Here is a 72,089-nt window from a genome sequence, read left to right on the forward strand (position 1 = left end):
CTTCTTCTTCTTCTGTGCAGTCTGCTTCCTTCAATCCTGAAGATTCTTGCAGAACTTGGCATGCTTGGTGAAGTGTGTGTCACAAGGGTACAGTGCATGTGCCAAATATATACAGCGCCCCCCCCCCCCTTCTCCATGAGAGCGTTTCATGAAAGGACTTGTCTGACGTTTTATCCGACAAGCCATGTTTTATCCGACAGTTACCATAGTAACAGTGACTATCAGCCAATCAAAATTAAGGAAAGTTGTCAGATCTGACAACTTGTCGGACAAAAATGTGATGAAACGCTTCCCCGATGCCATTAAAGATTACATTGAAAAGTCACATAAGATTTTTTTTAATGAAATCATTTATAATTCTAACTGACGAATAAATACACAATGTCAGTGCTAATTTTACTTTTAATATCTAATAAAGACGGGTAGGCCTATATTATTAATTAGGCCTACTTTACATAATATTGTAGACGAATGACTGTAATGAATGTGACTGGCGTGATTAGAGGCTCTTATTGCCAAGAATTAATTACTTTGAAGGACTCTTCCTAGCTCCTTGAATGAATGGAATTTAAATTCGTTCAATCTAAGGTATCAATGAATATTTCGACACATGACATAATTGCATAAACAACTCAACAACAGATAAATCGTTATGTTTCATTTAACGCAATGATAATTTAAAAATATAATACAACACAATGATAAATAGTAATTAATAATTTTCTTTGAAAGTAGTGCTGTAATGTGGAAAAAAAAACCGTGAGCAATTTTCTTTTAATAGAAAATTATGCCGACATCGACACTTAATTCTGCATAGATCCTGATAACAATTAAAGAAACGATGGAATCACCTTTCACTGGCATAATCTCAAGTTTAAATGGTTAATTATTATCGCATTCGATTATAGCCTGTATCATATTATGTCATTGTATATAGGACCACGTTCTGACGTTCATATTGATTTATTTCATAATGATTGTTAAATTAATTCAGTTTAAATCATACCAGTTATTTCTATTACAGTAAAGTGTGACAATATAGATAAACTGATAAATTCATATAGACAAATATACCTAATTGAAAAAAAAACATTTATATAAAAAAGGAATTTACAAATGCACAGTATAGTTTAATAATTATTCATAATAAAAAACTGTTTGAAATAGGTATAATCATATGATATTGCTCAATGATTAAACACTGTGACAATTTACCCCATGGGCCTGGCAATGGGTGTTGCGTGTGTTATTCTCCATAGGCAGCTGTCGCAGCACCCCCTGGAATTCTGGTAGGTGTGGCAAGGTGTGGCAAAATGTTACCAAAATTACCTACATTTTGCAGTGAACCCTTCTTTGTTGTTTTTGTATTTTTTGTGTGTCAAATTTCTGTGGACCAAAACGACCCTCATTTTGTAGTGAAACCCTTTTGTATGCTTGTCAAATTTCTCTGGACCAAAATAATCTCCATTTTAGTGAACCCCTTTGTTTGAATAAGACCCCCACCACCAAGCCAAGGTCCCACCAAAATGTCCCACATTTTGTATCGAACACCCCTTTCTTTTTTGCGTGTCACTTTTTCATTTTTTTTTTCTTTTTTTGCTTGTTAAACTTACATCAGCACCCATCATAATTGTAAAAAAAAAATTGTTTCCAGCAGGGCCTCGATTTATCCAAGTTTCAAGTTTCATTTATTTCTCCTCAAGAGATCAAGATAAAAATACATTACAAAATAGACAATGTAAATACAATGAACATCAACATTAAAGAAAGAGAGGAAGGTAATGATCAAAAGGAAGAAACCTTGTGTGAGGCCAACCCCTAACAAAAATTGTACTTAAAGAAATATTAAAAATATCATATAATCACAAATTCAATGAGAAAAAAAACAAAAAACATAACAAACAAACAAACACCTAACTAAACCTTAACCGAATGAGAATGGGAGGGGGGGGGGAGAACCAAAAATAAATCTAAGACTTAGACAATAAAAATGTTTTGTATTTCCTTTTAAAAACAGATACCCGAAGGGCTTGATTGAATGTCAGAAGGGATTGAGTTCCAAATAACTGGTCCTTGATAAAATATACTGTTTTTTAAGATGGAAGTACTGCACTGTGGAATATGGATATTTTAGGCATTTCTTGTTGAATATGTATGTACAGATGTGTTTAATAAAAAATAATTCTTAAGGGAATTAGGCAAGAGATCCTTTTCATAGAAAAACATGAAAAGTGCAATATTCATTCTATTCAAATCCATTATATTCAAAATTTTCAAAGATGTAAACAATGGTCCAGAATGGGAGAGATAAGAAGAGTGAGTTATAATTCTCATGGCTTTTTTTCTGCAAAAGAAATATTATGTTAATATGTGTTTGGAAGGCATTACCCCAGGCTATATTGCAATAATTCAAATATGGTAAAATCAAGGTACAGTATTATACAATAAAAGAAGAATGTTCTTTGGCAATGTGTGGAGTTTATACATAACACCAACGATTTTATCCCTAATATACCCTCAAAATAAAAACTCAGCATAATGCATTAAACAAATAAATTCAGAAAATCATATTCCTTGTAAAATCATGTAGAATCGTTTTGTCACTATTTAAGTTCAAGACCTTTCATGGCTCATTTCATGTCGTCACCATAACGTGTCGACTTGGCAACGGAACCTCAAAATTATCGCAGGAATCGCGATACGGCTTGGCTAGCTAGCGCAGACGACTGTCACATTAAAAGAGTGATAATAAGGCGATGGAAGTAGAAGGAATTTATGTTACAAATCCGCGCTAATGAGTTTGAGTTGCTTCTAGAATCTTGGATCTGCATTTTGTATCTGCGTGGAAGGATATCACCGAATAAGATCAGGAACGGACAATAGAAACCTAATACTGTATAGAGTTTTATCGATTGACTTTATTTAAGAAAAAAGAAATATAACAACATAATTTTTGTTTACTCGGTTTAGAAGATCATGATGGAGATATGGAATAAGTGTGTGATGTATTGCTTATCCTACTTATGGAGTGAAATACCCGCTGAGGACACAGTGCTATGATTCGATTGTTTGGTTGATGTTCGGAGATTTCACTCTTGAATCGTTGTTTCAGCTGATGGATAAATTATTCTATATATTCTTCTCTTATTTTGGCTGCCGATTGTAGACTACAAAAGGAAATATTGAACCACTATTGTTCGTGTATGTAATGATTCCAGCTCTTCGTGTTCGAAACCAACTTTCGTGATCAGCAACCAGTGTTTCACATTTATTTCAATACTTCGATATACTACCGAGCCTATAAGTGTGAAGGATTCGGGATTTTGCACCGGCAACTATATTATTTGATCGTTTCACGCTGGCGCAAGTATAATCGGAAACATTAACAGTATTCCATGATTATGGCTCAAAGCCCAAGTTCAACGAAATCCCATAAACCTCAATATTTAGCCGATTAATGCAGCATTGGCTCGCGTCAGTGTTTTAGCTTAGCAGATTGAATGGTGCACATTATTTCATATGAACTATCGTCATTCGCTAGTATTGGATATTATAATTGAATTAGTTCCTGAAATCCATCATTACTATCTAAAATGGATGATTACTGAGGAATTAAAAACATAAGCAGCAATTAGTAGCTCCGTCCTCGCGTTTGGTGAGTATATATTGCAGCATACGAGTGCTATTTATAAAAAGTTTCGTGACGAGAAACCAAACTTTAGAAGGCCATGGTCATGGAAAAGTTTGCTGCCGCGCTGGAACCAATGGAATAGTAATTTAGGCCCCAAGTTTGTATAAAAGAAAAAAAAAATATATGTCGTGACCATAATCATTAAGTTATTCATGTTATATTGGGCTTTAGTTTGCATAACGTAAGCGAAAGTATATTCAAGGTCTAATAGAGCGAAATTCTAATATGTCTAAAATCTTATTCTTACTTTTGATCACATTGGCCTGTAGCTCTTATATAAAAATTATGTATAGATTGGATTAATCTTACCATCGTTGCACTGGTGTACCGATAGGGTGGCTTGGGGGCCATGAACCCCCCCCCCCAAAAAAAAAAAAAAAAAAAGAGGGAAGAAAATGAACAGAATAAAATACATTTTCTTTTATAATATTTTTGTTTTCCATTTTTCCCTATTTCCCTTCTTCTCTTCCAACTTCTTTATTATTGTAGGCCTGCTAAACATACACTCATGCATGAGCAGCTGTTCCGGGAAAGGGGGCGGATACAAGCCCCCCCCCCCCTTCCGAAAATACCCACACATATAGTTTCATATAGGTCTAACTCAACGACTTCAAAATTAATATTAAACCATTGTGTGAGAATGTTGTAACACTTTTAATTTGCATCATTTTTTTTCAAGTAAGTTTACAAGTTCCATCATTATAGGCCATATATTGGTCAAGTTATATACATACAAAATAATAATGATAATAAAAAAAACATCGAGATAGTCTGAAAGTTTTTTTGGGGCTGGCCATATGCTAAAACTCTATAATCAGATGATCAAATTTACGTTCATTATACATGTTTATTGAAAAACAAAAGTGGTGGTGGGGGGGGGGGTGGCTGTAGCCCTCGGCACCCAGTTCCGTGGTCCCCGGCCGCCTTCAGCGAATGATTGGGATTTTTGCCTAGTCCGCCCCCCCCCCCACACAAACCTTATCAAAACAGTTCCGCTGCCCCCGATTTTAGATGTGTAGATTGAATGAATAAATGGATGGATGAATGAATGAATGGATAAATGAATGGACGAATGAATGTATGAATGAATTTCTGAATGGATGAATGAATGAATGGAAAAATGAATGAATCGATGAATGGATGGCCAGTGAATGAATGAATGAATTAATAGATAGATAGATAAAATGGATGGATGGGTGTATGAATTGAGGAATGAATGAATGTATGCAAACATAAAAAGAAGGATGGATGGGACGGACTGATGGATGGACGGGTGAATGGATGGATTAATAAATTAATACATGAATGAATGAATGGATGGATGGATGAATGAATGAATAGTTAAAATGGATGGATGGGTGTATGAATTGATGAATGAATGAAGGTATATGTATGCACTGTATGCATAAACGGATGGATGGATAGACAGACGGATGGATGGATGGATAGATGGATGAATGAATAAATGAATGGACGGATCGAACGGACTGATGCGATGAATGAATGAATGAATGAATGAATGAAAGAACGAACGAATGAATAAAAAAGACACAAACATCACTCTCCAGATGTTCTGAATAAACAAAGTCAATTTAAGCTGGCAACGCCCAAACATTTTATATCAACGAATATATGAAAGGAAAAAACACCATTCATTCTGTGGCTATTCATCTTCCTTTCAGGTAGATCCTTGTTTCTTCTTCTAACCTACCATCAACCATCATCCTGGAACCGAAACCAGCGGAGGAACAGCAGACGTCATCTTCTACGCCTGCTGTAGCGAGGATGCAAAAAGGTATAGTCCCTCGGATAGGATAATTCCCTGTATTGTACCTTTTTCACTTTTCTTTTAAAATTTTGTTCATAATAAAGGCTGTTTATAATAAAGGCTAATTATCTATTTTTTGTTTATTCGTTTCATTGATTCATTCATCTGTTTATTTTTATTATTATTTATCATGCGTCACAGGCAATTCCTGCTGACTAATTTAATTCGGCAGTTTACGTTCAGACTTGGGATAAAATAGGCCAAGGTTGGAAGACGAAAGTTATAGCATTTATCTTTTTTTTAAGGCATTCCAGGGGCCGCCATACGACGGCCCGGGTGAGCCTGTAGCCCCCATTTTTCAGTAAATGTGGACAAAAAACGTGTAGGCCTTCACGACCATCAAACATTTTGTACATGTTCACCCCCCCAAAAAAAAAAAAAATTGACTCGGTTGCATCCCTCTCTCCCCCGCTCTCTTCCCTTCTTATTTTCTTTCTTTCTTTCTTTTTTTAATTTTTTATATTTTTATTTCAGAAAATTTTTTCTTTCATGACTAAACTCATTCCTCAAAGTTGCATCCGTTTGTCAATGATGAACTGCAGTATTATACGAACAATTTTTTAAAAGAATGAAGTCATTAATTATTTACTTTATTTCATTCCCATTCATTTTATATTCAGGTACACTATGTCTAGGCCAATATAGGCCTGATTAATTTAAAGGTTTTCATTCATTTCTTGATTTCATGAGCTATGATTAATTTTATGATTTGGTTTGAATATTGTCATGTACTGACACAGGCCTATGCCTAATTGAAATTTCGATATGTGCTCTACTGGAGAGCATTATCAATTCAATTTCAATTCAATTTAACTCAATTTTGCAACATTATTTCCAAAGAAAAACATTAATACAATTTCAAAAATTAAACACAATGGAGGTAGCAATTCTGTAAGCAGTGCTTGTGACGAGTGCACCGTGACATATTTAAGACAATAAAGACATAATACATTAAAAAAAACTTATCCATACAATTAAAATACATTACATAACAAAGGAAATGGGAAACAAACAAAAAAGAAAACAATTGATCAGGGCAACTCTATATACATTATGTCAAATGAAACAGTAAATAAATCTTCAAACCAATCAACCCACAACTGTAAGTAAGCAAATCTCTCAATTTAGGGACCGGATGTAAGTTTTGTCTTAAAGCAAGATATGCATTGTGCATTTATCTGTTGTCTTTAGATAAATTAAACATATATAGGCCTATTAATGACGCACACAGTGAAAAAGAAAAAAGGAAATAGACTGAACTGAGATGGATGTTTGCTTACAAGTATTCATGCTTTCTTAGCAATCAGGTAAAAAAAAATCACCACCCAGGGGTGTGAGAGTTCAGATTTTTATCTCAATTTCAGATTTTTTTGTTTTGATTTTCAGCTCACTGTAATTAATTTCAGCTTATTTTTGGCCTTAATTCCTCTGTACAAAAAGTATGGGAGCTCTTTCTATTTCAGACTTTTTCAACACTCTTCAGCCTTTTTCAGATCTTTTTATTTGTGACCACTCACACCCCTGACCACCATTGAAAGAAAAAATAAAATGAAAAAAGCCCCCCCCCCCCCCTCCCCCCCCCCACACTTTTGCGAGTAGTATATCAATACAAGAAAGAGGCCACGGCTTGCGCTGTGTGTAGTTCGCTGACTCTAATCCTTTTTGTTCAACAGCACGGCTGTAAACGGGAATACAAACGAAATGAGAATGAGATCAGCAAAACCCCGTAGACAACAACACTGCAAATTTTACCCATTCATTTTGTACATGGCTTCTTCCTGTGCTCGGGCCATATATTTCTTACATTTCTCGTGATGAAAGAACGAGTTCTAACTGAGTAAGAAATCAATTTCGTATACGTTATTATATTCTTTAGATTCCTATGATAAATGTATATCATTATTTGCATAACTTTCCGTTCAGAAATGTAATTTTGTGTGAGAAACTGCCAGTATTTCATGATTGATAGAGTGTGAGTTGTGTTCATTTTTTCGACTGCCATGACTGCCGCTGCGCGCTGCTGCCAGCCCCTCACATACAGTATCACACTGACTTGCACTGCACACAGTGCACAGTGGGTGATTTCAAGTTCGGTGTTCGGGGTTGGTGTTGGTGTTGAGAGCGTAAAAAGGCCGCTGAACCGTGCTCCAACACCGAGCTGGGTTCAAACTCTATCGATAACGCAATCGGTATCATTCCTCTGAATCAGAGGAATGATACTGTCTTACTGATGGCGATAGCACATGACGTCCAGTAGAGGCGCACGGCCAATATGGGAGACTCTCCAAGTACATCAACAGGGGAGACAATCTCCCACATTGGAGACTTGCTTTGCAAAAGGACAAAAGAAACAACACCAACAAATCATTATTTTTTCCACCCAAAATTTTGTCTCACTGAGGTCAGAAGCCCATTTGTTTTGTGTGTGATTGACAACAAAAATCCTTATCAAAACAAAAGTAGACGGTGAATTTTTAAAGTAGACGGTGAAAAGGGGTAATTTTTCATGAGGAATCTGCTTATCACATTTTTATTTGCCGCCAAGGTAATCCTTTTGCAGCAAATGTAAACAAAGGAAATTGATCTCCAAAACTGGAGACTGTCTCTGAAATTGGATACCCAAATTCTTTACAAAAGTCTCTGATATTGGAGATAATCTCCCACATTGGAGACAGTCTCCAATGTTGGCCGTGCGCCTCTACTGACGTCACGCCTCTGCGCTGCGCGCGCTGCTAAATCATCTCAACTTCACGCGAGAAGTCTCGACACCGAAAATGAAATTGGAAAGAAATGCATTAAATTCTCATCGTACAGAATACCAATGTTTTAATTAATTCAAGAATTCGAAAGAGTGAACATTATTCTTCATCAAAATATATAGGCCTAGGCCTAGGCCTACAGCTCAAATGATTTGTACTAGTACTCATCTTAACTGTAAAAGCTAATTTTACGGGGATGTTTCATCGTGTTCGCCGCCTGTTCACGAGCGTGAGATTGCCAACACCAACACCGAACTTGAAATCATGATTTTCCCAATCCCTGGGGGTTGGTGTTGGTGAATGGGGAAATTGCACGTAGATCGTCAACACCAGCCGCAGTGCTGGGTTCAGCAGACGACATTCAAGACCAGCATTCATCACGAACTGCCGGAAATACGTCATATTTTCCGAGGTCAATCCCAACACCAGCCTGATTTCAAGTACGGTGTTGTGGCTGGTGTTGGTGTTGTCACAACACCAACACCAGATTTCAACACCGTACTTGAAATCACCCAGTGACATTAATAACACGGATGTGATGAAAATAGATCAAGCCTAAATTTGTGAGAAGTCTTTCACTGATCAAACAACAACAAAAACCAAAGTTCAACTGGGCGTTGCGGGGGGGGGGGGGGGCACTTATTATATACATTCATGAGTGGATACCATGCGCGACCAAAAATACAGATTACACTTTACAGGTAAAAAGGATGTCTTTTTCAAGTAATCAAGACAGGGCATGTTACGTACATAACGTAATAAGGGTGTCAAAAACACTATAATAATGAAATAAGGGTATCTATTTCGCTAGGAAAGCTACGTGTTTAGGGTCAAATTTGCGAGGGTATAAAAAATCAAGACTAATGTTTTATAAAGGATGTATAGCAAGTTCCCCCAAGGCCCAAGTGCGCAATCCCCCTTGTCTGCGCACATGCGTATCTGCGCGATTCTCGTAAAAGAAGATACGCAACGAACACAAACTTTACACATGCACCACATAGACAGATATTCATTAAAAAATCCGACTCAAAATAATGGAAAAATAATGAATTTTGGGCATTTCATGTGACGGCCTCAAAATGCAGCCTTTCCCATCAAAATACCCGAATCATGTGCAAAGTGAATGGGTGCACAGACATGTGGTACCATTTGTTTTCAATCTGAATATGACTGCCCAAGGTTTTTTCAAAGAAAATCCTATATTTCTTTCAAATTTTAATGAGATATTTGGTACACTTACTTGTGATAATAGAAGGAACATTATTAACAGTAAGATTTTGTGAAATAAAAAGAAGTTCATGTTAAATCTTAACTCAAATCGTTAGGTGCGCAGACGTGGGGACCACCATCATACTTTTTGCCCCAGGAGTCAACACTACGTGTTTAGAGTACAATTTGCGCGAGTTGGGCTGTACTAAACCCAATGATGTAGGTAAAGGTATAACCGACGTCCGTATGGCAAGCCGTTTTAACATTTAAGCCTATTTCTTGATACAGAATTCAATTCTTGATATCAAAAATTCGATTTCTTGATATATCAAGAATTACCGTTGCTTAACTACACAACCATTTCTTGACATCAAGAATTTGATTTCTTGATATCAAGAAATAGGCTTAAATGTTAAAACGGCTTGCCATATGTCCGTGACATAACATTGAAATATCGCTGTACTTGTTTAGGGGTTCATTTCAGGGAATACTTGCCAATAGTATCGTTTTTTTTCCAATACTTGTTAAGGGTAGGGTTTCACACGCCAATACTTGTAAAGGGGTGCATTTTCAGAATATGGAAAATTTGTGTTTAGGGTGCTTTTTGAGATCTCATGGTCGCGCATGGTATCCACTCGTGAATGGAAGTGGCCCCCCCGCCCCCGGGGCGTTGCGGCATGCACTGTAAACCCACTCAACATGCTCAAGTCAGACACGCCGCCCCGCACAGAAAAGTCAAGCCAGAACTAACTTTTTAGTTAAGTCGTGTGTTGTGGACGCCAGAAGTAACGTGCAGCATGCGCGACCCATTAACAATAGATAGAAATCCACTGCCAAACGCGGTTCTTTAATTGTGCGAGGTTAGTATACAGATAATGAATGTTTATGAGTGCAATTCGGTGACAGATGAAATAATGATCCATTCAACTCGGCTACGCCTCGTTGAATGGATCATTTCATCTTTCACCTCATGAAGTATTCTGTCCATTGCACGAATAAAAAAAACATTCATTATTTGGTTTATATGACACCAGGTGGGTGTTTCATAAAGCTGTTCGTAAGATACAAATGACTTTACGCACGACTGGTGATCCTTTCTTGTGCTATGTGATATCCCTATGTAATTGATTTATGACCTAAGAACATGTTCCAGTCGTGCGTAAAGTTGTGCGTAACTTAACGAACAGCTTTATGAAACACCCTCATGAATTTTTTTTTGTTCATATGAAATTCATGAATTTCGATGCAAAACATGCAATGCAGTGCGAGTTCGGTCTGTTGATTGTTACGTCATTACAACAAGCGCACTGCTGGTGCCTGCAGCTGCAGTCTCGGTGCGCGAGTGCAATGGACAAAATAGTATGGATCCAAAATTGCACGATGAATGGATCTAAAATTGCACGGTCGATGACGTCATTATAAAATGGGCTGGATGATCGAACAACCAATCAAATCACAAGGATCTATCTAGGTGTCATATAAAGTATATTACTAACAGTAGAGGTGAGGCCCTGGTCCAAAAATTGTCCCAGATAACAGGATATCCTCTATCTACTATCTAGTCTTAAAATTTAACCAGGACAAATCATGAGAAACTGAGATTGTCCTTGTTTATAATTATGGGGACAGCTTTTTTCCTCTTAGATTTACCCCTGGCCTGCGGGAATTAGACTGCAATTACTGGGATTAAAAGTGCTAATAGATAGATTCAGTGACCTCAATTCCCCCCAGTCTATTTTTCACAATTTGCTGTCTTCCAATGTTATTGTTATGAAACCTGATATGTTTACATTGATTAGCGCACTCAATTGATGACGGCGTTTGACAGGTGAACGAACTTTCATAGATTTCTTGTGTGGAGAAATTTTTGAAAACTGAGACAGTCCCTGTATTTTCTGATCAGCGCGTCTACTGACTGATTGTACTTTGACCTGTTCAAACCCTCCGAGGGCCCAGACCAAGTCCCTGCAATAAGCCTGTTCATGGTTGTAAACTGCGCACGAGCAGAAAAAGGTGATTGGAGACAACCATGAAGGTGGCTTTCAAATTCACTGACATAGGCATTTGTGATTTGATGATTATTCATGTATTCCTTTCAAAATATTCATTTTATCACATCCAAACTGAAGAGTAATAAATAGAGCCTTCATAATCACTGGTATTTGACAGTAGCCTAAACAATAGTCAAATGTGCCAAAGGCAGACAATAAAACAGATTTCCAAACTTTATCCCTGATGTACTATTCTAGTCACCTGGTCTATACAATGCCTTTTGTTCTTAGAAACTGAATACTCTACTGGTAAAGCTTATGCAACATCTACATTTGAAAATGATAGTGCTTATCCTAATGAAAAATCACAAAGGTCATTTGAGAAAAGTTGATCATGAGCTAACCGTGAACTGGCTTATTTCCTTTGACTTTGTAGATCCCCTGTAGATCTACATGTATCATGTACACTGTATTGCTGCAAAAAAAAGGATTACCATGATAATAATAATCCGCTTTTATATAGCGCTTAATACATCGGAACGAAGTGTCTAAGCACTTTACAGATATATTATTACCCTTATCCAATTCAAACAGTCATTCCCGCACACAATGTGTGCACATCCTTCACTCCCTGGGGAGTATTCCAGTCAGTCGCCGGTGAGGCACACACAGTACTGGACAAGCTACAATGACTTTCACATCCTGCCGGTTACCCATTTAGCACCTGGGTCGAGAGTGGCAAAGTGTGGATAGAATTAACGCCTTGCCATAGGACGCCAGACCGTGGTGGGATTCGAACACACGACCCTCTGTTTACAAGGCGAGAGTCAGAACCACTACACCACAGCTCCTCCATACTATGGTGACAAATCGAAATGTGATAAGCAGATTCCTCATGAAAAATTACCCCTCTTTACAGGTTTCTTTAAAAATTTACCGTCTACTTTGTTTTCGTTAGGATTTTTGTTGTCCACACACAAACCAAATGGGCTTCTGACCTCGGACTCATTGAGACAAAATTCTGCGTGGAAAAGATTATGTTTTTTCTTTTGTCCTGTAGGTTGTAGCGAAGCAATTTATTGGGAGAGATTGTCTCCCATCTTGGTGAGAGTCTCCCATATTTGTAATTGCCGTGCGCCTCTACTGCACTAGCAAGTTCAGTTATCTCCATGAGTGCGAGGACTGTCAATTTAGTCAAATTTTAGGGATTTTTCATGGCACTTCATGTCTTCAGATTTAGCCAACAGCCATACTTGCGCCAGAAATATTCAAATTTAGATGCCCGCGCAACATACATGTACTTTTGTAGGTTGTTGGACTGACATTGACTTTGGGCTAAAATATTAGAAAGTAGGATATTGCATGGTTCTCCCCCCACAACTAACAAAGACAAGTTGAAGTTGTTCCATGCAAAGTCAATTCACTTTCAGTAGGTTTTTATGTACGTATTTATGGTGAAAGATGAGTCGTACATGGTTCAAAACATCAAAGTACTCTATGATTATATTCAAGTAACTTTATGTACGCTTCAGATTGGAAGTGCTGTATCATTGTCAGTGCCATTTGGAAGCGCAGTAGCTGAGTTAGTAGAGCATTGGTTCCGTACAGTAATCTTTTAAACCAGGGATTGAACCTTAAAGGAGAATGAAACTCTTGGAGCAAGTTAGCTTTTGTGAAAGCAGAAAAATAAAAGAATAAGATCAACAAAAGTTTGAGTAAAATAGGACTAGCAATAGAAGAGTTATGAGCATTTGAATGTCGAGATCACTAACGCTATGGAGATCCTCCCATTGGCAATGCGACCAAGATCTATGATGTCACAGATGAACAACTCTCCCCTTTTGGACTCTGAAAATATACCCCAAAACATCTCTTTTTGCTCATTCTAATCATATGACAAACGATTCATCAACGATATAATGTTGTGAAACCTCTGTACCTGTCCTCTCATAAAGAGAACACCTCACCTTGTGATAGACTCTATAAAAGTGAGAATATAAGTGAAATAAGTACTAAAGTAATGAGGGAGTTGTACGTGTGTGACATCACAGATCTTGGTCGCATTGCCAATTGGAGGATCTACATGGCATTCGTGATCTCGACATTCAAATGCTCATAACTTTCTTATTATTCATTCAATCCTCCTCAAACTTTCCACAATATGTTTCTTTGACTTTTCTCTTTGATATGGATTCAGCTGGTTTCAAGGGTTTCATTCTCCTTTAAGGCCCTATCACATTGTTGCTTGCTAGCCTTGCGGGTGAGTTGCGGGTCACTATTTTCCAGCACGTAACAAAATTTCTGCGGACCTTTTCCCAAGTTCTGCGTGCAGGACGCGTGCAATTTACTTTCGACTTGCGTGTATTAAGTGTGCGCTGCGGGCAAGGCGCGAGGGGGCTGGTGCAAGCTTCTGTGTAAGTTGCGGGTGACATATGAGCCCTGCGTGTTATCTACTGCCAACCTGCATCAAATCTGTGAGTTACTTGCGTGTGGGTTGCCTGGTGATATCACCTTGGTGATTAGCAGAGGTGCTCAACAGACGTAATTATCTTTACCGCAACTAATCAGTAGGAAGACAGTAATTCGCCCTCAACATGCCTGCGATTTGCTGGCGCCTTGCCCGTAGAACTCATCAGAAGTATGTTGGCAGTATCATGACCGTAATTCACCCGTATCATGCCCGCAGAATGCCTGCAGATAACATGCATTTCTTGCGCATAGCTAGAGATCCGCGGGCAATCTGCGTACATGTATTTTAAGCGGGTTAACTGCCTGTAACTTGCGGGTCTCTTACTGGTGTTCTGCGTGGAACCTGCGGGCAATCACCTGCAACTCATGTTCAAAACTTTTTTGCTGGCATATCAGACTTGTGTGCGCTCCTGCGGGCAACATACGTGCAAGATACTTTCAATGCGGGTGACCTGCAGGTAGCAAAAATAGTTACCCGCAAGTCTCACGCAAGGCTTGCACAGAGCTACATTGTACATTCTATGTGACAGAGCCTAAACTCAGTGCTCGTGCTATTTGGTAAAGGCATTTAATAAAGGGATGGTCCGGGCTGAAAATATTTATGGCTTAATAAATAGAGTAGAATTCACTTAGCAAAATGCCAAACATTTCATCAAAATCGGATAACAAATAACAAAGTTATTTGATTTAAAGTTTAGCAATATTTTGTGAAAACAGTCGTCATGAATATTCATTAGGTGGGCTGATGATGTCACATCCCCACTTGTTCTTTTGTATTTTATTATATAAAATTAGGTTTATTCAAATTTTTTCCTCCAAGAACTAGAAATATTGGATGACAACTGATTTAGTGCATTAAATATTTATTGCTGCAACTTATTCAATTATAAGGGAGACATATTATTCACACAAGTATGAAATAATGAAAAAATTATGATTTTATGTAATAACATAAGAAAATGGAAAGTGGGGATGTGACATCATCAGCCCACCTAATGAATCTTCATGAAGACTGTTTTCACAAAATATTGCTAAATTTTAAACTTCAATAACTTTATTATTTGTTATCCGATTTTGATGAAATTTTCGGCATTTTGTTCAGTGAATTCTACTCTATGTATTAAAGATATAAATATTTTCAGCCCGGACCATCCCTTTAATTGTCATGACCAGGGCCCCATTGCATAAAAATTATGGTAACTTTGCGATCCAATGGTAACTAACATGGTAACGATGATCAACAGTTAATTGAAATCAAGGATTCCATGCATGTTACCATTGGATGGCAAGGTTACCATAATACATTTATGCAACGAGGCCCAGGGGAGCATTTCATCAACATTTTTTCATCCAAAAAGTTGTCAGATCTGACAACTTCCTTGACTTTGATTGGCTGAGAAGCACTGTTACTATGGCAACTGTCAGATGAAATAGGACTTGTAGGATAAAACGACAGGTCCTTTTATGAAACGTTCCCCAGGCCCCTCAGATAGGACCTCAAAGCCTTCAGTCTTCTTGATTTCTATCTAAGAAGCATCCAACCTGTCGGGTAAAATGAACACCACTGACATTGGGAAAAAAAGGGGGCCTGGAAAATCCCTATTCAGTGCAATGTTAAAGGTAAAAGAAAGTAGTTGCAGCAAACAGTTATTTCATGAGAAAGTCTTTAAAATCAAGGTCAAATGCATTCATAGATTACATGTAGTTCAGTTACATTGAAATAAACTCATCTCTGAGAAATCATGAAATTTTTTTCAGCTGAAAACCTGTAATTCTGATGATCACTAACACAAAAAGGCATACATGTATGTGGCCTAATGTGGGACAGTGTATAAAGATTGCTTGGAAAAATACCCAACATTTTATGGAATTCTATGCTTATTTTGTTCATTTCTGAGTAATTAAACTTTTTTCCAGAGCCATTTTGCACATATTTTTTATTTATACATGTACATGTACATACACACACACACTTGGGTGGTTATTTTATTTGATTCTATTCGAACTCATTTTGAGATGGTTACCACAACTGGCATTTTGAAAGTTTATCCAATGTTGTTGATTTCTTGTGAAAAGTAGCCTCCAAAAATTGATTTTTTTTTTTTACCTGACCACTTTATATGATTTTCTTTCTCTCTTCAGCCCTGCGCAAGCTGCATAGCGTGGCCAGCATGAGCCGACCTGCGGCCAATGGAAAGGCTCGAAGCCACACCCCTACGACCAATCAGGACCTTGCAAGCCTGTTTGAATGTCCGGTGTGCTTCGACTATGTTCTACCACCGATCCTTCAGTGTCAGAGCGGTCATCTAGTCTGCTCTAATTGCCGACCCAAACTCAACTGCTGCCCCACGTGTAGGGGTCCATTAGGTAAGACAACCATTACTGTGTTATCAAAATGGTTCCATGACATTTGCTGCGACGGCAATTGCTCCGCGGTATAAATTCCTCACACAAATGAAATGACCAAGTACCAACTTTATCCTTGGATTTAAGCTATTAAAATATATACCCTATCCTAAACCTTACCCTAAACCCAACATAAAACCCTATTGCAACCCTAACCCTATATATCTTAGATGAAGTATAGCCTGGAGCAATTGTTGCAGGAGCAAATATCGTGTCACCTATTAAAATACCATGCAGCGTACGCACTGTACTTTATTTATTTCTGGTGCAAGGAGCCACTTGACTTTTAAGAATAGACAAACATAAACCCTAGTATGGTTTTCAGTAAAAAAAAAAAAGAAAAAAAATACATTGTAAGAAAAAGTCTGCTGTTATAACCGACCCACATTCAATTGCTGCCCGATGTATAGGGGCCCACTAGAAAGACATTAATTTTCCTGTTTGAAATACCATGCAGTGTACATGTACATACTACTATACTGTACTTCACATGTAGTTTGTCTGGTGCAACATAACATAGCCACTTGATAGATAAGAGTAGGCATTCACAACCCTCTATGATTTTCAAGTAATTAAAACAAATGATAAAAGTAATAAGAATAAGAAAGGAAGAGCTTGAGAGGATTGAAAGTAGGGTTTTGGGGTTAGTCTGCCAGTGTAGACTCAAAGGCCCGTATTCTGAAGTCGATTTAACTTAGACTCAGGTTTAAGTATGGAAAGCCAATTGTTACATAAATCACTTACAGTAGAAATATATTTCAGCTCATTTGGCTATCAAATCATTCATAATTGTCTAGGAAGTATAAAAAGATGATTGTCTTCACCATCGATGAATCAGGAAAGAGCACAGTAAACATAAGAAACATACAACATACAGTAATACAAATTTTGATACTTTTGGCTTCCCATACTTAAACTACAACTTGAAACCTGAGTTTAAGTTAAGCCCGACTTCAGAATACGGGCCATATTGTATTGTCTCCCGAGCACTGTTCCAGTTTATATTTGCATATATTTTGTAGTACTAGTAATCTGTTTTAATTACTTGTAAATTTTGTGATTGTACTGTAATCAACAAAAGGCATGAGAAAAAAAAAACATGTCCAATGTGGGTAATATCTATTTTAGCCTACATTATAAAGAAAATTAACTAATCATCAGTTTTGCATGAAGTTGGATGCTACAAACAGCTGTTTGAATGCACTCCTTTTGGACTGGATTGAAGCCAGTAGCGAGTGTAGAGATTGTGAAAGTAGCGCACGGGAAACCTCAAATTTCTTCTTCCTGTTTAGTTGTCACTTTTGACATTATGCAGTAGACTTAGGATATTTTTGGTATAGCGTATGTACTTGTACCAACATGTGTAATATGCACAGTGTACATGGCCCTGGGAAGCGGGGTGCTGGTGATGGTGAAGCACCACTGAAAATTTCCTTGGGGGTGCTGTATGTATTATTCTCCATAGGCAGCACCCCCAGGTATTTTGGAAGATGTGTAAAAATGGAAAAATGTAACCAAAATGACCTTCATTTTGTAGTGAAACCTCTTCTTTTTTTTTGCTTTACAAGTTTATCAGGACCAATTTGATTTCCATTTTGAACTGAAAACCTTTTTTTTTTACTTTTCAAATTTACATCAGCACCCCCAGTCACTGCAGTAGGTTTCGCCTTTATAAAAGTTGTGTAATTTTGAAATGAAAACGATTTGAGTATAAAGACCAATATTTAAAAAGTGTTCCACTGTTGGTAACAGGCAATAGGAGACTTCCTTCTGTTTGTTATATTTGTTGACCAATCTCTGCATAAAAAGGGAAGTTGGTATATCCTGATTCAAATGACCATTAGAAACAAAACAACAGATGCAGTTCCGAAACAATGCTATATAAGAATAGAATGAGATTTGAAATGAAAATTAACGCCCACTCCAATCTCCCGTTTAGGAATAAGTACATGCACATTGCACATGTCTTTGTAAAGCACCAGTATGCAAAAAAACAAAACAATAATATTGAAAATATACATACCCAGAACTGTCATTTCCCGATAATAACTGGGAAAGAGGAAGATAATGGGCAGCTTTAAGATTAAAAAAAAATCTTCTTTAAAAACGTCTTTGACATGTTTACCTGGCCAAGAATACTGTGGTACACATGCGCAAGGCAAAGATGTGCATACAGTGTATTAAAGTGCATAACAAATATTCTTTGCCAAACAACCATGTTGTAGAAGTCACCAAACTACATGTAAAGCAGCCTCAGTTTTAAGGTTAATTAAATAATCCACTTTCTTCATACATCCATCCTTGCCAGGGAGCATCAGGAATTTAGCTATGGAGAAGGTAGCCCAGACCGTCATGTTCCCGTGCCGCTACGCATCGTCCGGCTGCGTGGCCACCATGTCCTACAACGAGAAGCAGGACCACGAAGAAACGTGCGAGTATCGTCCCTACTCCTGTCCTTGCCCGGGGGCCTCCTGCAAGTGGCAAGGATCGCTGGACCAAGTCATGCCCCACCTGACGCACGCCCACAAGAGTATCACCACGTTGCAAGGTAATGCTAGGTTCACACAGCTTTTCTGTGGGCTTGATTAAAAAGTATAAACAATTTTATGAAAATTTTACTATACAGTGCGTCCCAGAAAAAACGAAACCGAGATTAAGCGATGATTTATCGAAACTTAATCACAAATACAATAGACAAATGACCTACCAATGTAAAGCTTAGGATCTCCAGACTCCTCTTTCATCTCATATTACTTAGATTATTCCCCATTCACGCATGAATGAGCAAAAACAATTTGAAGAAAGGATATCAAAAACTCATTTGGCGGGGGGTATCTGAATTTCAAAAAGAAAATCACATACCTAAAAAGTTCAATATCTGCTCTTTTATTTGATACCTTAATCACAAAAAATGGTCAAGAAGTCAAAAAGTTATGTTCCCTCGAAACAATGCTTGTATTTCCATAATTTCATTAAATAAACGTGTTTTCACCGGTTCCCCACAGAAGCTATCGCATGGTTAACAAAAGACTTAATGCATGGCTGATCGTCAACAAAACGGAGTTCGAGTGAGTTTAAACGCTAGCCCGTAAAACCTTTTCATTTTATGAAATTATTGAAATTCAAGCCTTATTTCAAATAGCCAGAACTTTCTTATTTCTTGATCCTTTTCTGTAATTGAGGTATCAAATTAAAGAGCAGATATTGAACTTTTTAACCCTAATTCTCCGGGGGGGGGGGGGGGGGGGCCATTATGGCCCCCCCCCTCGACAATTTTCGCGATATATTTGCTGCGCAAAATTTTTTGACCTCGCCGCTCACTGACTTTTTACTTTTAAGTCTCGCGCAAATTTTGAGACCAAATTTGTGACGCCCAGGTACGCGGTTACGACATTACGCAACATTATGTAAGTGCATGTCAGACCCAAAATTGCTCATAAACGTGATTTCATGTACAAATCCAATGCAAATTGTGTATTTGGCCAAAATTCATAAATGTATCATTATTTCTACTTTTACTGATTAAACTTAATCAATTTTGCCTTGTTTATGATCAGAATTAAGTCTGGAACGATTTCCATCGAAAAAACAATAAAAAACAAAAAGTAAAAATACAAGGAAATACATAAGAAATTTAAAAAACAATAAAATACATAAGAAATCGGTCTTGGTACCAGAATTTTTTTCATTCACAATTGTTAGGAACGCTGTAAAGAATATTTTTACAAAAAATAGCATTCTAGGAGCTTTATTTAGTGAATCAGAGCAAAAAGTATGATTTCATGAATAAATTAGCATAATTAATTCATATAAAATAAAAATATATGAATTCAGTGAAATTTACCTATGCAACTGCATAGATTACGTCATTCTCTACCATCATGCAAATTTTCGTTGTGATCGCGCAATCCATGGCTGAGATCTTAAGGGGGGGCCATAATGGCCCCCCCCGGGAATGACAAGAATCAAAATACCCCGGGAGATTGAGGGTTAAAGATGTAGTTTTCTTTTTGAAACCCAGATACAGCCCGCCAAATGACTTTTTGGTATCCCCTATTCAAATTGTTTTTGCTCACTCATGCGTGAATGAGAAATAATCTAAGTAATTTCAGATGAAAGAGGAGATTCTAAGCTTTACAATGGTAGGTCATTTGTCTATTGTATAGTTGATTAAGTTATGATAAATCATTGATAAATCTCGGTTTCGTTTTTTGTGGGACGCACTGTACAGTCTTGTAGTTTACATCCGGCTCTACACGCGTGCAAATTTTCGCGGTGATTATGCAATCAGCTGCAGAGATCTGAAGGGGGGTCATTGACCCCCTCCCCCAGTATATCCTGGTCTGAAATAGCCCAGTTAAATTAGGGTTAACTCTTTTAGCACCTGTCTAGGAGACGGGTGAATGATTTTCTCCATCCTCTCTTTCCAACAGGTGAAGATGTTGTATTCCTAGCTACAGACATCAATCTTCCTGGTGCTGTGGACTGGGTCATGATACAACGCTGCTTCGGTTATCACTGCAAGCTTAATTATACCTGTGCATTATTTTCTTTATTCTTTCTCCCATTCAGGTGAAGATATTGTATTCCTAGCTACAGACATCAATCTTCCTGGTGCTGTGGACTGGGTCATGATGCAAAGCTGCTTCGGCCATCACTTTATGCTCGTCCTGGAGAAGCAAGAGAAGTACGATGGACTTCAACAATTCTTCGCTATCGTCCAACTGATTGGATCAAGAAAACAAGCCGAAAATTTTGCTTATAGGTTTGTAATTGCTTATTCATATATGGCACTTCAGAGCTCAGCAAGATTTTTTTGTGTACAAAGCCATTGATGAAACGAAATGTTCAGAGGGATTTTTTTTTTTTGGGGGGGGGGGCATGACAAAATTCACAGCACAGCAATTTATTTATGCACAGCAATTTATTTATGCACAGCAATTTATTCATTTGTAGAAGTTCTTAGTATGATGTTATTTGTCCAGAGGTGTACAGGCAGACTCATAATGTCACATGACATGATGTCAGAGGGGACTCATTTTGACATCATATGACATGAGCCATGACATCATAATACAATTATTTTGATCATGAAAATATGGACAATATTTTACCTCCAGTGGGAGATTATTAAAAACACTCTCAGGGGCTACTTTTTTAGTTTTTAGCTCTCCAGTCAAAGTTTGCTACAGTGTAGATTATAATCCAGTAAGAATGTCAGGGGTTCTTTTTTATTTTTTAGGTTTTTTATTTTTATTTATTTTTTTTTTGGGGGGGGGGCATATTGGGGACAATTATCTGTTACTTAAAGGTAAATGCTAGTTTTGGTAACGATATCAAAATGAGTTCGTACAGAATCCAATGAAATGACCACCAAAGTGTCTGTTTGTATAAATAAAACGCATGTGCCAAAGGATTCTGGAAGAAATTGTGTAATTGCTGAGAAATCAGCAAATAACCACAGGATTCGGGTAGAGCGTCGGACCCGACGCTCAAAGCAATAATTATACACTGTCCCACGTGCGCTTATCTGTGTTGGGGAAGTTCAGTCTGAACATTTTTCAGTGTAGATTTCAAGATTTCACAAAGTTTGGTTTATGTAACTGTACCAGATCTAGATCCTCGATGATATACTGACAATTAAGCCTGGTTTTACAGACTTTCTCATGAAATCAGTGTTTACTGCAACTACTGGAATTTCTCTTTAATTTTAGTCAATAGCATATAATATTGTGCAATATCTGTTATATCTCCCTACAATTTCAACCAATAGTATATAATATTGTGCATTTTCTGTTACATCGCCCTTCAATTTCAGTCAATAGCATATAATATTGTGCAATATCTGTTATATCTCCCTTCAATTTTAGTCAATGGCATATAATATTGTGCATTATCTGTTACTTAATTTTAGTCAATAGCATATAATATTGTGCAATATCTGTTATATCTCCGTACAATTTCAGCCAATAGTATATAATATTGTGCATTTTCTGTTACATCTCCCTTCAATTTCAGTCAATAGCATATAATATTGTGCAATATCTGTTATATCTCCCTTCCATTTCAGTCAATGGCATATAATATTGTGCATTATCTGTTAACCCTATCTAGGCCGGGGTATTTTGGGAGTTCATATAGCCGGGGGGGGGGGGGGGGGGGGGCCTCCCAGGCCCCCCTCGAGATCTCGGCCATCGACCGCGCGATCGCGCCGAAAATTGGCACGCGGGTTGTCTGGGACATAATCTACAAAATTGTATAGTAATTTATTTCATGCGAATTGCTATTAAGTGAGTATGCTAATTTATGCTTAATTAGTATGCGAAATCATACTTTTTCTTCTAACTCCCTAAATAAAGCTCAAAATGTTCTAATTTTTGGTATAGAAACTCTTTGTGGTGTTCTTAGCAAGTGTACATGAACAAAATTGCGATATCAAATCATTTTCTTATGTAGTATATTGTTTTTTGCTATTTCTTATGTATTTCTTTGTTTTTTTTACCTTTTGTTTTTCATTGTTTTTTCAATGAAATTTCTTGGGGACTCTTCTGAGATCATAAAAAGCATAAAATAAATACATTTAGACCAGCAAAACTAAAAATAATCATACATTTATGATTTTTGGTTGAAAACACAATTTGCATTGACTTTGTACACAAAATCACGTTTTTGAGCAATTTTTGGTCTGACGTGCACTTACATAATGTAGCATAATTTCGGAACCACGTACCCGGGTGACGCAAAATCGGTCTCAAAAGTTGCACAAGACTTGTGAAAGTGAAAAGTCAGCGAGCGGCGCGGTCAAAAAATTTCGCACGGCAAAAATATTGCGCGGATCGTTGAGGGGGGCCTCCGAGGCCCCCCCCCCCCCCGGCCTAGATAGGGTTAAATCTCCTTTCAATTTCAGTCAATAGCATATAATATTGTGCAATATTTGTTATAATGTATCTCCCTTCAATTTCAGTCAATAGCAATAATATTTCCCTTTCTTTTGCTGTTACAGATTAGAACTGAATGGCCATAGGAGACGGCTATCATGGGAAGCCACACCCCGGTCCATCCATGAAGGGGTCCAAGCCGCCATCATGAACAGCGATTGTCTAGTCTTTGATTCTAGTATCGCGCAACTCTTCGCAGAAAACGGTAACCTCGGTATCAACGTCACGATATCGATGTGCTGAGGGCGCCTGTTATAATTTAAGTGCAATCTTGTGTCATTTTTTTGTGTATTTTTTTCGGGGGTAGGTTTGATAAAGGGTGATTTCAACATCACTTTTGGTGTTGGTGTTTAGAATGTGAACAAGGCTTCCTGTTTGACTACCAGCTATAATGCCGAAAATCGGTTTACAAGTATTATGTCAGTTAATTCATGTTTCATCCAGTAATCTTGAAATATTAGTTAGTGATGAATCTTTTATGGGAAGTAGTTAAGATTGCAAAGCGACCACATAGGATTGTGAGTTTTGCAATTGTCACTTTTTCCCCTAAAAGATTCTTAACTGACTAATACCAATCACATTTTGATAATATTTCACTTTTGTAGTTTTTACTACCATGGAACATATGCTCTTGGTCCTTAACAGACTGCAGTCAGTGGATTCCTTCTTTCCCATACACAATGTGTGCACTGCTCCACTCCCTGGGGAGGATTCCAAAAAGAGCTTCCGAGCTCCAATTCTAGGCAAATTACATTGTCTTTTGCATCCTACCGGGTACCCATTTAACACCTGGGTGGAGAGTGGTAAAGTGAGTGTTAACACATTATTTAAAAGCAAGAGTCAGAACCACTACACCATGAGGATTCCCCATAGAGTGCTCAACAATATTCTAAACACCAGCTTTTATTTCAAGTTCAGTGTTATGGCCTGTGAAAACACCTTCTTAACACCAATACCAACTGTTGACACTAAACTATAACCACCCTCTGATTTCTTGGACTTAGGGTGCTACATACGATAATTCAGGAGAGCGTTCCATCATTATGTGTCATCCAACAAGCTGCCATATCTGATAACTTTCCTTGATCGTGATTGGCTGAGGTCTGACTGTTACTATGGTAACTGTCTGACGATGGAGGGCTTGTCATAAAACATCCGACAAGTTTTTCATGAAATGCGCCCCAGGTTGAACGCAAACGACTCTAGCTAAGTAGTACCCATTATGTGTATGCTTTGGTTGTAATAAGTAATTGAAGAATATATTCTGTATTGTTATTACTCTTTCTCTCTTGCTATCAGCTCTGATGTATCTTTTTCTTAGGTATTTCAATATTTCTATTTCCCACTAAGACCTAATTTAGAATTTACACTCTCATTTATTAGATGTTAATACAATATTATAAATAATAGTACAATTTCCATCATATTTGAAATTTACCAACTTTGTTATAATTATGATAATGATAGTAAAATTTATAATACATATTTAAATTGTACTTTAAACAAAAATTTGAGAGTGCAAAAAAAAAGAGAGAGAGAGAGAAAGAATGATGAGAGCCACCAAGATATCTCAATGTTCTACTTTTTGGATGGTACACATCTTTGCAACACAATTCTTTAAGCATTTCACAAAACTTGAAATCAATTTAAAAATCACTTATAGATTTAAAAATCATTCAAATATTTTGCAGTGAACTTTATATAGCAACAAAAAGGACTTATGTTGCCATTTCATATAAATGCTGATCAAAGGAGTTGTCAAATTTGTCACTAAACTGGCTTTGAAATGGTTGTATGTAGCACCCTAGGTTTCTAAGTTTATTAAAGCATTGGTAGAAGGCTAATTTAAACAATTATAGGTATTGGTTTCACAGGGGCATTTCATACTGTGGTGCATTCGAATGAAGTGCTGGCGGATATTATGGAATATTCCATGAATCAATTTCTAATCGTTTCAAATCACTGTAAATTTTGTTTTGCAACATATTCTGTGATTGTTCATCTGCATTCAATTATTGTTTTGGACAGAGTAGGACAGAAATGAAGAAACAAAATAGTTGTTCTGAAGAAGAAATAGATGTCTAATAATTGGTAGAAAAATACTGTTTTCGGTCATTTCCTATAAGGTACTGTTTATGTTTACTTCTGGACACATAATTGGCTTTTCATCTGATCTTTAATGCAAGATAGTCAAAAGTTTTTGATTCTGGGGGCTGTTTCATAAAGATGTTCGTAAGTTAAGAGCGAATTTAGAAACGACTGGTGATCCTTTCTTGTGGTAAAAGATATTCACCATTGTTCATTGGTGATTACTTAGCGTGTAAGAAAGGATCACTGGTCGCTCTCAACTTGGGAATAGCTTTATAAAACACCCACCTGGTTTTCTCTCTGTTGAATGGGGATGACCATATTCATCTCATAACCAGGCAATCACCCCCACCCCTCCCTCAACCCTGCATGAACCAACCCAACCCATCCCCCTTCCTTCACATTCCTCTCCCCCACCACCCACATCAAACCAAAAAGCCCTTGATAAAGCACATGCCTACTTCAGTTCTCATCAACCACCTCCCCCAAATCCAACATCCTTACCATTCCTTCAGCCCCACCCCTGACCAAGCTCCCCCAAATCCCCACCCTACATCGCTCCCACAATCGCCTCCTCCGCCCTACACAGTCCCCATCCCGCTTACAAGTAAACACCACATCCTACTCCCAAACATCCAATCTAATTTTACAGAGCTCCCCCATACATTATTCTGCTTAGCCCCAAGGAAACTTCCTCCCATCGAACAGCTCTCCAGACTCTAAGACCCCACCCACCCAACTTCGTTTTATGAAGCCTCATGTACACCAAGCTGAGTAGTTGCTGTACAGTCTCATATACGTTAGACTGTCGGTTCACTTCATGATCATTGTGTTCAACTCAAGAGTCAAGACCAAAAATAGTATCTTTTCTACCAGGGTAGTGTTTGATACAGCTGTTTGGAAGTTACAAATGACTTTAATCTCACAACACGTCTAACAACTTCTTCTTGGAAGCTAAATCGACTCTAACAACAATTTTTGGTATATAACTTAGCACAATATAGGGTCACCAGCTGTTCTTAAAGTCGTTCCTAACTTACAAACAGCTTTTATGAACCAGCTCCCCCTTTGCCCCGTAACATAAAGGGTAGCGATTAATCACTATGAAATGGCATATCATGATCAACGTTGCATGCACATTTTGCTCAGTAGACTGACTAGGAACCAATCGGAATTGTTCTTTCAAATGAGCGATCAATCGCAAAATGTTGTGATACGGGGCCCTGCTCGAACCAGACTCTACGTATTGCCTGCACAACAGTTTGCTCGGCAAACACTCTCTGAAATTATATTGTTTATTCACCCTTATCTGAACGTCTTTGAAAACACTTTTTTTTTTACTAGGAACATTGCCCCTAGTTGTAGTATTCACGTAGGTAAATTAAATATTAGCATTCTCGACTTTGATATTTACATTATTGAAATGTATTGATGAATATGCATTGCCTATTTTTTTCATAGGCAAGTATATATGTACATGTAGGTTATCTATGTTTTATATATGATTGTATACACGTCCCGCGAAGCACGGCATGCAATGGTGAACATTTAGTGAGTTTCTGTATATCAGCCGATTAGGTATTTCATATGGCATTATTAAAACACGCATAGAGGACTCTTCACAGCCTTCATAAGGTCAATGTTAATCTGTTATGGCTTCTCAAATTGGCAACCATCTTAAATTTTCTATTCATTTCCATACTTTGCTAAAGAAAATGTAAGAGGATATTGACTATTTCTTTCATGAAATAATATTCCCCAGGTGTTCACAAATTATTTGTTTTAAACAACTGAAATCCTGGCCTGTCATTGGCTTATATTTAAAAAAACTTTGTGAAAATCGCAATTTCTTTTATGAGATACTGTACTGTCCTGCGCAAATTGACAACCATTTTAAATTCTCTAATCATTTTTATAATTGGGTAAGAGAATGAAATAAAGGGGGTATTGACTGTTTCTTTCATGAAAATTCCCCACTTTTCACAAACTAGCTTTTTGTGAAATACTACTGAAATCCTTGCATCTAACTGGCTCAGATTAAAATACCTGGTGAAAATCTCCAACTATTTCTTTCATGAAAAACTTCCCTGGTTTTCACATACTGGCTTTTGGTTAAAAACTACTGAAATCCTAGCATCTGATTGGCTAAGAGCAAGCTAGTCAGTTGAAACCAATGACTATTTCTTTCATGAAATACTCCCCATCTGTTAGCAAGCTGTTATCACTGTCACAACCCACTGGATCTGTGTATCGATGTACAGTATCGTTGATAATTTGCTGTTTCGTCTTTGAGTGACTGCTTCAGTGTTTAAAAGTGGGGGTCCTTACCCCAGCAACTCAGGATTAGTGTTTGATTTATTTTGGCATAATCGTTATTTCTATTCTTCATTTAGATTTCTCCTGCTTACCTGTAATGATGTATTGTCTAAAGCCCTATGTGCACTTCACGATCCATTGCAAAACTATTGTTTAAAAAAGTGTTTGATATCAGCTTGATATTAGGCATTCCAACCTATATAATCTAGGCAGTCGAAGTTTGTAATAGTGGTCATACTAAAACAAAAATTCCAGTCTATTTCGAGGCTCCCTAAAGGAATAAAAGCATATATTAAATTAAAGAATGTAATGACGCCATCATTGGCTTCGACTTAAAAAGTCAATTCAGACTTACATGTAACTCTGAATACAAGGCTTGCAGGAAATCATTATTCTCATTTCACTATTCCTAGCACTAAAATGAAGTAGAATAACTGTTTCTTGGAACTTTCATATGTAAGTGCAAAATTTGATTTATTAAAAGATGGTGTTGTAGTGGATCATGTAGTGTGCGGTGGTCTTGATGGAAATGTTCAGTTTACTTTAATTCACATCAAAATACCTGTATATGGTGACCTACCTGTTAAAAAAAGGCCTGTATGCATTCATTCAATATGGGTAAACGTTTTTTGTTTTCAAAGTCACCCCCCCCCCCCGGAAGGAATTCAATATAATGTGCTTTGAAAAACATTGTTTATGTTTTATTCTATAAGGTAAGATTAGGTAATTTATTGAAATTATTTATTAGAACTGAAACTGATAAGATGAAATTAAGGCATGATATCTGCAATACCAAATTCTATTGTCGCATCACCTGTCACTAATAGTAAATGATAAATAATAGGCATTTATATTGCGCCATCTATCTAGAAATAATCTATTCCGAGTTGCATTGTTATTATTATTATTATTATTACCCCAGCTTTAGTTCAAGCAGCCTTCCAGCGCTCAGTGCATTTCAAGGAATTATCTGCCTGGGTACCCATTTACCTCACCTGGGTTGAGTGCAGCACAATGTGGGTAATTTCTATGTGTGCCTGTAGTAGGGGCTACATGTGCGTGCATGAGTAAGAAATGCATTGCACCCACATGTGTAAATGCAACGGCCTGGTGACCTGACCATTTTTTGGGATTTATCATCTCATATTTCAAGTGTTTTATTTTTCACCATTATGTGAGATCAACAGGGCTAATGATAATGATAATAATAATGAACAGTTCTTGTATAGCGCATATCTCGTTATGATTATAACATCTCTGTGCGCTTCCAAAGAACTTGGATATTATTACCCCGGCTTTAGCTTGGCGGCCGTAATTATGAACAACGCACACGCTCTTCGAGGTTGCGCGAATCGATCCATTTCTCTTATGAGCACATAAAACGTTTGAAATATTATTGTATATGGCCTGTAAAAGACACCCTTTTTGAAATATGTTGTATATAAGATTACTTTAATGTACATGTTATCACGTTTTATACTGTTTGCAGTATTTTGTTAATATATGGTATTGTGTTGCCTAACTTTTTTTTAGTATATATGTGATTGTAGCAAAATCTAATCCATGCTGTATTGCCAATCCTGTATTGAAACAAAAAAAATCTGAATAATTATGGCAGCTTAACAATGTATATTTAGGATAAAGGAGAAGAAAGGAATTTAAAACCATTCGCCCATACATTATAGAGCCTCTACCAATAAATAGTGTTCTAAATTGTTGTGTCAGTGCAAAGAACGCCCTTAGCAAAACATTTTTGTGCACCCTATCGCCGGTGCAGAAATGTCTTATGCAATGCACTTATGCATGCTGCTAAGGGCTGTTTTTGCGCTCATTTAATGATTCCCAAAGGGCATTCTTCCCCCCGACGCAATGTAGTTTAATAAGCCTGTGCTGACTGCTGGCTTAAGAGGGCGTGCTTTACCAAACTTCACACCCAGCCATTCCATGCAACCATAGGATTTTACCATAACATATGAAATATGATACTTGGGAGGCATTTGGATTTACTTAGGGAAACACAATGGTTGTTGTCAAATGATATGCATGAATAGATAATATTTTGATGAGAAAAAAGGGAAATATTGAAAAAAATATAACATGGAAAAGGAAAGTTCTATCCCTGAAAAGCAGATCATTAAGATTAAGATACTCGATATATAAATCTCAAATTGCTCAATTAGAGAGTGAAACTTCAAACAGTGTCATATTTTAGCGTTCTTGTGTGTAGGAACAATTGAAGGAGTTAAACTGACCCTACGTCACTATTCGGGTTTCAGCGAATTTTCTCATTTCTAATTTTTGTCATTTGATTAGTCCAAGATATGAATAGAAGCTCTTTATCGCATGAAGTTACCAATGCTTTTTTGACATTACAGAATACCCTGCATATCTGTATCTTCGATTTTATATGCCCTTTAGTTTGTTGTTCAAGTGACATTCTTCATGAAATGCAATGTAGTATATATGATAGTGTTGTACATAGCACGCCGTTTATGTAAGTATTGTATAATATATTGTAGGAAAATACATGTTGATTTTCCAAAAAAAATGATTACATTGGAATCGATTCAATGTGGTTTGGAATGACCTTTGGTCACAAATAAAACACAATATTGAATTTTTTGAGTTGTTTGAGTGTTTGATTGCGTTCGGCGCACATGATTTTTCTAGAGAAATTCACGTTTGTGTGTGTGTGATGATGTTCCTTTATCATAAGAGTCCGGGGGTGGGGAAGGGTATGGTTGTGAGAATATACACTACCAGTCACAATTCTTTGACTCACTATTACCTGTTTCAGCCAGAGACCAATAGAATCAGTGGACCAAATCTATTGTACTCTGGTTGAAACGGGTAATAGTGATTTAAAGAATGGTAACTGGTACTGTACATCATCAAGGATATAAATAACGTCATAATCTCATAGCGCCCTCCCTCAGAGGATATAGGAATACGCGAAGAGTTGTCAAAGAAGCGCCAGCTGCTGATCATCCACACATGCAAGGCAATGGCTTCAGCCTCTAAGATGGCGGCGCAATGACATCAATGCATAAGGTCAATCAGTAAGAATTCCAAGCAAGAGGTGCATTTGGAACACTTCTAACACAACCCAGGGTGTCTGGATTATTTGAAAGGTAACAAGTGTGGGTAATTGTTTGGGTGCCCGAAGGAAAAAAAAGGAAGGAATAAAGACGAGGAGGATAAGGTGTAGGCCTTTTATTATCGACTGTCATCTAATTAATTTATACTCTAGAAAGTTATCAAGACATAAAAAGGACCGGATGTGACAACACTACACATGCTATAAAAAAGTGTTAAGAGTAATTCTTATTCTTATTATAATTGCACTTCAACCATGATTTTGTTACTTAATCCGGCAGTGAGCATATTTAAGATTTCGATAATAATTCAGTGATTACATTACTAAACTTAGAAAATGTGGTCCCTTGCCATTTTGACAAGCTGCGCTTAACCGTTGTGACCGGAACATTCTCTTCAAAGCATCTCCATTGTCACACACTGGCCCAAGATTCTTTCAAGGTACTAACTGTACTGAAATAAAACCCCTGTGTGTTCACAGTGTGGACCACAATGTGAAATCATTATTATGCTTAAATGTAAAAATGAATCATATTTGCACATAATCCATTATGTGAACACACTGTGAGCACATGAACATACTGTGAACACACAGTGAATGTACTGTGAACATACCATGGACAAACTTATGAGGCGCCGAATGTACCATTATTATATAGAACAATTATTTGTTATATAATCATTATTTATTAAATAATAACTATTATTTATATATAATTTACATTTTATTTGTAAATAACTACTATTATATAAAATATCATTTCTAATTATTTATATATAATTCCAAGTAATACTTCATTATTTGTAAATAATAATAGTTCGACATTCCATTATTTATAAATAATGATTATTTGTTTTTCATTATTTATAAATAATGATTATTTGTTTTTCATTATTTATAAATAATGATTATTTGTTTTTCATTATTTATGAATAATGATTATTTGTTTTTCATTATTTATAAATAATGATTATTTGTTTTTCATTATTTATAAATAATGGAAAACTCAACAAATTATTTATAAATAATGAAAAACAAATAATCATTATTTATAAATAATGAAAAACAAATAATCATTATTTGTAAATAATGAAAACGTCTACTTCATTATTTATAAATAATTTTTTCGAGTGCACCATTATTCTCATTATTTATAAATAATCATTATTTAATGTTCGAGTTTTCCATTATTTATAAATAAAGATTATTTGTTAAATAATGAAATATCTACTTCATTATTTATAAATAATAATTTTGTTTCAATATCCCATTATTTATAAATAATCATTATTTATAAACAATTTTTACAGTTTGCCATTATATACAAATAATCATTATTTATATACAAATAACCATTATTTATTAAATAATGCCATTATTTATTAAATAATGCCATTATTTATTAAATAATGCCATTATTTATTAAATAATGGAAAACTCGCTATAACATGCAAATGTGGGACCGCCCATGATATGAATATTCATGATGCGATTTCCTTTTTCGTGATTTTTCTTCACAAATTTTTGTCCATTTCCTCTTCATAATGACATTTCTTGAAGCAATTTTCTAGGGATATGGTCTGATTGTAATATTCTTCATTTTCTATATAACTTCGTCTTCGTAGAAATATCAAAAAGTGTAATTTTATACGATTTTTCCTACAGTTCACAATCCCCATAGGCGCGCGTGTACGGTAGGGACAACCGGTGAATCGACGGAGTGCTCTTCATCGAAATACTACGTTGGTTGGTCCCCGGAAGTGGCGGGCGGAATTTAGCCCGAATCCTCGATGGAAGTCGATCAAGTGCATATGAGCTGAGAGAGTGAAATATCAGTGTACTTGTACAGGCCCTTCTACTTTTTATAAATATTTCTTGTTGCTTTTTTTGTTAAGTTAATTTTTCCTGGTGTAGAAATAAGTTTCAGTTCTAATAATGCACTTCAAATACATTTTGGAGTGTCTGTTTGAGGCGTTTGGGGCGATTTCACCCTGGCCCCCCCTTACAAAAAATTCCTGCAGTACTTTAGTGGTACTCTGTTGTACCTGTGTGATACTTCTGTCATACACGACGGTACCTCAGAATTACCACAGGACTTCTGTGGTATCACTCTGTGATAGTTCTGTCATACTTCTGTGGTACAGGAAAATATGAAAATTTCATGCAATACCTTAATGGTACTCTGTCGTACCTGTGTGATACTTCTGTTGTACAAAACTGTATATAGAATTACAACAGGACTTCTGTGGTATCACTCTGTGATAGTTCTGTCATACTTCTGTGGTACAGGAAAATATGAAAATTTCATGCAATACCTTAATGGTACTCTGTCGTACCTGTGTGATACTGCTGTTGTACAAAACTGTATATAGAATTACAACAGGACTTCTGTGGTATCACTCTGTGATAGTTCTGTCATACTTCTGTGGTACATAAAAATATGAAAATTTCATGCAATACCTTAATGGTACTCTGTCGTACCTGTGTGATACTTCTGTTGTACAAAACTGTATAAGGAATTACTACAGGACTCCTGATCTACTTCTGTGGTACATAAAAATATGAAAATTTCATGCAATACCTTAATGGTACTCTGTCGTACCTGTGTAATACTTCTGTTGTACATAACTGTATACAATATCACTCTGTGATAGTTATGTCGTACTTCTGTTGTACATGAAAATTCTAAAATATCCTGCAGTACTTCTATGACAACCCTGCGATACTTCTGTTGTATATGAACATTTTTTAAATTTCCTGCAGTACTCCTATTACTAAGCACTTCTATGGAAACCCTGTGATACTTCTGTGGTACATGAACATTTTGAAATTTCCTGCAGTACTCGATCCTATTAAAGACACTTCTATGAAAACCCTGTGATACTTCTGTGGTAAATGAAAATTTTGAAATTTCCTGCAGGACTCAATATAGGCACTTCTAAAATTCTATGGCAACCCCAGTGCTATACTTTCAAAATTTCCTGCGGTACTTCTCATGCAGCCACCCCAGAAATATGACTGAAACTGTATCACAGACGCTACTGGTGTATTTTCTGTGGTACAGTACATGAAAAAATTAGTTTCCTTCAGTACTTGTATGGAAGCCCTGTTTGTACCACAGACTAATTTTTTTATTTCCAGTGAGGGATTTATCTTTTTTTTCAGTTTCGGGAGAGGTCAGTAGCGTATTGAGTCTTATATTTTTAGAAGGCCATATGGCTTAAAAGGGCACCATTCATTTTAAAAAGTACAATTTTTTATATGAAAATTTAATTTTGTGATAGCTAGATTGTGACATATAGGCCCTATTTCAAAATTATATTTCACCCTGTCCCATTGTGTAGGTCTATATCAGCGAGGGGGGGGGGGTTATGCCTACTGAGACTCAGAGGTTTTAAGTTTGATAGCTTCTATTTCTACGAGAAAGGGTACTATACGTACTAGATCAAAACTAGGAGCAAAGCGCGAACTGAAAAATGCGAAAAATTATTGACCCCAAAATGGGCAACTTATATTTTGAGGACTATTGTTCGTTTTCAGGGTTATTTCTTTTTCATGCGCTCTTTTAAATTTCAATTATCATTTTTGTTTTGTTTGTTCGCCACTTATTTTTCATAAAAAACAGGATGAATAATAAAAAAATGACTATATTTAAAAGGGTACGTGTTGAAATATACAGGACACACCTAACACTCTTAGAGCTTAATGGTTGTGAGGAAGCCGGGTTGAATTTCAAAGAGATATTGTAATGAATAAAAATATAAGCATGAACGTATTATTCTACTTCATCCATCTCTTTCTAACAATACAAGAAAATAATTGAAGGGGAGGTCAACGCTAGAGATAATCAATAAATAGAGTAAAATTCACAAAACAAAATGCTTAAAATTTATTCAAAATCGGATGACAAATAACGAAGTTAAGTTGAATTTTAAGGATTTGCAATATTCCCATGAAACAGTTTTATTTAGGCATGTCTCATGAATATTCATTAGGTGGGCTGATGATGTCATATCCCATGTTCTTTTGTACAATATATGAAATTAGATTTATTCAACATATTTCTACCAAGAACTTAAACAATTGGAATGACGACTAATTAACCGCATTAGTTATTTAATGCAGCAACTTTACAATGGGGACACATTATTTACACATGTATTGAAAAAATAGATAATCATAATTTCATATCTAACATTAAAAAAGAAAAATGGGAATGTCACATCATCAACCCACCAAATGAATATTCATGACGATGTGCACACTATCTGTTTTCACAAAATATTGATAAACAATTAACATAAGAAAGTTCAGCGTTGAATGTTGATTAAAAAATAAATCTCAGTTAAAATGCTATCTAAGATTTTGTTTTACACGTTTCATAACCAAGTTTTAATGCGATTCTGGCCCCTTAAAGTTTTTATTGCGAGAAAATACATTTTTCCAAGTTTCCCATCTATTTTTTTATTTATTTTTTTTTAGTAAAAAGGACCTATTTTCTTACAAATATATTATTATAAATAAAATTACTTCAATATTTGTTCTCCTATTCACAATATTTTTTACAGGTGGAATAGGATAAACTAAAAATAGGATATTTAATTTCCATTTTAAGGCCTATTTTTTGCTTTATATCCCCGGTTTATATCTTTGCCACCTTGCAATATGTTAGCCAGGCTGGTTTATATCTATTTCTTTTTAAATCAAATAAATTTGGATATTTTCAATCTATTTTTATGATGCGAAGCTATATATAGTTTGTAAATATGTTTTTTAATTGCAAGAACAATCTTGTATCTCTGTTCACATATGATGGCAGTTTATTTTGCTTCTTTTTTTCTAATTTGTATGAAGTTTGTATCTATATATTTTCAAACTATTTTCCATCCTTAAAGTGTCACAACCGATCATATTATTTTTTACCTCGTTGGCAAAGTTATTTTTTCTTATGTTTCGCTTCAAAATGGTATCTTTATATTTGCTTGTCTTGCTCCTCCACCCCTTATCAAAATACCCTGCCGGCACTTGATCTAAGATTATTTTCTTTTACTACTTGAACCTTATAAAGGGATCTTTCCTTCGATCGCAAGAAAGGATAAAATGTGTGTTTTTGAAAAGAAATAAAATTAAAAATACATAGGATTGGAGCTGTGATTTTCCTCATTGCTTTCTTTGTCATCCTACTTGCATACTGGTAGGCCTATATAACATATTTTCAGTAAAATTGTGAGACATGTTTTTAAATCCTATCCTTATATTAAAAAAAAGAATAAAGAGAAAGAAAAAAATTAAAAGACATAGAAAAGAAAAAGAAAGGAAGAAGAAATAAATATTTGAATTTTACTTTATTCAATTCCTTTACGTTAATAATATGATATATAAATGATGGCGAAAATAGTCAAATTGTCTGGTTTCCAAGTAAAAAGTAAGACCCCCCCCCCCCCCCTCCGAGCTCAAACGCACGGACTGTACCGTATACGTGTTTCCGGTTCCGCCATTTGAAAAAAAACGTTCGTAACTGCTCAGCTGAACCCGAAGCTTGATGAAGAAGGCCGTCAATATTTCAACAAAAACTAACAGAATATGGATCAGATTCGGACAACGACTTCTTAAGACATTCACACAACAGGCTAAACAGTAAGTTAGATCCATTTTTCGTAGTTTGGCGCGGCATGCACTTAAATTTCTTCGACTTTTTAATCATTACCGTACGGCCACTGCACTGCCGTTGTTCCCGATCGCTTATCGGGTGGGGGCTGATCTGCGGTGTGCGCGGCCGGGGACGGCCAACGGCTGGCTAAGTTAGTAGTATATTGATGGCGGCGGTGAGGATGTTTGTATTGTCATGATTGTAGCCAGGTCAGGGGTGGGCGCTAATGCAGTTTCGCACCGGCCGATTAATACCAGCATACCTCATCACCAATATTTGTTCCCAAATGTCATGACAAGTCTCTCAGTCACATTTGAAGTCAATATATCCACCACTTTTCAAAATATCGTGATCGGGAATGGCTGTAGGCCTAGCCAGGCGGCTTCTAGAGAGTGAAAATCATTTACTAACGTAACTTCGTAAGGTCACTCTCATATGAAGCCAGGGATCCTTTCTCATATACCCACACAGAGGAAGCCAAAACTTGAAACTTTCACCCCCGGCCCCGAGATTTCTACTTTCCTTCTAAAAGATCTAGCCTAACGTTAGACCTAAATCATGTACATGGGATAAAACTTAATTTCCAACATTTCTACGCTCTCGTCGTTATTTTTGAAGAAGAAATTCATTCCAAAAAATGCGAAAAATATCATGATTAGACGGAAGAGACTTGCCCGATGTTTACGCCGCCATCTATGTGAGAAACTTCATGTTGGCTCTAAATCATCAATTTTGAGACGGATAGAGGCATGGAGAAGAACTGAAACTTTGTGTGCAGGAAGAATATTAGTTTTAATTTTTTTAAAGAGCGTGATGTTGCATGAATTTGATATCCCCCCCCCCCCCCATAAGATCCCACTTTTTGTCACTCGGAATATCAGATCGACAGATCCAGTTCACGGTCTCAAAGTTTGGGTAGGTGGAGCGTAGTGTAGCAATAGTGAAGTGGAGTGGAGCCTGCACAAACTTCACTCGAGGTAGGCAATCCCACAAATTTAAAAGAGGTTTCTATAAAATCAAGTCCGGCCTTCTATGAACATGACAAACTTACGAAAAGATGTGAAGTCAATTCACCCTAAATATCATCAATATCCCTCAAATAGCTTCATTTAAGCACTAATTTCTCTTCCGGTTGATAAAATATGGATCCGTCTTTAATTTCCAAAATTGTTCGTCTAACTAGCTAAAGGACGCATGTTTTATCTACATATTAAAGACACTACATAGAAAAGACTAGGCACAAAGACTATTATACATGTAAATCGATGCAAAGCATTACGCGATGTCGGCAAAGTGCCCAATCTTCTTATTGTAAAGACTTTAGCGACAATAACAGACTGTGAGTAAGGTTAAAATGCTCCTCTACTTTTAATGTTTTCATTAGTGCTGTTGTCGGGAACAAAAATCCATGTCGACATGTCGCTTAAAAATTAATCCCGACATCGACAATGTCGACATGAAAAAGGGACCGTAATTTAGCCTGGGCTCCCTAACATAAAAAAAAAGCATTCGATCGTGGAACAACACTCTCAATCAAATATATTCACCTTGACACGAGTGATATCCCCACACTAGATCTATATAATACAGGCTCAGTTCGGGAATTGAGCTTCCAAAATCACCGATTTAATCCACATTTTTTTTCTGGAGAATCAAGTTTTTGTACCAGGATCCGGTTTCGAAAGCATTGCTCAATAACACTCGTAGCCAATTTGAGAATCACCAATTACAACAGTGATCATTGCTGCAAACGCAAGCTCCTCAATTTGACAATGAAAAGTAATGAAAATCGACCGATAATTTCAGTATCACTTCCGCGGCGATCCGTGCAACGATCTCCAAACGAATGAAGGGAAGTTTTCTGTGACTTCGTGATATGAAGTAAGCGCTCAATTGCGGCAGTCACAACTTTGACAAAAACACGTGTTCGCTGCTGCTCACGTTTATGTGAAAAGTAATGCATTGAGGAGCAACGTATTATCAAGCACGGTGAATAGCGCGCGATGGGTACATATTTCCGTGGATGGGTACGGTGAATGCTACTCTCGCTATAACGGGATATCGAGGGCGGCTCGATCGGGCAGGCCGGCCCTGCACTGACGTATTTCTACTGCCGCACAGCTCGCAGATATTCTTTTTTCATTTAATGCGCTGCTAAGCTGAATAAACCTTTTAATCGCGCCAATTACTGTGGATAAATGCTTCTAACTTTTCAGCTAATCTTTACACTCGTGATTGTAGGCTAGACCCCTTTTTATTTTATGTTTACATGTCGATGTGGGTGCGTGCATGTCGACATGTCGGAATTTTGAAAATCCTTCGTATGTCGACATCAATGTCGATATGAGGCCTATCGACAACAGCACTAGTTTTCATTGATTTTATGTTGAATATTATTAAAGAATATGACTCTTTGCACCTGAATTGTAACACTGAAATATGGAAATGAAGAAGTTTTATCATGTATTTTTATTACATCATGTATTTGTATTAACCTGCAAATAAAATTTTACTATGTCACTCAAATTCATTTCATTTCATTAAAGATTCAAAGAGGGATCTCTGGATGATCGAGCAGCAAGTCCAGCATTATGTGGGAAAGATACTACAGGTGTACACAGAAAAGGCCATGTTCTTGTACAAGACACGGTTGGAGTTCATAAAAGGTGATTATATAGGCATTCACTTCAGTAGATATTATAATTACAAAATTAAGCAGATTGTATTCATGCAGTGGCATACAGTGTAATCCTTGTTAGAAGATGTAGATTTATTCTTCATTGTTTTATTAAAGAGTTTCAATATGTGCTTATGACAATTTGTTTGCATTATAAATTGTTTGTCACTCTTCGGCTTAGTTTGCTTTTATAAGCAAGAATATGCTAAGAGAGATAGCCGCAAGGACCTCATTATCCGATAGATATGTACTTGTGAAAAGAGATCTAGATGGGGGCAAAACACCTTATTTCTTGTATTTTTATGTTGTTCATGTTATCGTAATGGTATGTGTTTTTTTTTCTACAGATTAAGCTGCCTCGTGCTATACAGACTTGGATAAAAACAAGCTGTCCAATGAATGGTGACTACTCAAGAGGAGCCAGAAAGTCAACTAAAGCCAGGGTATTTTGGGAGTTGATATGGCCGGGGAAGGGGGGAGGGGGGGTTTCCAGGGCCCCCCCCTTCCTTGAGATCTTGACCGCACAATCGTGTCTAACATTGGCACATGGGTTGTCTAGGGCATAATTTACAAAATTAAATTGTAAATTATTTCACGCAAATTGTTAGTAAGTGATAATACTAATTTATGCGTAATTAGAATACAAAATCATACTTTTTCCTCTATTGCATTGACTTTGTACACAAAATCACGTTTTTGAGCAATTTTTGGTATGACATGTACTTACATAATGTCACGTTATTACAGAACCACGTACCGGGTGACACAAGATTGGTCTCAAAAGATGCACAAGACTAGAAAGAGGCATGTTTTAAAAAAATTGTGCGACAGCATGGTCGCAAAATTTTTGGAAGGGGGGGGGGGTCAAATTGGTCCAATTTAACTAAGGGTTAATAACTGGGAGGCTGTTAGCTGCCTTTTTACTTTCAAGTCTTGCACATCTTTTGAGACCAAATTTGTGATGCCTGGGTACGCTGTTCCGAAATTTCGCAACATTTTTATGTATTAATCCAACACAAATACTGTTTCTTGCTAAAAATTCACAATTAGTATACCAGTAATATACATTTATCAAGTCAAATTATTTAATTACATTTATAATCATAAAAGCTTTGATAAAGTATAAAAAAAAAACAAAGAGTTGTATGTAGGCCTGGGACTTTCGGGTTTTTTCTCTTCGGGTACCCGTGGTAATTTTCGGGTGGGTACCTGAAAATCATGTCACTTGAAATATGACTGGTGGAAAAACCCCATAGGTGACGTCATCAAGCCAATGCGATGCAAGCCAATTTATGAATGAAAATATAGTAAGCATGCGCATTGCAAGCCTCCCGTGCCCCACGCAGTATTCCATCGAAACAAGTTTCAATACTCTGTCACCTCGTACCAAAATCGACCTAGAATTCCACTTTCCTATATATCATATGAATTATAAAAGGTTTTCTCACCGATACTGCACAGGTAAGCAAATTTTTATTCTTGCTTTTCCGTCAAAATCTTACGAAGTAGCATCGATATTACATCGTGTTCGTGAGTTTGTATCGCTACGTGAACAAAGTCAATTGATTTCCGGGTTTCGGAGCGTCAAATGCGCCAGCCAATCACGATCGTGTTCCCATTTTCGGTTTATGATGAACTAAAAATGGTAACAAGAACGTGATTGGCTGGTGCTTCGTAGGTCGATTTTGGTATGAGGTGACAGAGTATTGCAGACTTGTTTTGACGTAATACTGCGTGGGGCTGAGGCTTGCAATGCGCATGCTTACTATATTTTCATTCATAAATTGGTTTGCGTCGCAGTGGCTGGATGACGTCACTGCGCTGCAAAAGAAACATGGCGATGATTGAACGATCTCGGTCACATATTTAGAGGGTAATTGGTGAAATTCAAAATGAGGCTTGTGTACTTTTGTAATGAGTTACAATCATGTCTTACACTACGCAATACAAATCAAATACATGTACATTATACTGGTGAGCAATTTTCGGGTATCGGGTATTGATTTTTCTACTCGGGTACCCGGGTTTTAGTCCCAGCCCTAGTTGTATGAAAATTTTCAAAAATAATGAAAGGTAAAAGAAAACAAGATTACAATGTCCATTGCAAGGGGGCTAGTCTAGCTATTCAGGATAATTGGGATTTTATTCAGTTTTTAATTGACATAACATTATGACAAGATCCCTCCATTTAGTGTATAAACAGCACATGGCCATGATTGAAATTCATATAACATTAAAGTATGCAAACCAGGCAGCTACATGTACATGTAGGACTCACTGCTTGTCAATTCTATTGTCTGCCAGGGTCAAGTGACATACAGTGCACATGTATAACATGTGTGAAAGTACATAAGAAAATCAGCTTTTTATTTTTGTACTGTAACATTGGGTGAACTGGTGATCACTTTGGATATGATGCTCTTCATATTGGTTTATTTTATGTATATGAATTTTTGGATAATCATTAAGAATTAAAGCCATTTACTTAATATATGGAAGCATAAGCCCATCAAAGAACAGAATTATGTCATGTACAGCTAATTCATTTTGCGTGATATTACAATTGTAATTGTTTACTTGAGCAAGTAATTTGAATTGCTGCATGACCTAAACAATGACATGTTCCAATTCGAATAGTAACATGACCTAAAGAAGAGTTACTCCACCTCGATTGAGAGTGCTTATGTTGAATAATTGATGTTGCTACTTCAAATAATTGAGGTCAATCAAATTGGTCATAATTATTCAAGTCAATTTTGAGCTATATGTCATAATTAATTAGGTCATATACTAATTGAAATTACTAAATGACTCGAGTAGGTATGAATTCACATTGCCACATGACCTTAATTATTTTATGTAGCAACATCAAGTATTGAACGTCATTTAGTTATCAATTATGACATGTAGCAAATCAAATTACATGCCGCAATTTCGTGTTTATGATGGGCTCATGCTTACATTCATATATAACCCTTCAATACGTAGTTGGAGCAATTCTTAGACAAGAAGACTGTGTAAAATGATATGCCTATTCAATGTCAAAAAGGTTAATGTCTCAATAGATTTGATCTACGTTTTGGCAAAGTAATGTTATGTTCATATTTTTTCTAACCTATGGTGAACGTTCTAAATCATGTGAAATTCATTCAAAAATATCTTTCAGTATTTATGGACTTAAGTGAATTCTGAGCAAAATGAAGTGATTATGATTACGTTCATGTACTTTAAGTTTATACTGGTGATCAACACATCATAATTTCATCCCTTACTGTATGTGCACCATGCATTATCTGTACATGCAGAAGTGGTTATCCATTGTTTCATAACATGGTTGAGTAAAGGATGTTCTGCTTTTAGTATTAAGCCAATCGGGTGTTGACAAGAAGGGGAAAATGCAATTGCTCAGCTATTACAGTTTTTTTTGCAACCATAATACTGGTTAAGCCTTGGTTACATTCGCCGGCTCGTGGCCTTACGTCGAGTCAAAATTAACAGTCTTAATCATCCTTGTACCAGCTACTACCAGCTACACGTGGGTGGTTTGTACAGGAATACCTAAAACTGCTGATTTTGTCTCGACGTAAGGCAACCGGTCAAGGAATGTGACCAAGGTATTAATAATAATCGCTTATTGTTGTGTTAGAGGGAAGGATTCTGGGTCGAATCTAGCTTTCTTTATGTGATCTCAAAATGGCAGCAATGTATGAATAGTGAAAGTAGTTCATGTGGCATCTCAATGTTCATGGATATAAATCTTTGTACATGTCTTATCCTAAAGATGAAATGTTACTGCATTATTCTAGCAGTCATTTATGATATCAAAGATGTTCTATACTGTGCATAGTACAGCTCATACATAATAAAGGTATGTGAATATGCTTTTAACGTCTTTGCAAATTTGTGGGTTTTTTCACGCCTCTTTTCATTAGTCAAGATGTCAAAGTTGTTGTGCTGGATCACAGGAAATTCTTACAAACTACTACGCCTAACAAACCAGTGCAGGACGGTGTCGTGAGAAAATCGCACAGACTACTACAGGACAATACCATAGGATTGTCACAGGAAATCAACAAGAATACCCCTGCAGGATTACCACAGTAAAGTATCACAAGAAGGCTACAGGATGAGACCAATAATGCCACAGAAGATATCAAAGATCAGTATCACAGGAATACCACAGGACAGTACTGCAGGAATTGTCCTGCGGTAAGGTCTCTTGGTATTCCTGCAGTACTGTCCTGTAGTACTGTTCTGTAGTACTTTCCTGTGATACTGGTCTGCGGAATTCCTAAAGTACTGTCCTGTCATACTGTCCTGTGATACTATTTATCACCACAGGATAGTATCACAGGACAGTACTACAGGAATACCAGACCAGTATCACAGGACAGTACTACAGGAATACGAGACCAGTATCACAGGACAGTACTACAGGAATACCAGACCAGTATCACAGGACAGTACTACAGGAATACCAGACCAGTATCACAGGACAGTACTACAGGAATACCAGACCAGTATCACAGGACAGTACTACAGGACACAGTACCAGAAGCCTGCGGTACTCCTGTAGTACTGTCCTGCGATACTGTTCTGTAGTACTTCCCTGTGATACTGGTCTGTGGTATTCCTGTAGTACTGTCCTGTCATACTGTCCTGTCATACTATCCTGTCATACTGTCCTGTCATACTATCATGTGATACTATCCTGTGATACTATCCTGTGATACTGTCCTGTAGTACTAATAGTAGTGTGGTAGTGGTTGTAGCGGTTGTAGCGGTTGTGGTGATCGTGTCCTGTCATACTTCCTGCCATACTTATGCGGTTATTACCACAGGAAGTATCACAGGACACGGACCTGTTGTACTCCTGTTGTACATTTCTGTAGTACCGTCCCAAATTACGTGCACGTAATTCCTGCAGTACTTTCCTGCGATACTTCCTGCAGTACATATCACAGAGTACTACAGGAATTTTTTGTAAGGGCCAAAATGCTCGCAACGACAATACGGGGGCATGATGACCCCTAAATTTTAAAAACTTATTTTTCTATTGAAAATTATCACAAAATTCACCAGAAGTGTGCACGAAAGCCTTCGTATTTCACTTTTAAAACTCCGAAAAGTGCCCAAATGACAAGCTTGGTCGCTTCGCTGTGTCGCTTTCAACTTGAGAACGTTTACGCGTCTGCTCCCCCCCCCCCCTCCTCCGAAAGAAATTCTGTATACGGCCATGCTCTAAAGAGCCTGGCACATTGATTTATGTATACTTACATTTTCATTATTTTTATCTCATTATCAACATGGCCTTACGCATAATTTTTTCCAGGGGGGCCGGGGCCGGAGCATGACGCGCGTAAACTTTCTCAAAAAAATCTTGAAAGCGAGACAGCCACGGGACCAAGCCCAAATGACAAGCTTTGTCGCTTCGCTGTCTCGCTTTCAACTTGAGAACGTTTACACGCGTCTGCCCCCACCCCCCGAAAGAAATTCTGTGAACAGCCATGCTCAAAAGAGCATATGGCACATTGATTTATATGTACTTTTCATTTTCATTATTTTTATCACATTATCATCATGGCCTTACACAGAATTTTTACCGGGGGGGGGGGGGGGGGGGCAGCTAGGACGCGCGTAAAGTTTCTCAAAAAAATCTTGAAAGCGAGACAGCGACGCGACCAAGCTCAAATGACAAGCTTGGTCGCTTCGCTTTCTCAAGATTTTTATGAGAAAGTTTACGCGCGTCCTGCTCCCCCCACCCCCCCCCCCGGAAAAAATTCTGCGTAAGGCCATGATGATAATGAGATAAAAATAATGAAAATGAAGTATACATAAATCAATGTGCCAGGCTCTTTAGAGCATGGCCGTATACAGAATTTCTTTCGGAGGAGGGGGGGGGGGGAAGCAGACGCGTAAACGTTCTCAAGTTGAAAGCGACACAGCGAAGCGACCAAGCTTGTCATTTGGGCACTTTTTGGAGTTTTAAAAGTGAAATACGAAGGCTTTCGTGCACACTTTTGGTGAATTTTGTGATAATTTTCAATAGAAAAATAAGTTTTTAAAAAATTAGGGGTCATCATGCCCCCGTATTGTCATTGCGAGCATTTTGGGGCCAGGGTGAAATCGCCCCAAACGCCTCAAACAGACACTCCAAAATGTATTTGAAGTGCATTATTAGAACTGAAACTTATTTCTACACCAGGAAAAATTAACTTAACAAAAAAAGCAACAAGAAATATTTATAAAAAGTAGAAGGGCCTGTACAAGTACACTGATATTTCACTCTCTCAGCTCATATGCACTTGATCGACTTCCATCGAGGATTCGGGCTAAATTCCGCCCGCCACTTCCGGGGACCAACCAACGTAGTATTTCGATGAAGAGCACTCCGTCGATTCACCGGTTGTCCCTACCGTACACGCGCGCCTATGGGGATTGTGAACTGTAGGAAAAATCGTATAAAATTACACTTTTTGATATTTCTACGAAGACGAAGTTATATAGAAAATGAAGAATATTACAATCAGACCATATCCCTAGAAAATTGCTTCAAGAAATGTCATTATGAAGAGGAAATGGACAAAAATTTGTGAAGAAAAATCACGAAAAAGGAAATCGCATCATGAATATTCATATCATGGGCGGTCCCACATTTGCATGTTATAGCGAGTTTTCCATTATTTAATAAATAATGGCATTATTTAATAAATAATGGCATTATTTAATAAATAATGGCATTATTTAATAAATAATGGTTATTTGAATATAAATAATGATTATTTGTATATAATGGCAAACTGTAAAAATTGTTTATAAATAATGATTATTTATAAATAATGGGATATTGAAACAAAATTATTATTTATAAATAATGAAGTAGATATTTCATTATTTAACAAATAATCTTTATTTATAAATAATGGAAAACTCGAACATTAAATAATGATTATTTATAAATAATGAGAATAATGGTGCACTCGAAAAAATTATTTATAAATAATGAAGTAGACGTTTTCATTATTTAACAAATTATAATTATTTATAAATAATGGAAAACTCAACAAATTATTTATAAATAATGAAAAACAAATAATCATTATTTATAAATAATGAAAAACAAATAATCATTATTTGTAAATAATGAAAAACAAATAATCATTATTTATAAATAATGAAAAACAAATAATCATTATTTATAAATAATGAAAAACAAATAATCATTATTTATAAATAATGAAAAACAAATAATCATTATTTATAAATAATGAAAAACAAATAATCATTATTCATAAATAATGAAAAACAAATAATCATTATTTATAAATAATGGAATGTCGAACTATTATTATTTACAAATAATGAAGTATTACTTGGAATTATATATAAATAATTAGAAATGATATTTTATATAATAGTAGTTATTTACAAATAAAATGTAAATTATATATAAATAATAGTTATTATTTAATAAATAATGATTATATAACAAATAATTGTTCTATATAATATTGGTACATTCGGCGCCTCATACAAACTGTGACCACAGCCTACAAACTTTGAGCACACCATGAACATACTGTAAACACACCATTAACACACCGTGAACCGACAGTGTACATACTGTGAACACACATTGAATGTACTGTGAACATACCATCGACAAACTGTGACCACACCATGACCACAGCCTAAAAACTTTGAGCACACCATGAACGTACTGTAAACACACCATTAACACACCATGAACCGACTGTGTATATACTGTGAACACACAGTGAATGTACTGTGAACATACCATAGACAAACTGTGACTACAACATGACCACAGCCTAAAAACTTTGAGCACACCATGAACATATTGTAAACACACCATTAACACACCGTGAACCGACTGTGATCATACTGTGAACACACAGTGAATGTACTGTGAACATACCATGGACAAACTATGACCACCATGACCACAGCCTAAAAACTGAGCACACCATGAACATATTGTAAACACACCATTAACACACCGTGAACCGACTGTGTACATACTGTGAACACACAGTGAATGTACTGTGAACATACCATAGACAAACTGTGACCATCCCATGACCACAGCTTAAAAACTTTGAGCACACCATGAACATACTGTAAACACCATTAACACACCGTGAACCGACTGTGTAAATACTGTGAAAACACAGTGAATGTACTGTGAACATACCATAGACAAACTGTGACCACAGCCTAAAAACTTTGAGCACACCATGAACATACTGTAAACACACCATTAACACACCGTGAACCGACTGTGTGCATACTGTGAACACACAGTGAATGTACTGTGAGCATACCATAGACAAACTGTGACCACACCATGACGACAGCCTAAAAACTTTGAGCATACCATGAACATACTGTAAACACACTGTGAACACACAGTGGATGTACTGTGAACATACCATAGACAAACTGTGACCACACCATGACCACAGCCTAAAAACTTTGAGCACACCATGAACATACTGTAAACACACCACTAACATACCGTGAACCGACTGAACATTCTGTGAACACACAGTGAATGTACTGTGAACATACCATGGACAAACTGACCACACCATGACCACAGCCTAAAAATTTTGAGCACACCATGAACATCCTGTAAACATACCGTGAACCGACTGTGTACATACTGTGAACACACAGTGAATGTACTGTGAACATACCATGGACAAACTGACCACACCATGACCACAGCCTAAAAACTTTGAGCACACCATGAACATATTGTAAACACACCATAAACACCGTGAACCGACTGTGAACATACTGTGAACACACAGTGAATGTACTGTGAACATTCCCGCAGTATGTTCACAGTGTGGAACACACCCCTGTAAACACACTGTGGACACACCGTGAACACACCAACATATTGAGAACACACCATGACCATTTAAGAATTCCCGCAGTGTGGAACACACCCCTATAAACACACTGTGGACACACCGTGAACACACCAACATATTGAGAACACACCATGACCATTTAAGAATTCCCACAGTGTGGAACACACCCCTGTAAACACACTGCAAACACACCGTGAACACACTAACATATTTAGAACACACCTTGACCATTTAACAATTCCCACAGTGCGGAACACACCCCTGTAATCACACTGAAAACACACCGTGAACACACTAACATATTTAGAACACACCTTGACCATTTAACAATTCCCACAGTGTGGAACACACCCCTGTAAACACACTGCAAACACACCGTGAACACACTAATATATTGAGAACACACCATGACCATTTAAGAATTCCCACAATGAAGAACACACCCCTGTAAACACACTGTAAACACACTAACATATTGAGAACACACCATGACCATTTAAGAATTCCCACAGTGTGGAACACAGCCCTGTAAACACACTGCAAACACATCGTGAACACACTAACATATTGAGAACACACCATGACCATTTAAGAATTCCCACAGTGTGGAACACACTGTGAAAATACTGCGAACACACCATGAACACACTAACATATCGAGAACACACCATGACCATTTGTGCATATCGTATGGTAAAAAAACAAAACAATGAAATTTCATTTTCTCAGAAAATTAAAAATAGTTTATACTGTACCTTTAGTATATCAATAGTCAAATCATTTCACACCCGTTCCTAAAAAGTAAACAAACTAACTCATCACGAACAATTACAAAATTGAAATCTATATGCATTTTATATTACATAAAATATGGGGCAGCTGCTCGTTTATGACGTCACAAATAAAACATCAAATGTTAATAACTTTCTTAATCCTTAAATGGATTTTCCTCAAACCTTAATTTTTCTATTTATTTTTTTTAATTATTATTTTCACAGAAACATTTCTTCTGGGTAACCTTCCTCTTTAAGGGGTTCTCCAGGCTGAAAAGAAAATAACAGATAGAATAAAATCAAACAAACACCACACTGATATTTTCATTAAAATCTGACTAGAAATAATAAAGTTACGACACTTTGAAATTTCTCACTGTTTCAGTGAAACGGTTCTATGCTTGTCAACATGAATTCACAATTTAAACGAGATGTCCTGGCATGCCATTGCAGAATTTATTATTCATGTTCAAGTTTAAGAAGAAAAATATGCAACAAATATAAAATATATGTATTGAAGATAGAAATATTCAAGATATCAAAACATATATTAAATATAAAGGCATGATGATATATGCAAGATACAACAAATATATGCCAGGCACGAAATATTTGCCAGGCTTAAGATACATTATGTGCCAGGCACAAAATATATGCAAGACCCCAGATATGTAAGGAACAAAATATTTGCAAGGTTTTTTTTTAGTTCGTGTTCTAGATGGTTTTTTTAGTAAATTTAGCTCGATCGGTTACCACCTTGACAACTTTGTGCACTTTTAATGAGCATGTAATGAGCATATTTTCTAATATGCTACTAATCTTAAATGAAAAAAAAAATGAAAACATAAATAATACAATTTTCAGAGGGTTCCTGAGAAGAGGAATGCATTCATGACCTTAGTTTTCATTTTAAGTAACGTAATCATCATAATAAGCGTAATTAGCATAATAAGCTAATACCCCTTTCACAAACCCATCCTCCAATTATCCGCCTAAGAGTAATGCGGATAATTCAATGAAAATTGCATTCACAAACTCCGAAAATAATCCGCACTATTTTTTACGAGCGCCCGACATGAAAAAGGCGGATAATTGTCATGGCAACTGCACACGCCCCCTCCGACGGGGTTGTGTTGGAAAAGGGTGACCTTTGTGACCGCACCATGGCAATTATCCGCATTACTTTGGAAATGCGTTCATAAAGTAAAAATCTGGTCCCGATGCCGCTATTATGCGGATAATTGCAGCATCGAAATAATGCGTATTACTCTGGTCCCGCTCCGATTTTACGACTAAATTATGCGGATATTATCTGCATAATTGGGTTTATGAAAGGGGTATTATTAGCATAAGTGGAATATATAGACATATTTGTGAATGTATATCCAGAAAACCCCGAAACTATAAGGTTGCTTGAAAGCTGCTTATAATTAATATCGTGATTATAATTTCACACGATGGACACTTCGACATGTTCACAGGGCACTCACAATCTTGGTTATGTAAAAATGATATTCTCTGTTACTGACAATGCTTATATTTACCAGTGTGAATATTATTCCTCACAGTGGAAACCTCGAGCATGTCGACAGTGTGTCGACACACAGTGCGTTGTTTGGGAAAGATATACACTGTTGGAATTGCTTGAATTTAACAGTGTGAATGCAATTTCACACAATGGAATCCTCTTCCATACAACAGTGTGTGGATGCTAACAGTTTTTTCATATCTGGAAAAATACTCTGTTGAATTGCTTAAATTCAAGAGTGAATATGATTTCAAATAGTGCATGGACACCTCGACCATATCAACATCGCATGAATGGTCACAGTGTGGTATTATCAGGACAGTACACATTATTGAAACGATGTAATGTAACATTGTGGGGGCAATTTCACAGTGTGTATACATCTCAACAGCTAGGTTGAATGTTCAAATGCAGAGGCCCGTTGCATGAAACTTACTATTATGGTAACTTTGCTATCTAATGGTATCTACCATGGTAACGATGATCAACAGCCAATCAGAATCAAGGATTCCATGCAAGTTACCATTGGATGGCAAAGTTTCCATAATGGTAACTTTTATGCAACGGGGCCCTGATGTTTAAGTGCTCAAATTTTCCACTGTGAAGGTGACTCCACATAGTTCACACTGCGAACACACTAATATGGACACTGTGTTATAATATAATTTCCGACTTTCGCCAAAAATATAAAACATATCATGCTACTCTCATCTATTGACAAAATAAAAGTTATTGATAACTTTTATTGATTAACTTTGAACATACAATTGGTGTTTTTCTGGACCTCTCCGAGGCCTTTGACACTATAAACATGATAAGCCATGAAATACTCCTGTATAAGGCCTCGGAGTGATTTAGAACCTACTTCTATAATCGTAAACAATTTGGAAGCAAAAATAAACAAACTTATTTACAAAATTTTGAATTTGGTGTTCCCCAGGCAGCCTATTGGGCCCACTTTTATTTATGATATTTATAAATGACCTCCAGAACTCTTCTAAAATATTATAGTATATTCTTCTTGCAGACGATTCCAATGCAACCTATTCTCATCCTATTCCCGATATTTCAATGAATGTATTGAACACTAAACTGGATAATTTGGTACACTGGCTAAGGGCTATCAAATTCTCGATTAATGTACAAAAACAAAATGCATGCTTTTTTGCAACTCTTTAGAACAAACACCATTCAATATGAAAATGGACATAGATATTGAAGTTGTTGCTATAAAAAATGTTTTTGGTCCCACAATCGACAGCAAATTATCTTGGAGAACACATATTGAGTGTATATGTCGCACAATTTCACGCAATATTTGTGTTATCAATAAAGTTAAAGTTTTTTTTCTTCCAACTTCCTCCATCAAAATGCTTTAATCAAAATTATTTTCCCCTTATCTAAATTACGGGACGATTGTCTGGGGAAATACACACTCATCTTACTTAGATAGAATATTGTTTTACCGACGAAGGCATTGCGTGTTATTTTCACCTTATCCTAGAGATCCCGTACAGATCATTTGTTGCTTGAAAGCAACAACAACAAAAATTAAAATAAAAACACTATTAAAAAAAAGTACCTTGGTCAATTCATGCATAAGTTAAACAATAATATATATGTTACCACCCACCTTTAGTACTTAATTTAACAAAAATAAAGCTATTAATAAATATCCTACACATCAATCTGATTAATTTCATGTACCACTACCCCGGACCATCCTTGCAAAAATCATTTTACTTTCGAGGGCTTCTATAAGGGCTCTGGGAAACTATTAATGGTAACATCAAATAACCCCTAAGCCTAAACTCATTTAAAATAAAAAAAAGTTAACAAGTCTCTCCAAGATAATCACTCACTGATTTAAACTCAAGCTCTCATACTTTTTAAATGCAACTTGGATACACTTATACATAATTATGAACTACACTTTTGCATCCTTCCATTTTCCTGTTGATCAGCGAGTTCTGTTTGTGAGTGCTGGGGCAAGATTCTGAAGACCTTTAATCTCTCTCTTCCCATTTTCCTTTTCTATTTTATTTCCCCTAATTTGTCACAACTTAACTGGTTTTATGCTCAATTCGTCATTTTGATTTTTTCTATACTATATATCTACAAGAATATATTTATTATATTAGGAGGCTGCACCCTACAAGCTCTGCTTTTTAAGCAGCCTCTTCCCCCCTCTTCCGTTCCCAACACATAAATTTGCAATATGTTTTCTTGCTTGCATTTGTATATCAAAATGTAAGAGACAAATTGTAAATGTTGGAAATAGACATAACGAAATGAAATATATAAAAAAAGAGTTGCGACTGATCCGATCACTTAAAAACCATGGAAAGACAGCAACGTCAACATCTAAAATGAATGTTTGTTCAAAATGTTTTTTAGACATGATGTATGATTCAAACATTCAGTTTTATTTAAACGTCAGTGTGCTCCTCTTTGTCTGCAAAGAAATCTGTTCAAATTTTCTGTACAAAAAAAAGAGATGATATTGATGTATTCCCATAGAGTTGAGGTTGATCAGATCAATCATAACTCTTGTAAGACCGGGACCTGGTCCCCAGTTGAAAGAACATTCCTGATTAGTTCATAGCCGGTCTGCAGAGCGAAATGCGCCATGCAACGATGATCTTGATAGGCCAATTCATAGAGCGATTAATCCCTTACCTTTGCCTTATTACGGAACCCTGACTTGTTTGTACCACTCTAAGGTTGAATGCGCAGAGCATACAGCTTCTCACAAGCTGGTAATGAATTTTCAATCACCTCTTCCAAATGGGAAGGGATTTCAACGTCGTCCTCCGTGAGGTCGGGCGCTTTGCCGAACCCTAACCCTTTCAGTGCATTGGAAAAAAAAGAAGAAGCAAACTTTGATTTATCTGCGCATGCGCAATGAGGCCTGCGTCTGCACAATGCCAGTTAAGCTGGCTCCCGGAAACACTCTCCCATTCTAGCATCTTGGGCGTGTATTCGATGCCCATGGCGTCGCAGTATTTCGGAAGCAGCTTCTCCGGCTGGCTGACCAGGTCGTCGGCATCGATGATGGGAGGTGCCCGTTGATCAAGCGCGGATTCGACGTAGCGGTAAAAACGTTCCAGATCGTCATAAATATTTACGTAAGGGTTTTCATCAACAAGATTCTGCTCAAGAGAGACCGATCTCATATATCTGTACATCGATCGGAAGGCCTTTTTTGGATGTCGAATGAGAAAGGAGTGCTTGAAGTTTCGTTCGACGACACTGAAGTCATCCCTAATCCCTTCTACCATACACTTGGCGAATAGGACTTTAGCCCCGGGGTATTCGTCGTTGAGAAGGCCACTGATGTAACTGAAGGTGTACTTATCATCAAACATGCTTTCTGTTGAAAGAGCATTTCAAACTAAATTAAAACTAATTGATCGAATAGCTCCACGCATGGGCGGAAATCCCAGGGGGAGGGGACAGAGGGGACGCGTCCCCCTACCAAAAATAGTAGGGGGACACAATATTAAATGTCCCCCTACTATTTTTGGTCTTTTATGATTGAGAAAGATACATCATTCACAATCGAAATAATACATGTATTTTAGACTAAATGACCTTACATTTTGGGGGAAAACCGGTTTTTTTTGGTTGTCATTTTTTTTTTTGGGGGGGGTGGTAAAAATGACCGTACATTTTTGGTGATAGCCTTTTTTTATTTATTTTTGCTTGTCAAAGTTTCCAGCCTCTGCCCCCCCCCCTACTTTTGGGGACAGATTTCCGCCCATGGCTCCAGGATATTGCTAAAACAAGAAATGCATTTTGGTCCAATTTTAGTTGGCTGATTTATTATTTTGGATTACAGGCCTAAATCTATTTTCACGAAATATTTAATTTAATGTAATACCGTCGTAAATAAGCGTTCGCGTTCTCCAGCGAAAGGTAGGAAATGTCACACAGTCAACGCATAATGTCGCAATTGCGACATTATGCGTCGCTGCGACAATCCCCACCTTTCGCTGTGCAGCTCAGACAGACTTTACGACGGTATAATGATTTTGGAAGAGACCTTTGGGCCCGTCGTCATGGTCGTAAAACACTGTCCTGCAATGCAATTTGTGTAACATGAGATTTTTTCGTTTCGCATCTGCAACGGAAACATTCAATCTGCGTTTCGTGTGCAAAATTCTGGTTGCTACTATGGTAACAACGATATATCCGATTTTGGACAACTTTCCAGAGGTCGAGAGGCCGCCCGGGGGAGGGGCACTTCAATTGACGAGTGGATACCAGGCGCGACCACGCGTAAAAAGGGAAAGAGTGGGCAAGTACGTTACGTGTAGACCTATGTAACGTTATAAGGGTGTCAAAAACGATGTTTAAAATACAAAAAGGGATATATTTCCAATACTTGTAGGGTTTCACAAGCCAAATACTTGTTAAGGGATGCATTTTCATAATCTGGAAAAGACTTGCTTCCCTTGTATAGGTGCATGCTTTTGGAAACCCCATGGTCGCGCTTGCTATATCTACTCGTCAATCATAATAGAAGTGCCCCCCCGGGAATTTGAATCTAATCCCCCATTTCGGGGGAAAGTAAAACATAATGCCCATTACATTGTGTGCTAGAGGCATATCGTTTGTGTAGGAGGAGCAAGCAAAATAAAAAAACACACGCAAAATCGGATGGTTTTCAGACGGATAGGCCTATTGCATATGCTGTGTACATATCAACGCATGCGAAATGGTTTAGCTGGAGAGGTGATCTGACCCATGGAATCAATTGCCAGTGATCCACCAATAATCAACATTAGATGCAACAGCGGTTCGATGGACTGTAATGATTTATATCTAAGTCTGAATTCAGTAAGTTTTCCTCACTCAATATGTACTCGATTTGTTTGAAAAACCACTTTGTTATCCATGTCATAATCTACGTTTCGCATGTCTCCAGCCAGCTGCCATATAGTCATGATAGTACAGCACCGCCGTGAGCTCAGGCGGGCATATGCTATGATGACCAGTCGTACATGCATGAGAGCGGGATCAGTTTAACAATTTGGAATGGCATGCCTGGTGTCGCATGAAAGAATTTTGCACACGAAAAGCAGATCTATAGGGCCTGTAACACAAAGCTTAGCAATGATTGTAGAACTGTTATCTACGTTCTATTTTATTGACTATAATGTAAATCAATCTTAAAATCGAGTCTATGATTAATAGTTAAGTTTTGTGTAACCGGACCCTAATGTCGCGTCCCCGAGGTTTGCGAAAACTCGCTATTATCGGTTGTAACAGGCTTATTCATTCATTTTTTTCTTTCTTTATTTATTTATTCGTTTCTGAATGTTATGACAATGTACATAGTGTGACCATCACAAAATTGAATACATTAAATTTTACATAATAATAATGTATAATTATGATAATTTTTTATTATACCATGGTTGCAGACATGCAGTGGTATGACAAAATAAGCAGATGCTTGAGCTGTTGTCACACCTTTGGATATATGAAATACATACATAAATATAAAAAAATACTAAAAAGTCAAAACTAACGATTACACAACAGAAAAAGGCATTAAACGTGCTGCACAGTGCGCTTTCGCTTTGTATGCGGGCAACCGGAATTTTACAGTGTGTTAACGTGTAAAGTGGTTCTTTTAACTGAAGTTCGACGTCGCAATCGCCAAGATTATTATTTTTCTTCAAATTACCCATTTGATGCAGGGGCTGCGGAACGATTTTCAAAGTGGGGGGGGGGGGGCTGAGTCAAAAGTGGGGAGGGGGGCTGTCCATGCAAAAAATCACAATCATATGGTCATTTTTACGTTTTTGTAAACGGTTTTAGGAAAAAGCTCTTCCGCGGCCCCTGTGATGGTCCATTTTGCTAAAATAAACGGTGAATATATTTTGATGTAATAATTCAGAATGATTAATCTAAAATTTGTCAAATGCCCTTCGATCATGACAATGATGTCTTTGTTGAGCTAGGGTTGGGGAACCGAAGTTGCACTTTTGTCCTGGATTCTGGATGGACAAACGAGATATTTGCAACTTTATCAAAGAAATTAGCTTCAGCAGGTGTTTTGATGAATCTTTTAGCACTCTGCTTTGGACCATAGTTGTAACAGGTTAGATACGGTTGCCAGAACATTTATGTGTCACCCCTGGCCGACATCGACCTCGCTAGCGCGGTCGATACCGACCTCGGTGTGCTCCATACCACATTGCGAGCGGGTCCAGATGGTTTAGAGAACGATGTCGACATGGTGAGTTCTGTACTTCTAAATGCTATCACACTTCCAATGCACTTGCTTTTTGACCTGAGAAAAAAACTATCCGTTTTCATGATTTACATTGATTTTACATTTCTCTCTATCTCAATGCCATACCCTCCCTCTCTCGCACACAATTAAAAAAGATTGGCCCATTATGCATGACATTAAGCGATGCGTATATCTGATATCATTCAAAAGAATGCCTTTTGAAATGATCTTCTATTATCACGCCACATGAATACTGGGCAATGTTTATATAGTGGTGTATTGTGAGCCAAAAATATGACTGGAGAAAACTGACTGTATGTGGTACAATTTCTAAAAGTCACGAAATATAGAATAAAAATGTTTACGTATTGAAAAAGTCTAAATTTGTGATAGAATTTAATATAATGTTCAGAAACTGTATATTTTACTCTTTTAAAAATGTTCTTTCCCTTCCCCCTTATTGTTGGGGATGGGGGGGGGGGGAATTTTCTTCGGGGGATGAGGAAAATGGCTCCAAGCACCTCAAACCCTCAATACGTCAGGGTATTTATAAGTGACAAAGTGAACTAAAATGGCCATGAACAATCACAATGATCAATACAGCAGGGACAGAAGAGCGAAGAAGAAGAGAGAGGGGCAGTGAAACGGCACCATGTTATAAAAAAGTAGCATATTATGCTACTCTAAAAGACAGAACGTATACGTGTTCATATTTCATGAAGCTTATATCAAGGGGCGATGGAACCTATATTTTTTTTTGCGGGTGGGGGGGGGGGGCAAGCCACCCAAAAGAAATCATGTCTAAAAGGGAATTGGATGCAAACATATATTTTCAAAATCGGATTACATTTCTGCCCGAGGTAGATGTGCGTTTCATGGCCTTTTAGCTAAACCTTTAAAATATAACAGACCGCGATGATCCCTTTTGTGCTGCGCTCGTGATAATGTTGCAACCAAGCTACAGGGCTTTGCCTGGTATACATGTATCTCCGCATTTGAATTATATTTCACGTCATATTCTACTGCATCAAAGTCGGATATTCTTGTCAATATTAAAGGTCAAGTCCACCTCAGAAAAATGTTGATTTGGATCAATAGAGAAAAATCAGACAAACATAATGCTGAAAATTTCATCAAAATCGGATGTAAAGTAAGAAAGTTATGACATAAGTTTCGCTTATTTGTCACAGAATAGTTATGTGCACACTTTAGTCACATGCAAATGAGAGTCGACGATGTCACTCACTCACTATTTTTTTTGTTTTTTATTGTTTGAATTATACAATATTTCAATTTTTACAGATTTGACAATAAAGACCAACTTTACTGAAACATAAAATGTTAAACAATGGTAATTCAACATGTTCAGGGCGAAATAAAACTTTGTTTCACATGACAATGAGGAGCCACCCCAGAAAAATTAGCTAGTCTTGGTGTCAGTTTAGATAGAGTTGATTGGTCTAGTGCTTATAACACTGATGATGTCGATCTATCCTTAAGTATTTTTTTAAGTATATTTAAAAACATCTAGATGATCATATTCCAAAAAAGAATGATAATCGAGTTAATTATAAAACATCACCCAGACTTCCATGGATTTCTAACTCCCTCTTGCGCTCAATTAATTTAAAAAAAACGACTGTACTATAAATTCAAAATAAAAAAGAATGAACATTAAAAAATGAAGTATACTTCTTATACAAATACATTAATGAAAATCTTGCGTGTAGAAAAATAGAAATATTACTCGATTCAATTAGAACAATATAAACATGATATGAAAAACACATGGAAAGTTATTAAGCAAGCCTTGAATATTTCAAAAAAGAAATCAAATATCACTAAAATAAGATTTAATAATCGGAATATTGATGATCCCACAGAAATCGCCAATATTTTAAATTCATACTTTTCTACCATAGGGGAAAATTTGGCACAAAAAATTCCACAATCTAATAAGCATTTTTATAAATTCTTGGGACAACCTAATGCCAATTCCATTTTCTTCTATCCGACTACTATTTATTAAGTGACCGATATTGTTTCCTCGTTGAATAATAAACACAGTGCTGGTCATGATGACATAAGTAATTTTATATTAAAAGGTACCATATCGTCTATTGTTGAGCCCTTGACACATATATTAAATAAATCTATTTTGAGTGGTATTTTTCCTAAACAAATGAAAATTGCGAAAGTTATTCCCTTATTTAAAAAGGTAGACGAGCTTGATGCTGGTAATTACCGTCCCATATCTTTACTCTCTTCTCTTTCTAAGATTTTAGAGAGATTAATTTTGGTTAGAACAACTAAATTTCTTAATGTCAGTGGTATATTTACTAACTTTCAATTTGGTTTTAGACAAAAACATAGCACTATCCACGCTCTTTTAAATTTTGTGCATAAAGTAGCCCATTCTTTGGATGATCATTCGCATCTAATTGGTATATTCCTGGACTTCTCCAAGGCATTCGACACTATTAACCACGACATTTTACTTTACAAGCTTTCTCATTATGGAATACGTGGAATTGCCTTGGAGTGGTTCAAGAATTACCTTTAAAAAGAAAACAATATGTTTATTTAAATAATCACATCTCTGATCAACATGAAATTAATTGTGGTGTCCCACAAGATAGTATATTAGGGCCTCTTTTATTCATTATTTACATTAACGATTTTCACAGATCATCTGACATTCTTTCGTTTATTCTTTTTGCAGATGATTCCAATGTATTTTCTGCTCACAAAAAACCCTCACCCCTTAGTTCAGATTATGAATTTGGAATTGCTAAATTTGACTCAATGGATACGAGCCAATAAACTATCTCTTAATTTAAACAAAACCAAATATATGTTATTTAGTAATTCTATTGAATCTTTACCTTCTGACATTATCTTTGATGATACACCTTTACAATGTGTTTCCCAAATTAAATTTTTAGGAATTATAGTTGATAATAAACTTTCTTGGAAACCCCACGTTCTTAATGTGAGCAAAACATTATCTCGTAATATTGGTGTAATTAATAAGTTAAAACACTATTTTCCTTCCGTCACATTACTCATGTTATACTCCTCTTTGATTTTACCTTACCTTAATTATGGAATATTAGCATGGGGTAATACCCATAATTCTTTATTGGACAAAATATTAATTTTACAAAAGAAAACATTCCGAAATATATGTAATGCACCAGTTCGTTCTCATACAGATCAATTGTTTCTGGAACATAAAATCATGAAAATAAAAAAAATATATTCATTTCAATTAGGTCAATTCATGTATAAATATAAAAATAATTTGTTGCCACGCATATTTGATTTTATGTTTCCCCGAAACCAATCCCTCCATAACTATCCCACCAGGCAGTCAAATGAATTTCACTTGCCCCTCCTTAGAACGCATCTCGCACAAAATACTTACTTATATACAGGTCCAAGTTTTTGGAATTCCCTTAACGACGAGATTAAAGATGCCCGTTCTTTGCTGTCCTTTAAAAACAAACTAAAATTTATGCTCTTAAAATCTTAATTATATTTACTATTCTAAACTAAAATTTTGTATCCTTTTTTTTTTTTTTTTTTTTTTGCTAATCTATTATCAATGTTTATACTGAACATAATGCCTTATTTTTTCCAGTTAGACAATAAATAAAAAAGTTATAGCTTGTCTATACATTATATTGTACCTTTTATATTGTATATGTGTATGCGTGTATGTGTGTATGTATGGGTGTGTATGTACGCGTGTGTACGTGTGTATTTGCATGTGTATATATGTATGTATGCGTGTGTGTATGTCACTGGTGTAAATCCCGGGGGGGATGGGGGGATATATCCCCCCCCCCCACTTTTCGAGGAGGGGGGATGGCCTGTACAAACATCCCCCCACTTTTTACGAAAGAAATGAAAAAAAATCACAAGAGATAATTGTTTTATTGGTAAAAATTCTTCCTGAAATACCGCTTAACAAATAAAACGATATTATTGAATCATAAAATGCAAATAAAGAGCCAGTTCACCATTTCCAAACGAAATACTTATGTCCTTATTATAACATTGAAGAGAAACTCCCGTTTCTTCCAATTCATCAATGTTGGGGTCTTTGGGAAGGGATTAAGATGGAATGTCAATTCTTTTTTAATGTAATCTCTAATAAAATCATTAAACCATCATGGGGTAAAAAAAGATAATAATATTGGAGGGGTATTTGCCATATGGACATACAGTGGCTGACAAAAAACGGGGAAATGGGGAAAAGGAGAAAAGAGGGAGAAAGGAAGAGAAGCGTATAGTGGGAAAGAAAAAAATATTATTCATTATAATGTTATATTATAATTATGTTATGTTACATTACATAAGAAACATTTTTATCATAACTTCATGAAACATAATTTGCACAAGGGCCTGGTGCTTGCATTATCTGTTAACGAGATATATAGTCCTGTTGTACTGAAACGTCCCGTTTTCAAGTCAATATAAACCAAATATATTTCCTAGCACTTGAGTTATCATTGTTTTATGAAGTGACATATGCTTCTTTTTCATGACTCAAAAAGTGATTGCCCCATGTTAAGGTCTTCGTATATATGACACATTTTACTGTCCGTGATTACGTTTGCATTAGTGGATTGGTGAGATATGTCTGCTCTTCATGAATTCCTAAAATCAGTCCTTAAAATGTCCCTTCTTCTGATCTGAATATCAAAAATTTTCAGCTCGCGCTTCGCGCTCGCATCATTTGGATATTGAAATACGTATGGTCCTAGTTAATTCCTACAAAGAAACCTTAGAATACCACACTTCAGGTCTGAATTATCTAAATTTTCAGCTCGCGCTTCGCGCTCGCAATATTTGATTAGTGAGATGCGTATGATAATCATGATTGCAATGACTACAAAAAGTGTTTCATGTGTTCAGATGTAATTTTTATAAACCAGCAAGCGCTTGGCACTCGCATTAGATGACTATGGTGAGATATGCATACTCTTAGTGGATTCCTAAAATATATTCCTCAAAATCTCGCTGTTTGGGGTCAAAATATAAGAAAACTTCAGCTCGCGCTTCGCGCTCGTATTGTTTAGCGAGACGGTACCTATCATGATTACACAAATTTGATTATAATGTCCCTTTTTAGGTGTGAATATAAAAAAAATTCAGCTCGCGCTTCGTGCTCGCATTATTTGATCAGTGAGATGCATATCCGTTTAATGACATTGTCCAGAAAATGTCTCTATTAGGTCAGTATAACTGGCAACTGAGTGCGCTCACTCAGTGATTCAAACATTTTGCTGGTGCCCCCCTCCCCATGCCGTGACCCACGGTACGCCACTGTGGACATATCAATGACAATTCCTTGCATATCTAAAAACATGCTTGCAAAAAAAAAAAATCAGTCATCCCCCCACCCATCAACACGGATTTACGCCAGTGGTGTATGTGTATGTATATATGTTAATGCATATACATGTATAAATATGTGTGTATGTATGTGTAGACATAATATATATGCAGCAGATTAGCTTTGCATCCGTCTCCCTATCTCTATTTTTCTTTCTATATTCTTGGCAGTTGTCATCGTATTATTTTCCACCTCATGTACTTGTGTTGTGTTGTGTCGTGTTATTGTCCTTGTCTCTGAATTTCAAAATCCTGTACATAAGATTTTTTTGTTTTTTTGCCCTTTTCGTTATTTTCATGTACTCCTTTACGTATATTTCAATATTCTTTGTATCTAAGTTTTTTAGGGGTCCACATTCTACAAGCTTTGCTTTTTAGTGGACCCCTCCATTCTTCTCATGATATATACTTATATTGATTTTAATTATATTTAATTATATTGATTATATTGATTTAAAATTGACATGCACGTTAATCTATATTTGAAGCACTTATTGAATATGTATATCATTTATTCAATGTTGAATCTTGTTCATGCTTTTTGTTTAAATTGAATCAATTTATCTTGTACTTATTTATATTATGTTGAAGAATGAAAAATAAATTTGAATTGAATTGAATTGCTCGAAGGAGAAAATTAGAATATTTCATATTTCATATAATAAAATACAAAAGAAATAGTGAGTAAGTGATGTCATCAGTTTCGTCAATTGCATACTGACCAGGATGTGAATATGACTATTTTGTGAAATTAAGCGAAACTCAAAACTGTCATAACTTTCTTATTTTACATCCGATTTTGATGAAATTTTCTGTGTTGTGCTTGTTGGATTTTTCCTTTTTTTTATTTACTTTTTATTAGGGGGGACTTGTCCTTTAACTAAAATATATAAAATTTAATATATTCAAATGTACGTGTGCATATTTGTATTCTGGTATATATGTTCAGTGGCGTAGACAGGTTCTTACACCAGGGGGGGGGGGGATGATTTGCCGTTCACGAGAAATCGAGGATCAATTTTACACACACACGCACACGATAGTAATCGTCATTTCAGTCACATTAACGATGATGATGATGATAACTATTATTATATTTTTATCATAATAATAATAATAATAATAATAATTATTATTATCATTATTATTATTATTATTGTTGTTGTTGTTGTTGTTATAATAATAATTATCATTATTGCTGTTCCTATCATTTCTATAACATGTTAATTCAATTTAATTGTAAGCAAACATCCTTCCCTAAAACCTGGGGGGGGGGATGATTGTACATGTCATCCCCCCCACCTTGTGAGTTGGGGGGGGGGGATGCATACCCCTCATCCCCCCCGCTGTCTACGCCCCTGTAATATGTTCAACAATAGAGGAGGTGGTTGGAACTGCTGGAAGTGACGCCGGTATGCGACTTCGTGCATTCGCGTCACTGATGGGACCATAGTTACACCAAACCTCAAATACCGTATATATTTTGTTTATATTCGTCATCGGTATTATTACTACCAAATACAACATACAGGAAATGTAATTGAATTCATAAGAATAAGGAATCCTGGTTTTGAGTGAGAAATCATTCAACAAAATTCTAATAAATATGGACGTGATTGTTTGTGGATCCGCACTGTATCAAGCCATAGATAATTTTTGAACTATACACAACAAAAAAAGTAAGTCCCCCCTAAATCAAATTGCCGTAACTTTTGAACGGAATTATTTTGAGATATGATATTCCGTAGGTGGTTTTCTACACTCATTAAGCAACCTCTGGGGAAAAATGAGATTGATCGGTTGAGTCATGCATGAGTAATTAAAGATTGAATTAAAAATGACCATTTTTGAAAGTCACAAGAGTCGTTTTTCAGATTGTGCAAATACAAAGCTGGGCAAAAGTTGTTTTTAGGTGAATTTTATGGTGTTAATGCTGTTTTACTATCCATCATTTAGCCACTCCACACACAATTTTGATATCGTATGTTCATGGTTGAGTGAGCACAATAATGCAGGGGCCGCGGGGGGGGGGGGGCTCAGCCCCCACTTGTTTCCAAAAGCATGTACAAAAATGTAAAAATGACCATACGATTGTGATTTTTTGCATGGTCAGCCCCCCCCCCCTCCCCACTTTGAAAACCGTTCCGCGGCCCCTGTATAGTGACGAATCATCAAAGGGGTTTATGGTAGTATCCTCTACAACTTGATAGATCATGTTAAAATTTGAAAATGTTGGTGGCTCCCCCGATTATAGGCCCCTCCCCCATTTTAAAATTCTGGATCCACCAATGATTTGTCCATAAATTAAACTGATCATGAGAATTTGTAAGAAAAAATACATTTATGCAGTATAAAGAGTATTCATTCCTAAGTTTTCGAATGTGCTCGCTCAACCATGAAAATTTTAAAACTTCGGAAAGTGTGTGGTGATAGAAATAATGGATGATAAAAACAACAGCAATTAAAGTCACATTTGAAACCGAATTTGCCCCCTAATATTCACTTTATTACCATTTAAAATGGGTCTGTGACATTGAAAATACCCAATTTCCCACTTTGATGTGTGCTCACTCATCCATAAATAAACTAATCGATTTCATTTTTGCACAGAATTCTGCCCATAGCTTGATAAACATTACTGCCAAATGACATTGCTAAAGACAGCCTTGAAAAAAAGTTCCACCACATTGAATAGGGGGTTACTTATTCTTAAACATATGCACCCATAATGTACACAAGTCTATGAGAGAGGAAGTCAACATTTTAACAAATATGAAATGAGGGTTTGTTTCATGGACGGTTTTTGTTACTTCTGCCAACAGTTATTTCATGAAACTTCGCACATGGCTTCAGTGTAACACTATCCAAAATGTGCGCGCACCAAAATAACCATTTGATACGGCACAGAGTGGGGCCAGGGCCTTGAACTTTCTTCTCATTTGTTTAATTTTCGAGTATTGTGTGCTCACTGATGCATTAAACATCGGGATTTTCATAAAAATCAAATCAAATGAACCATGCAAGGAGGTTTGTGATAGATATCCATAGTTACAAATTGCATGTTTTCCAATAACGTAAAAAAGAGCTAATCACATTCCACATGTTCATTCAAGCGTGAATGTTTAATTAAACGCCTTTGAATCATTGAAGCATGTTAATTGGTCATGAACATAACGAGAAAGTTGAGAAAAGATCATTTTCAGTTACCAAAATGAAACAATACTTGCCTATGATATTTGAAAATCGTATCTTTTGTTTTTAATAAATGTTCATTGAACCGTGAAACAATGAATATTGTTGAAGATACTCTTCCCAAAAAAACTGTCATCATATTCTATCATTGTTATTGATAGAAACGTGTAAAAAATCAAATTATAGCAAATTTGGAATTGTGTTCATTTAACCGTGAAATTTAGCCAGAAAAGTTGTATCGTCTTTTAGAAAGTACCCTTTTACAGGCCTTCTGACTATTTTTCATGATGAGAATGTGGAATTAGTTCCAATAAAAATGGAATAAAAGTCATGATATTTGGCTTGTGACTTTTAAAAAGTGACATTTTTGCCTTCTGACGGTGCTCACTGAAGCATGACGTAAAATACGTCCATAACATTTACTCAGAGGGTAGCCTATAAAATTACCTACACGCTCATGTAAAAATATATTAAAAACTCGCATTGGTTCGGAAATTATTGATGTTTGTTTAAGGGGGGACTTACTTTTTTTGTTGTGTATATTTACTCCCGGCTTGCAACGTCATGATCTCGGGATTCATGGCACTTTTGCCAATTTTGTGACATTGGTTGGAATTATATTTGGTCACATGACGGGGCTTACATTGTTACGATACTGCAACAAATAACAATGGAAATTTAGTTTTAAATTTGATTTCCTTTTTTTTTATTACAGGAAATGGATCAATCATAAACTAAACAAAACAAAAAATAATAATTTACATCTCTGAAGTGTCAGTTCTGATTATTCCATAAATGTATATTCCAAATATCTATATCCAAGTTGGCTGGCAAAGGTTCCTTAATTAATGTTCACAATGTTGGCGATGATAAAATTGATGTTGAAACACGATGAAAAATAAGAGTCACTGCAATGAGTTGAAATGTCTGTGAAGACGATGTTGATAATGATTAACAGTCAATTTCAGCAATGCATGGGTTGAAAAGCGTTAATTAAAACAGGTTGATGATCTCGATGAGAAATGAGAATTCCTCTCTCAAAGTAACTTGCAAACAGTTCATTGATGGCGTGCAAATAATTCCACAGAAGATAAATGTTGTATTCCAGTTGGAAATAAACTATGATCTGACAAAAAGTCTGGTGTTAAACTCTGAGTTATGATATGATGATGTAGAAACTGCTAGCTTCCATATACAGTGCGTCCCACAAAAAACGAAACCGAGGTTTAGCGATGATTTATCATAACTTAATCACAAATGCAATAGGCAAATGACCTATCATTGCAAAGCTTAGAATGTCTTCTTTTAGCTGATATAAAATACAAGATTTTTCATCCACGCATGAGTGAGTAAAAACAATTTGAAGAAAGGATAGCAAAAAGTCATTTGGCGGGGGGTATCAAAATTTCAAAAAGAAAACCACACGCCTAAAAAGTTCAATATCTGCTCTTTAATTTGATAGCTAAATCGCAGAAAATTGTCACATAACAAAGCTATGTTTCTTCGAAACAATGCTTGTATTTCCATAATTTCATGAAACATAAGTGTTTTCACCGGTTTCCGATCGAAGCTATCGCAGAGTTAACAAAAGACTTTCTGCATGGCTGATCGTCAACAAAACGGACTGTCGAGTAAGTCTATAAAAGCTGTCATGTAAAACCTCTTCACTTTATGAAATTATCGGAATTCATAAAGCCTTATTTCAAACAAACAGAACTTTGTTATTTTGCGACCGTTTTCTGTAATTCAGGTATTAGATTAAAAGCAGATATTGAACTTTTTAGAAATGTGATTTTCTTTTTAAAATTCAGATACTGACCACCAATTGACTTGTTGGTTTCCTTGCTTCAAACTGTTTTTGCTCACTTATGCATGAATGAGGAATAATCTAAGTTATTTCAAATGAAAGAGGAGATCCTACGCTTCACAATGATGGGTCATTTGTCTATTGTATTTGCGATTAAGGCATGGTAAATGATCTATGAATCTCGGTTTCGTTTTTTGTGGGATGCACTGTATATAAATTTCCACTATTTTGGAAGCTTCTAGTATTGTCTTTAAAAATAACATTATCCTTCTTTCTAGAATAGTCCTCTTCTAGAAGACTCTTGAATGACCTCAGTGAAATTAACAATGTGAACAACGTAGCTAATCTGATTGTCCTTTTCACTGCAGGCAGGCTGTATTGTCTATATTTGTATATTCCAGAAATAACTAAAATTACTCAGCCTCATTAAATAGGCATGCCTAACAAAGCTTTACTGAGACATTCTGGAATATTCTTAATCATTATATGCTATGACTAAATATGGTCAGCGTTCTTTCTCTTATGCAGCTTCAATTCTTTGGAACAATCTCCCCCTACAAATTCGCAATGGTAACTGTGTTAATACATTTAAAGTTATGCTTAAAATTCATCTTTTAAAATCTTAATCATATGTTTATTGGCCCATTTGATGACAACGACCCGCTTGACCCAAAAAGTAATTGGGTTTCTTGGACTGTAGCACAATTTCACTATACTATGTATACCCTGAATGGTGGCTAAAAATGCACAAATTAAACTGTAAAAATAGCGAAATTAGTTGTTGTTTTATACACACCTGCAGAAGACACGCTGTGCTGCTTTTGGCCGCATCGGTACTGGCCGAAACATCTGCTGACGTCACTTTACACAGCAGAAAGAGGCGGAGCCAACCTGCAGAAAAAGGCGGAGCCAACCTGCAAAAAATCTTCGAACATCAGCAGGAGTATTCGCGAATAGAGATCATCGGTTTTGGGGCATTCAGAGTTCATTAATTTGGTGTCAAGGTCGCACGGGCCATTAACATCGGGAAGGCAACAGATATTCATTCGAACCAACCCATTATCATTTTTATTTTATTTTGATATGGCTAATTGAGAACGTGTTTGAATATAATTGTCCATCTAACACTGATTCTATTTTCGGTAATTAATGAACTTCTATTTTCCAAATAGGGAAGGAATATCTCCAACTTTGGAACTATATTGTGACTGGCGGAAGTTTAAGGGCCATTTTACTGTTTCAGGTGATGAATTTGATCCCTCAGGGTCCTCTTGCCTAGAACTTTGGCCTAAATAAACTCTGGCAAACAAAATTATGCCATTGAAAATTACAAAAAAAAAAAAAAAACTCTGGCAAAAAAATTGCCAGAGTTTTTTTTTATGGCAAAAGTTTTATGCAACGGGCCCAGGAGATCCTTACATGCCGATTGATTTTTAAAATGAGCTGGTCGAGGGACCCTTTTCTGGTCAGATATGGATTGTCAGATATAAACTTATTTACTGGTAGTAAGCATTCGACCCCCGAATTTCATCCTTATTTATGATTTTTTCAAGTAAAAAATTCAATTTTAGCACACTAGTCTATGGGAATTGTTTTAGGTCCCTCCGGAGCGAGTTGTCCTACATCGCCCCCTTTAGTTGACTTTAAATTTGACATTGCTGGGCTAATGGCCAGGATGGTAATGTGAAGAACAGAATATTACTATTACATTACTATCATCAAAGGGATATTGATTGCAAGTTAATTCGTGTGAAGACAGTGATTTGATACTTGACTTTATATATAATATACGAGTTAGTACATTGACTGGTATTACTTCAACAAAAAAAAAAATACACGGCCATGTTAAAGGACAAGTCCAGTTATATGCACATCCTGGTTGGTATGCAAATGAGGAAACTGATGATATCATCCACTCACTATTTCTTTTGTATTTTATTATATGAAATATGAAATATTCTAATTTTCTCTTCATTGTCAAGTGAAACAGTGATTAATTCCTCCCTGAACATGTGGAATTAGCAAATGTTTAATGTTATATGATTCAGTCAAGTCGGTCCATATGGTCAAATCTGTAAAAAAATGAAATATTGTATAATTCAAACAATAAAAAGCAAAAGAAATAGTGAGTGATGGACATCATCGACTGACTCATTTTCATGTCACTGAGTTGTGCATATCACTTTTTTGTGAAAAATAAGTGAAACTTTAAAATGCCATAACTTTATTATTTTACATCCGATTTTGATGAAATTTTCTGTATTATGCTATTTTGATTTTTCTCTATTTATTCAAATCAACTTTTTGCTGGGGTGGACTTGACCTTTAAATGTAAAATTTAAAAAATCATCTGCTTTTAGGAACCTACAGAGAATTTATAATTTCTCTGAAAACGATATTCGTACAATATTCTTAAAACCTAGGAAGTCCACGTTAAACGGTAGGTTGAGGGAATTGCAATTTAAAATGTTGTATGAGCCTATATACACTAGAAAATATTTGTATGTATTTGAATTTACTACGAGCAATGTTTGTGCTTTCTGTGATAAAAATGAAGTAACCTATAAACATTTATTTTTCAAGTGCGAAAAAATAAGAGATCTATGGAAAAAATGTGGTGTTCTTTTAAACTTAATTGATATTAAAGATATAAATTGGGAAGGAATTCACATTGGTATAAAGATACCTAATGTAGGGAAGGAACAGTTGCTTAATCATATAATACTGTTTAATCAAGTACGCGATCTTTGCTTATAGTAGGAATACAAATAAATCCCCCTCATCTCAAGAAATAAAACAAAAAATTATAGAAAATGAACATGAGGAGCAAAAACTAGCAGAAGAGAGGGACACTTTAGCGCACCATCTCAGAAAATGGGAAATTTTCAACAATAGAGGTGACGAGGCAGGCACGGATATCATGGATTGATGAAAGTACAGGGGGCTGTGTACTTCCGAGGGTGTGGGGGTGTGTGGGTGTTGGGGTGGTGTGTGTGTGTGTATGTGTGTCCGATTTTGTTTTGTTTGTGCTGGTGCTTTAGTTGACGGGGTTGGGGGAGGGGGTGTTTTGAAGACAGATTAAACTTCTAAAAATTATGTTGCATGTTCATTATGTTTAAACAATTATCAATGATGTATTTCTTTTTATATGAAAAATGAAAATTTTTGTTGATTGCAATATAATGTATATATATATATTTTTTTTTTTTTGGAGAGAAATAAAACATTACTTTAAAAAAAAAAATCGATATTTCGAATATTCCACGTGTCCTAAGTTTTATTTTATGTACACGGCTAGTGTGTTATAGTACTTTGCCTAAATCATATGTATAAAGCTGCTTAAAATCTTATACAATGATGTTTACGATATGAACTTTGATGTAGTTATTTAAAGTTTAAACAGCCATGTTTATTTTCGTTTAGTTTACATAATATAAAAAAAAATTGTTTTAGATTTTAAACACTTGTTAAAACTAATACTTTTGATGTTCATATATTAAACAAAATTGTACAAAAAATATAAACAGCGTTCTCACTGGTTGCGTAATAACTTCGTATACATTTGCAGATGTCAATTCAATTCATTTAAACACTATCAGATTTTGCTACATAAGATGTACAAAGGTTTAAAAATCGAGTAGCACCCCAAGAAGCTTACGCCTTTCGAGAAAGATGCTCAATTACACCTAGAAAAAAAGGAAAATATGCCTACTAAATTAGTTGATCTGATAGGTCTGCGAAATTGCAGTAATTTAATCAAAATCAGCTTCATTTTGTGGCGATACCTTTTCTTAATTTTAATTTTATTTATTTATTTTTTATTTTTTGCTTGTCTAATTTTCCTGGAACAAATTCACCTTTATTTTGTATCCAAACCCTTTTTTATTGCTTGTCATATTTCTCATGACCACAGTGAAAATCCCTTTTTTGGTCAAATTTAAACTAGCACCCCCTGTTAAAAAATCGTCCCCACTGAGCCCTGGGATTCGTGTGACCGTTACATTGAACTGAATTGAATTAGTTTACTAAGATCAACATCAATCATGCAGCTCGCGCAGGCTAAAAATGTCCAATTAACAAGCAAAAATGAATATAAAAAAAAAAATTTTTACAAAGGATTGACACAAAAAATGAATCAAGTTATAAAAGAATACCCGACACTTTAACATTGATAAAATTCAAATTGCAACGGATATCAGGTTTGATATTAGAACAAATTAGCGAGCATCAGACGTGTCAATTCTCTCAAAATATAGAGGTTAGAGCTTTACGCTTCTAGCGGTTAGGCGCTCCCAAACTTAGCCCGCCTTAGGGCGGATCTAGTTTTTTTTTCAAGCAGGGGTTTAACCGAAATTTGACAAGCAAAAAAAAAAGGAAAAAAAGAAGGTTCACCATATAATTAATTTGGGGTTGGCTTAACAAATAATGTAGGCCTAGGTCATTATTATTATTTTTACTTCGCAGCCCAAATGATCATGGGGGAGTTAACCCCCCCCCCCCCCCCGGTCGGATCTGCCACTGCCGCCCCTTTCCCTATAACCTACGCACAGTGTGTTCGCGCTTCACGGGATGGAAAATGTCCGACTATTTCCTCGGTAAAAAAAAGAAGATTATTCAGCTCAGTGTTTCCGCTCTGTTACACCATTGATGTAAAAAGAGGATGGAATACCATCTAACTCGTTTCCTTTAAAGCCAAGTCTGATGCCGCAAGGATAAAATAATGTCACGCATAATCTTCATTGGATTTTTCTCGCAGATTTGTAAAAAAAAAATCCTGTCTTACCTGTCTTACTACAGACTTACTGGCTAGTTACAAATACTGAAGAAAAAAAAATACTTTGTAATGATAATTCCTTTTCGATGCCACTGCATGGTATGTAGCGTGGCCGGATTATGAGATGAAATATTGCTAACATTTAACAGGGAAAAGCAAAAATAAATGCTGAAATATTTATTGAACTATGATTCGAAAGTACTCAACTGGTGCCGCATGTGGCCGCAACTGTGGCACATAACATCTCAAATAGATATATCCCCCAAAACTAAAATGTAAAATGCGGAATACCGTGTAGAAATTCATAAAAAGTTGATTTAAAAATTGTCATATTTTAAGTTTT

The 72,089-nt window shown here is 36.3% G+C and overlaps 1 protein-coding gene, 1 long non-coding RNA gene and 1 pseudogene across 2 annotated transcripts; 2 read left to right on the forward strand and 1 right to left on the reverse strand.

The window, feature by feature from the left end:
• Positions 1-7,247: 7,247 nt before the first annotated feature.
• Positions 7,248-30,312, forward strand: LOC129263796 (E3 ubiquitin-protein ligase SIAH1). The gene is made up of 5 exons (XM_054901705.2): positions 7,248-7,356; positions 16,090-16,314; positions 18,662-18,901; positions 20,926-21,118; positions 23,357-30,312. The coding sequence occupies exons 2-5, from the start codon at positions 16,119-16,121 to the stop codon at positions 23,532-23,534; spliced, it is 807 nt and encodes a 268-aa protein (XP_054757680.1). The 5' UTR covers positions 7,248-7,356; positions 16,090-16,118; the 3' UTR covers positions 23,535-30,312.
• Positions 30,313-36,279: 5,967 nt separating this feature from the next.
• LOC135154529 (uncharacterized) lies at positions 36,280-43,007 on the forward strand. The gene is made up of 3 exons (XR_010293883.1): positions 36,280-36,429; positions 38,989-39,108; positions 39,467-43,007. It is a non-coding gene; the product is annotated as an uncharacterized LOC135154529 (long non-coding RNA).
• Positions 43,008-53,041: 10,034 nt separating this feature from the next.
• Positions 53,042-56,572, reverse strand: LOC129262933 (uncharacterized; annotated as a pseudogene).
• Positions 56,573-72,089: the final 15,517 nt, after the last annotated feature.

The sequence above is a fragment of the Lytechinus pictus genome, chromosome 6 (genome assembly GCF_037042905.1).
Source record: "Lytechinus pictus isolate F3 Inbred chromosome 6, Lp3.0, whole genome shotgun sequence".
In the NCBI taxonomy this organism is placed as follows: domain Eukaryota; kingdom Metazoa; phylum Echinodermata; class Echinoidea; order Temnopleuroida; family Toxopneustidae; genus Lytechinus; species Lytechinus pictus.

Excerpts from the sequence above, each read along its gene's own strand:
- LOC129263796 (XM_054901705.2), top strand. The coding sequence starts at position 16,119 with ATGAGCCGACCTGCGGCCAATGGAAAGGCTCGAAGCCACACCCCTACG. Across the intron at positions 16,315-18,661 it reads CACGTGTAGGGGTCCATTAG|GGAGCATCAGGAATTTAGCT; the intron begins GTAAGACAACCA and ends CATCCTTGCCAG. Across the intron at positions 21,119-23,356 it reads GCCGAAAATTTTGCTTATAG|ATTAGAACTGAATGGCCATA; the intron begins GTTTGTAATTGC and ends TTGCTGTTACAG.